The sequence below is a fragment of the Populus nigra genome, chromosome 6 (assembly GCF_951802175.1).
Source record: "Populus nigra chromosome 6, ddPopNigr1.1, whole genome shotgun sequence".
Lineage (NCBI taxonomy): Eukaryota > Viridiplantae > Streptophyta > Magnoliopsida > Malpighiales > Salicaceae > Populus > Populus nigra.
In genome coordinates, this window is record NC_084857.1 from 6809791 (window position 1) to 6879508 (window position 69718).

The 69718-nt window shown below is 33.2% G+C and overlaps 10 protein-coding genes and 1 pseudogene across 15 annotated transcripts in view; 5 read left to right on the forward strand and 6 right to left on the reverse strand.

The window, feature by feature from the left end:
• LOC133695806 (serine carboxypeptidase-like 26) overlaps nucleotides 1-442 on the forward strand; it is a 3613-nt gene extending 3171 nt beyond the window's left edge. Inside the window, exon 10 of the mRNA XM_062117750.1 lies at nucleotides 47-442. Within this exon, the coding sequence (XP_061973734.1) occupies nucleotides 47-193 (147 nt within the window). The 3' untranslated portion in view covers nucleotides 194-442. The remainder of the gene's footprint in view (nucleotides 1-46) is intronic.
• A 6839-nt stretch (nucleotides 443-7281) lies between these two features.
• Nucleotides 7282-8086, reverse strand: LOC133695719 (uncharacterized). Its single transcript, XM_062117649.1, has one exon. The coding sequence runs from the start codon at nucleotides 7868-7870 to the stop codon at nucleotides 7322-7324; it is 549 nt and encodes a 182-aa protein (XP_061973633.1). The 5' UTR covers nucleotides 7871-8086; the 3' UTR covers nucleotides 7282-7321.
• Nucleotides 8087-11077: 2991 nt separating this feature from the next.
• Nucleotides 11078-12749, forward strand: LOC133695954 (F-box protein At5g49610). Its single transcript, XM_062117939.1, has one exon. It carries the CDS (start codon nucleotides 11494-11496, stop codon nucleotides 12571-12573), a length of 1080 nt encoding a protein of 359 aa, XP_061973923.1. The 5' UTR covers nucleotides 11078-11493; the 3' UTR covers nucleotides 12574-12749.
• Nucleotides 12750-16009: 3260 nt separating this feature from the next.
• Nucleotides 16010-21689, forward strand: LOC133697233 (uncharacterized). The gene is made up of 10 exons (XM_062119674.1): nucleotides 16010-16264; nucleotides 17029-17935; nucleotides 18275-18404; nucleotides 18497-18948; nucleotides 19255-19335; nucleotides 19434-19532; nucleotides 20101-20259; nucleotides 20411-20497; nucleotides 20638-20709; nucleotides 21226-21689. The coding sequence occupies exons 2-10, from the start codon at nucleotides 17138-17140 to the stop codon at nucleotides 21541-21543; spliced, it is 2196 nt and encodes a 731-aa protein (XP_061975658.1). The 5' UTR covers nucleotides 16010-16264; nucleotides 17029-17137; the 3' UTR covers nucleotides 21544-21689.
• Nucleotides 21690-23058: 1369 nt separating this feature from the next.
• On the forward strand, nucleotides 23059-25487 carry LOC133696657 (ferritin-like catalase Nec2; annotated as a pseudogene).
• A 236-nt stretch (nucleotides 25488-25723) lies between these two features.
• On the reverse strand, nucleotides 25724-28585 carry LOC133697547 (pentatricopeptide repeat-containing protein At3g48810). Its single transcript, XM_062120177.1, has one exon. It carries the CDS (start codon nucleotides 28436-28438, stop codon nucleotides 26450-26452), a length of 1989 nt encoding a protein of 662 aa, XP_061976161.1. The 5' UTR covers nucleotides 28439-28585; the 3' UTR covers nucleotides 25724-26449.
• A 109-nt stretch (nucleotides 28586-28694) lies between these two features.
• On the forward strand, nucleotides 28695-31479 carry LOC133697548 (uncharacterized). Its single transcript, XM_062120178.1, has 5 exons — nucleotides 28695-28846; nucleotides 29241-29376; nucleotides 29893-30088; nucleotides 30283-30302; nucleotides 31086-31479. Exons 2-5 carry the CDS (start codon nucleotides 29270-29272, stop codon nucleotides 31114-31116), a joined length of 354 nt encoding a protein of 117 aa, XP_061976162.1. The 5' UTR covers nucleotides 28695-28846; nucleotides 29241-29269; the 3' UTR covers nucleotides 31117-31479.
• Nucleotides 31480-32204: 725 nt separating this feature from the next.
• On the reverse strand, nucleotides 32205-36881 carry LOC133697850 (protein REDUCED WALL ACETYLATION 2-like). 2 transcript variants are annotated; one of them, XM_062120661.1, is made up of 16 exons: nucleotides 36588-36881; nucleotides 36340-36431; nucleotides 36095-36238; nucleotides 35956-36012; nucleotides 35800-35872; nucleotides 35373-35531; nucleotides 34660-34809; nucleotides 34311-34566; nucleotides 34116-34231; nucleotides 33901-33987; nucleotides 33742-33830; nucleotides 33591-33653; nucleotides 33363-33419; nucleotides 33185-33281; nucleotides 32943-33101; nucleotides 32205-32585 (listed from the first exon to the last, which is right to left on the reverse strand). In XM_062120661.1, exons 1-16 carry the CDS (start codon nucleotides 36618-36620, stop codon nucleotides 32580-32582), a joined length of 1638 nt encoding a protein of 545 aa, XP_061976645.1. In that variant the 5' UTR covers nucleotides 36621-36881; the 3' UTR covers nucleotides 32205-32579. The 2 variants fall into 2 exon arrangements, with proteins under 2 accessions (XP_061976645.1, XP_061976644.1); XM_062120660.1 differs by having other exon boundaries at nucleotides 36095-36241; nucleotides 36588-36880.
• Nucleotides 36882-41138: 4257 nt separating this feature from the next.
• LOC133697530 (uncharacterized) lies at nucleotides 41139-44094 on the reverse strand. Of its 2 annotated transcripts, XM_062120157.1 has the most exons (3): nucleotides 43493-44094; nucleotides 42217-42494; nucleotides 41139-41399 (listed from the first exon to the last, which is right to left on the reverse strand). In XM_062120157.1, exons 1-2 carry the CDS (start codon nucleotides 43865-43867, stop codon nucleotides 42255-42257), a joined length of 615 nt encoding a protein of 204 aa, XP_061976141.1. In that variant the 5' UTR covers nucleotides 43868-44094; the 3' UTR covers nucleotides 41139-41399; nucleotides 42217-42254. The 2 variants fall into 2 exon arrangements, with proteins under 2 accessions (XP_061976141.1, XP_061976140.1); XM_062120156.1 differs by lacking the exon at nucleotides 41139-41399 and having other exon boundaries at nucleotides 41895-42494.
• Nucleotides 44095-55881: 11787 nt separating this feature from the next.
• On the reverse strand, nucleotides 55882-59062 carry LOC133697708 (uncharacterized). Of its 4 annotated transcripts, none has more exons than XM_062120452.1 (4): nucleotides 58672-59062; nucleotides 57396-58253; nucleotides 56394-56597; nucleotides 55882-56304 (listed from the first exon to the last, which is right to left on the reverse strand). In XM_062120452.1, the coding sequence occupies exons 2-3, from the start codon at nucleotides 57910-57912 to the stop codon at nucleotides 56440-56442; spliced, it is 675 nt and encodes a 224-aa protein (XP_061976436.1). In that variant the 5' UTR covers nucleotides 57913-58253; nucleotides 58672-59062; the 3' UTR covers nucleotides 55882-56304; nucleotides 56394-56439. The 4 variants fall into 4 exon arrangements, with proteins under 4 accessions (XP_061976436.1, XP_061976433.1, XP_061976434.1 ...); XM_062120449.1 differs by having other exon boundaries at nucleotides 56456-56597; nucleotides 58672-59060; XM_062120450.1 differs by having other exon boundaries at nucleotides 56456-56597; nucleotides 57396-58284; nucleotides 58672-59060.
• Nucleotides 59063-65636: 6574 nt separating this feature from the next.
• Nucleotides 65637-69718, reverse strand: part of LOC133695662 (galactokinase-like) — a 5766-nt gene continuing 1684 nt past the window's right edge. Inside the window, exons 6-13 of the mRNA XM_062117578.1 lie at nucleotides 68992-69060; nucleotides 68493-68678; nucleotides 67680-67814; nucleotides 67392-67526; nucleotides 66942-67012; nucleotides 66355-66432; nucleotides 66080-66221; nucleotides 65637-66000 (exon numbers count right to left, since the gene is read on the reverse strand). Coding sequence (XP_061973562.1) covers nucleotides 65890-66000; nucleotides 66080-66221; nucleotides 66355-66432; nucleotides 66942-67012; nucleotides 67392-67526; nucleotides 67680-67814; nucleotides 68493-68678; nucleotides 68992-69060 — 927 coding nt within the window. The 3' untranslated portion in view covers nucleotides 65637-65889. The remainder of the gene's footprint in view (nucleotides 66001-66079; nucleotides 66222-66354; nucleotides 66433-66941; nucleotides 67013-67391; nucleotides 67527-67679; nucleotides 67815-68492; nucleotides 68679-68991; nucleotides 69061-69718) is intronic.

Here is a 69718-nt window from a genome sequence, read left to right on the forward strand (position 1 = left end):
ACATGGTTTCATCGCCATCGTGTGTGTGTGTGTGTGTGTATTGCAGGTTGGAGGAAGGATAGTGGAGTACGAGGGATTGACATTTGTGACTGTGAGAGGGGCAGGTCACTTGGTTCCTCTCAACAAGCCCGGCGAGGCTCTCTCGCTTATCCACTCTTTCCTGTCCGGTGAACCTCTCCCTACAAGTAAATAGTTCTTCATTCTATTCAATGGCTCAAAGTGTAAGGCCATCACCATTTCTTTGCCCCATCCACTTAATTTCTGTCCATAACACTATTTTCCCATCACCATGAATGTCTATCAGAACTATTTATAAAGGGAGAAAAGCGTCCCTCTCGGACTTTCTTATACTTTTTGGGGTTCTCTTAAAAAGGAAGTTGAAAAGGTCTTTTTTGGAGCCCACGAAGTTCGAAGTTATAAAGTGGGATCGTTGAATTTTGAATCTTGTTTAGCACACATGTCTTTTTTATGGTTTTTTAAAATATTATAATTATAGTTACTTCGAGTTATAGATATTAAGTATTTTCTTATTCTACAATAAAAATTCATTTCTTTCATAAAAATTATTTAATTATTCGGTGACTATTTAATAAGATCTATCACATGAGGGGTATGATTAAAAAAAATTGGAAGAACAAAAGTATTATTTATTTTGAAAAATATCATCCTGAAATATGATTAGTAATATTTTAAATGAACGTACCCTTTTTAATTACACGATAATGACTCCAATTTATATAAAGATTTTGGCTCGCCTACGACCAACGCATGGTCGCAGCTATTTAACCGTTGCTTTCACCATTAGCTACAAGTCTACACAAAAAACCACATCCAAATGGCGATTGCTCCTCTTATTTTTTATTTTTTGTTTTTTATTTTATCGGGAATTACTATGATAAAACATAATATTATGATGCGCAATAAAATAGTATAAGAGACTGGTAGAATGATTACGCTTTACAGAGTTTTGTTTTTCGTTTCAAACTTCCAAACTAATACTAAAAATATCATATAAAAAATATTTACGGTAATTGTTTAATATTGTTATATAAGATGTTTTTAAAATAAAAATATATTAAAATGATATTTTTCATGTTTTTTTATATTTTATATTAACAAATTAAAATAATAAAAAATACATAAAAAATATTAATTTAATTTTTTTATAAAAAACACTTTAAAATACAAAAATTATATCATAATCAATCCAACCAACACTATGATCAGCGGCGAGAATAGAATTTCAAGCAATGTTTTCGTGAATTATTAGCTTTCTTTGTTCCTGACTTTTCGTGGCAAGCAATCCAGTAATAACTATGATAAATAAAAAAATAGTTTTTTATAGCACTGTATTTTATTTTATTTTTGATAAATTAGCACAATTCAAAACGTGAATGGATAAATAATATAGGTCTATGGATTGTGTTGTCGAGCACAACACAACGCAGAATTTTTTTAAATATATAATTTGTATATTTTCTTAAGATTGTTATTAATAACACATCCTTAAAAATAAAATAAAAAATTATAAATGCAGCACTATTGAAAACAACAAAACCTTTATAAAATGGATATTCAATCTATGATTTTTTATATATTTAAAATACCAAACATGTTAGGAGTAAATTATATAATCAGAGATATGATTTAAAATTAAATCAAAAATTAATTTAAAAAACCTCATCAAATTATAATTGATCCGGTTTAACTTAGTTAATGATGATATATATAATAAAATTAAAACAACTCACTTTAGTCTTTTATCAAAACTAACCGAATGATTCAAGTTACCAAATCATGGAGTCAATCCATTTACTTTTTCTTTTTAAAAAAAAAACTAAAGAAATATTATTTTAATTTTTTTATATTTTACAGTTGACTTTTCAAGCTTGCATTTTAAATCACGAGGTCTATTTTCTTCGTTATTTAGTTTTTTAAATATAAAAAAATATGAATTGACAAATGAATGTCCAAAAAATGCACCAGAAAAGGACAGGCTTTAACTCTGTGTGTGTGTGTATATATTTTTTTAAAAAAAAAGAAAAAGAAAAACAACCGGCCAAGTCTCTAACCCTCCGCCGGTACCTTTCTATCAACTTCGTATTGACGAGACTTGAGAGAAATGCTACTCCTACCGGCTACCAGTACTTATTTCATTTAATAATCGTAAGCTCATAATTAAGAATGAGTTAATGCATGTTTCTAATTCGTCTAAAAATCCCTTGTAGCGTAATTAACCTATAACTCCAGTTATCAAGTTTGTTCTCCACTACTTGCTACAATATTCTTTTTTTTTTTGTTTTAAGAAAAAAAAAAGATAAGTCAAACTAAACTACGAGTGCTCTGGTCAACAACTCTTATATACAAAAGGACCTTTTGGTTTTCACAATTTTAATTATAGATTATTTCGCTAACTTATTTTTAATATGTAATTCAAGTATTAAGATAATATTCCTTTTTAAACCGAGTTTTAGATATTTTATTCATATACGAGAAATTTCCTTGTCCCTTCTGTTTTATGACTGCCACTGGTATTCTGGAATAAAATAAACCATGGAAACATCATTGTACAACCTCACCTTTATATGTAAAACCTTATTTTATATTGACTTTTAAATGGATTTGAGTGTGTTTTTAAAATATATTTGATATAAAAAAGTATTAAATTAATATTTTTTTATATATAATTTTAATGTGTTGATATTAAAAATAAAAATTATTTTAATATATTTTTAAATAAAAACAATTATAAAAAACACTTTACATTACAATATAAAAACACATTAAATCCGTAAGCAAATCAAACCTCACAAGAACACAAGAGACTTGAACGTATTTTGCCATCCCTTGTCATCCACGAAGATTACACTGAAAAAAAAAAAGAGGGAGTTAAACATCATTCTAAACAAGACATCTTTGTCAACCTCGTATTACACATATAGCTCCCATGATCACCTTCCCTCTCTCTACTTTCTATCTCACAGGGGTTTTTCTTTTTCCCTTGATACTCCAAAATCCACTTTCTAGATCTTAAAATTCCAAACTTTAGCTAATTGAAAACCAAAATGTCACATCTTTCCCATGCCCTTTTTAACAAAGGAGATCGAGTTGAGGTCCTTAAAAGAGAAAATGATCCCAGCACTTCAACTTACTATCAAGCTACAGTTGTTAAATCAAATAAAAATCAAGTCTTTATTGAGTACCAAACCTTGATGGTTGAATCAAATTCAAAAGGTCCAAAACGCCTCAGTGAATTTGTTGATTTGGGGTTTGCAAGGCCAAACCCTTCCAAGAGGAAACAACGAGCCCTTTAAAGTGAACGAGAAAGTTGATGTTTACAGTGATAATGGGTCGCATAAAGGGACTGTTAAGGATATTTTAGAGAATTCTAGGTACGCTGTTGGTTTTGATGGTGAATGTAGCGAAGGGATTGTTTTTTTATAATCGTGAGATGCGTAGGATTGTTTTAAGGTATTTGTTAGTGTTTTTTGAACATGGGTTGTGGTAATGATTTGAAGTGTTGTTACTGCATGTCCGTGATATTTTTTTGGTGTTTAACACGCACACTCAGCTTGTGATAGCTTGAATTGCAGAGAAATATATCTGGGATGGGGTGAAATCGTGAAAGATAATGTTGAAGATAAAATGCAGACTGAAAAAAACCCGATCCTGTAGGAAAGGCTGAAGATAAAATGCAACAAATTAATATTTAGGGATGGGACATTAGTGGAGGTCAAGAGTGATGAAGAAGGTTACGATGGTTCTTGGTTTGGTGCAATTATTGTTTGGTGCAATACCTGAACCTTGTCACCGAAGATGAAACTGCACCCCTGAGAGAAATAGTGACTGAACAGAATACCAGACCTAATCCACCCGAAGTTCAGGATGTCATCAAATTTAAACTGCATGAAAAGGTTGACGCATGGTTCAATGAGGGGTGGTGGGAGGCTGTGCATGGTCTCTTCAGTGCTGAGTGGGTTTAAGTATATGGTCCATTTCAACTCTACAAATGCACTATGGAATTTGAACATGCTAGGCTGAGACCTCATCAAGATTGGATTAATGGAAAATGGATCAAGGTATAACTTAATTTTAAAGGCTTCTATTTGTGGAACTCTGTATGTGTTGTTGCACAGTAATGGAAAATGGTATGTTGTTTAATAAGAAATTATTCAGTAAATGAGAGTGTGGTCGCTATGTTTTGTTTTTTTGTGTTGCTGCTGCTTTGAATTGGACAAAAATAATATGTGAAATTTTTTGTCGATAATGTGTTATCTATGCAAACTATGATTGAGGAAAAAATCTTATGCTAGATTCAATTCAGAACCAGTAGGTGGATTGTACATAAGTAGGCTTATAAGTGCTAATCTTGGTGAGGCTTGTTAGCAATTAAGTTTCTGAGTTTTTTCTAAGCACTCAAAAATATTTTTAAGCAAGAATGAATGCGTTCCTCAGAAAAGAAGATTCTGGATTCTCCAGTTGAACTTGGATCCAAATTAATGTGATTATGTTTAGATAAATAGAGAATTGGGACAATTCCCTAATTCCCTGAACTGTCAACAGAAAACATGCAGCACGTTCAGCTTGTTCCTTGTAAAACATATTAGTTATAAATTGAGGCCTTTACTTGTTTGCAACGTAAGGTTATGCCATCAAGGTCCCTGTGCAGCCACCTAAAAATGTGAAAGGCTGTAGCATCTCCAAATTTTTGTCCCAAGTTGTATGTGCAGAATAGCTAATCAAATGCAAATGCTTATGCTGCATAAGCATTCATACTACACTAGGATATCAATTGTGCAGTATACTTTACATCTGACTGTAATGTATATGACCAAAGAAACTGTTTTTTCGCATGCATGCATGATTTTATGCTCTGTGTAGAGTACATGTTTAAAAATAATATTGGTAATTGTTGCTATTGTACTCCATGGAAATGGAATGATCGTGTTTTTCTATTTTTTTTTCTGTTTCCATGGGGGCTCATTATCTTAAATTATGACAATGCAGGGAGAGTCAATTGTGTTGGAGGGTAATGGAAGGACTCCAAAACCCAAGTTCAGCAAGGGAACAAGGGTGGAGGTCAAAAGTGAAGAAGTTGGTTTCCAGGGTTCTTGGTACTCTGGAACCATTGTGGAAGTGATGGAGAATGACAAATTTCTGGTTCAATATCACAACCTTGTAACAGATGATGAAACTGGTTCCCTTAGAGAAGAGGCAGGTGCTTCTGACATAAGGCCTTCACACCCTCGTATTCAACGTGCCTACGCTTTTGAATTGTCTGAAATAGTTGATGCTTGGTATAATGATGGATGGTGGACGGGCTGTATTGTCAAAGTTCATAATAAACTGAAGTACACAGTGCACTTCAAAACAACAGAGGAATTGGAGTTTGAACTTTGCGAGCTGAGGCCTCATCAAGAATGGATTGATAGAAATTGGTTCACTGTTCCAAAGATATGCAGTTTGTACCTACACTAACGCAAGACCCATACAATGACATGGCTTATGGCATACACAATCCTGCTTCCCACTTTATTAACATGCAAAATCATGTCTTCCACTTGGAATTCTCGCTTGTATATGGCTCCAAACATAACCAACAATACTGTTTGACATCTCCTTTGAGCACTATGGTATTCAACTAACCTTTGATTTAATGCAAGCAAAATAGGTTTCTCATGACTTTCATCAGTTTTTTAATGTAGGAATTGATATAAAATCTCACAGAATAACTGGTTAGACATCTGTTTTCAGCACACCTGGTTATGGTCTCAACTAAACTTTGATTTATGCTTGCAAAACAGGTTGTGTATGACCTTTATCGGATTCTAAAATCAAGTAGGAATTGATCATAAAATCTCAGGGAAAGCTGGAAGTGCAATCCCGTGGCCTTAAAGGATGTATGAAATGCCTTTGGAATGTACACGTTTATACTTGAATAGTTTGGATGAACTCTCTGCAACATGCCAAGGATATGTTATTTATTCGTTACTCAATTTGCTGTATTCTTCCTCTGCTACGTAGTTGTGTAAAAGATTACCTTGTTTCACTAACCTAACTATTGCCACAATTGATGCTGTTTGGACCTCCCATTGCCTGATCTGTTAGGTTTTTGCTGCACTTGTCAAATGCCTCCCTTTTCTCTTCTGGTTGCAGAATTGGTGCTTCTGATCCCTGGATTCTGTGGCTGGATTCAGTCCAAAATCGAAATGTCTTCTGCCAGAACATGCTTTTAAGCTTCTATGCAATCACTGCTTCCATCTTGATTGGGGCTTTAATGTATTATAAGGTTAACTGTCATGCACTTTGGATGTTTTGGTCACTGTCCTTAAAGCCCAGTTGCCAGGTAACAATGCCAAGTGCCAACTGTTTTATACTTGAGGAGACTGCACTGACATTGATTATGTAAAATGCTAATGATAGCTGTATCTCTGCTTGAACATGTTATTATTTAGTTCTAGGCTGCCATTATATTTGACATGTGTGGCTAAGTTCTGCCAAGTTATTTAAATTCTCTGAATAATTGGTGTCAGCAACCAGCAAGAAAAGTTTTCAATATTATTTATAATCCTTTTATTTGAAGGCGAGAGTAATTCTGGTAGAAACAAAATAAAAATTTGGTGGGTTAATTTTCGATCATATAATTGGCTACTGAGCAAAACAAATCATCTTCGCAATATCTTCTTGTATTAGAGTCCAAAACTAGGTTTTAGGACAAATGAAAGGAATGCAGCCAAGTGTTTATCGCTCCAGGCTTTTTATTTTAGATTTAAGTTCAGCTGATCAAAGTTTAGGGTTTGTCGGTTTATGTAGCCTACAGCAGTACTCTCGGCTGGGATTTGCCAGCCTCAGCTGTCCGCGAGTCGTTAGATCAAATCACGTGATGTCCGTACATAGAAGGAGAAGAGTGCAATGCTGTCTTTAGCATTTCCCTTTCTATGTTGCTGCCTTTGCCCGCCCCCCAAGCCCCCGGGGCTCCAATGTGCAAAACAAAAGGCTTAATGTTTTCTCAACCACCTCGGCCCCTGACATGGCAATGTCATTTTCCAGAATTGTCCTTTGGTTACGTGAATGCAGGGAATAGGCAAGAAGCAGCAGCAGAATCAATCAAGCATATTCTTAGGCAACAAACACGTATAGGTATATTATTATTATCTTTTCTACACAACCTTTTTCTTTGAACCTAAACAATTGGCCCAAGAAAAAATTATTACTGTATTAAAAAAAAAATGTCCATCATAAAAGTGAAAACTCCAGAAAATGAAGCACGAGAATCAGAGAGACCAATAAATTAGGTTTTGAATATAATAAATCTTTTCATTTACAGTTTCACCCCCTTTATTTTTCCAATTTTTGCTTCATGAACTTCATTCGCCTCCTCCTCATCTTTAAAAGTGAACGATGATAATGGGAAAGATTTGGAGAAACCTGCAGGAGTCTTGAATGTAATCAACGCAGCTGGAATGTCACCGCTTACATAAATTTCACTCAAAGTAATCCAAATCAAGAACTCCTTGGCCTTAACACCAGTCAAATTCCTGATCCTGTTGGGCTCAAAATATGCCGTGACTTCATTGTCATAGCATACGGCTACCTTGTCGAACTTGTGATCTTTTCTCTTGCTCTTGTGCTTGAGCGAAACAAACCCTGTGTCCTTAATGTAGCGGTATTCCTCTATCTCTTCTAATACTGTTATCAGACCACTTGGCAAGCCCTTTTCTGTCAGCAAGGAAACAATCTTCTCTCTGCATGTTTCATCTCCATAACAAACCTCTGCCTTGGCCCTGATATCTTGTGTCACCATAGACATGCCTTTCCTCCTACGATGTCTTGATGTCAAGAGGTTTGCAGTTGGCTCTGGCGCTGACATGGCTGGAGCCAGGGGATGTGTGTAATGCTACCTGGGGTTTTCGAGGAAGTTGGAAAATGAATTGGTGTGATGTGGTATTTGTTTCTTGAAGGACGGTGGAGAACGAATGCGTGAATATATGCTGTTTTGGTTTCTCAAGCAATTCAGAAATTTGATTGGTTCGGAGAAAGGAAAGAAAGAAGAAAAAGAAAAGAATGAGGATTAGCGTATGGCGTTTGTGCAGCCACATAACGGTGCAAGCTAATCAGGTGCTTATATATAGCACTACAATAATTACGAATAAGGTGAAGCATTTGCTGGACATTAAACTATTAATTAAATTAAACTAATTATTTTAAATTAGAGTAATAAACTAAAAAGCCAAGATGTTTTATTGTAGCGCTGCTCACCTGAGCATTGTGGATTATTATATTGCTTCACAATGCTTTGCAATGTTTAGTTATGAATTTATAAGTTGTTTGGAATTAATTTTTTTATTATAATCGAATTTAATTATAATATTTGATTTGAATTCAATTAATAAATAACTTAAATTCATATATTTTGATGAGATAAAATCAATTCATTTTATTTTGTACAATACCTCCATTACCTTCATTTTATTTCTTTAAATGTTTCTAAAAAAATGGGTAAATAAATATTTTATGAAAGTTAATTTTAACATTTAATTTTTTCTCTTTGGAGTCGTGAGTCGGAGAGGTTAACTTTTAATTTACTTTTATAGTATTTTTAGAGATTAAATTCTATTTGAAATCTAATTTTTAATACTTAAAAGAGTTCCAAACATAAGATTTTATTAAAACCTCGTAATCGAATTCAATTTAGAAAGTTTCAAGCATGTTGTTAGAGTTTCTTACACCTTTCATCCTTGTTATTTTTAGTTTTGAAATCTTGGTCTTTAAACTTTGTTTTTCCATCTTTTATATCCCTGAATATTGAGATAAAAGAAAGAAAGTGATGGAAAGGGAGAGGAAAAAAAAAGATTTTGGTTGGCCACATTTCAGGCATAAAAAATGATGAAAAATTCCAATGCTTTTGGGCTTTTATTTTCAGTAATTAACCTTAAATTTTATTTTTCTTGCATTCCAGTCCCTGTGTGTTAAAATATGAGAGAAAGTTGTTGGAAAGGGAAATAAAAAAGAAATTATTTTTGTTTGCTACATTTCGGCCACGATAAAGGTTATTTTTGATGCGGTTGGTTTTGTGTGGAAAAGTTTTTTATATCGAAAGTGATTTGAGTCTTTAATCATGACAAAAAAAAATTAATTTTAGTATTAATGTGTTTCTCGAAATAAAAGGTAGTTCAATGTAAATGGTTTGAGCCCTTGATCATGACAAAAACAATAAATTCAGACTTGCAAAGTTTGTTTAGATTTGATTTGATTTTGAGATTTTAGATTCACTAGGAGATGATTTTAAAATTAAAAATGTGGTTACTGAAGATTCTTTGATATTCTTTGATGTTTTTAAGCAAACATATGTTGAAGTTTAGGTTTTAGTGTTCAAATAAGTTAAATCTTGATTTCTCAACTGTCAAAGATGACTAGAATTTGTTGTAGTAAACAACACGTCATTTATCTAGCAACACAAACACGTCATTCATTTGTGTTTTAAATGATGAATGCCCCTTCAAATACTTATTAAAAATAATTTAATATTTTTAATCAATCTACTATTTAAATTATGTATTTTAAGGTATTTAAATATTTATATTATTTATTTCATTTTCATTTTAATTATGTTATATTATTATGTATTACTTGATTGAAATTGTTAATATATAATTAATTAAAATATTTTACTTGTGATTTTATAATTTTATGATTCAAGTTTATATTATATATTTTATATTGTATTAAAAAAAGAACATTTTTAACCATCTTGATTTAACCCACGTACCATCAAAATCTTGGACTCTCCTGGAATTATACTTGCCCCTTTCATTTTAGCTTTCTACATCCTGCGGTGCTTATATAAATAACACTGCCATCGGGTTAACCAAGGTGGAGTTAAGCATTGCAATTTAACTATATTTTTATTTTTAAAAATTTTAAATTATTATTATTATTTTGTGTTTTTAAATGGTGTTTGTATTAAAAATAAATTTTAAAAAATAAAAAAATATTATTTTAATATATTTATAAATAAAAATTACTTTAAAAAACAATATTTATCCAACATGATGAACTAAAAGAAGAGTAATTTCATTTTATATTAAAATAATGTTCATGAGCTTTTGCAGAAGGCATGCTTGATAAATCTTGTAGTTCACGCGCCAATACAATGGATCCGGAGTTGCATCATAAAAGAGTATTTCATGATCGTAAATGCTACACTTTTTTCTTTTCTTTTCTTTTCTGAAAAGCTTTCGAGCATGAATTAAACTTTAATATCATCTAATAATTAGGAATGATGATATTCTATTTTATTGCTAAAAATGGTGTCATAAAAGTGTGAAGATTTCATCCCGACCCATTTCATATGAAAAGACAAAATGCTGAGCTCATATTCGAATATTTTTTTCTAAGATTCCATCCCCTGGAAAAAATAGATAAGCCGTTCAGTGTATTTAATAGCCATTCACTTTGTAAGGTGCAAAAACTCCATGTACATCTACAAGATCTAACTCTGATGATAAATAAATATATTCGTTTTTATAAATTTAATTAATAGAGAAATACTCTGTCGTTTTAACTTAAGAATATGTCTCTTGGTAAAAAAAAAAAAACAAATAAATAGCTAGATACTTTCGGTGTATTGCTACTCCATATGCACATAAAAATAGGATCTATGGATATCGTCACAGGAGTTCTGTTTTTATACAAGTAAATGAACAAATGTATATTTAAGTAAATAAATAAAAGTGCCTAGTAACGTGGTGTGGATATTTTTATTAAAGTAGTATGTTTAGATTGAAAAAAAAAATTAATTTAATATTTTTAAAATATTTATTTACATTTTTATTGTAAATATATTAAAATAATTTAAACATATCAAATCGCTCATGTGTGTTAAAATACTTGAAATAATTCCTTTACTAAAACTTTTTTTAATAGTATTTGTTATTGCAGTAGAAATTTTTTTAAAATATTTTTTTATTTAAAAATATATTTTTAATATTAACATATAAAAATAATTAAAATTCTTGAAAAACACGTAATAAAGAGTGAAAACCGGAACCTGAAACCACTTGATCTTGCACGCAACTGCTTATCACGTCTATTTGGCCAATTATTATAGTAGTGATCAAGGGTCCAGAAATCAAATCTGTTATCAAACTAAACCATAACCGTTAGATAACAGATGAAGCATTTGATGATTCCCTGATTCTCTCCCTTCCCTTTGATCAAGTCTCTTCCTTTCAAGCTCCTATTCAATCTGATCTCAAAACTCTCTAGTTACTAAAAAAGAGAAAGAAAAATCCCATTTTTTTGCTCATTTCTTCATGTTTGAGACTGTAGAATTCCTTTCTTTATCACTCAAATGCATCTTTGACACCAAAAATGGAATCCCAATTAACCCAGATTAGAGAAGGTTGGTTTCTTTTCAATCTGGTAAGCTAATCCTTTTGTTATTTTTTAAACTGGGTATCTGGGATTTTCTTTTCTTTTTGGAATTGCATTATGAATTCAAGAGATGGGTTTTTACCTGATGAAGTTATTATTCAAGTTCTCGCTAGATTGCCTGTTAAGTCTTTGTTTAGAGCCAAAACTGTATGCAAACTTTGGTACAAATTATCATCAGATAAGTATTTTGTTCAACTATACAATGAAGTAGCAACTAAGAACTCAATGGTATTGGTAGAGGTTTCAGATTCACCAGAGTTGAAATCTAGCTTAATTTGTGCTGATAATTTAAGGGGTGTATCAGAACTTTCACTGGATTTCTTGAAAGATAGGGTGAAAGTCAGGGCCTCATGTAATGGCTTGTTGTGTTGCTCTAGTATCCCTGATAAGGGTGTTTATTATGTTTGTAATCCGATGACCAGAGAGTTCAGGTTGCTTCCCAGGAGTAGGGAGAGGCCTGTGACGAGGTTTTATCCTGATGGTGAGGCTACTCTCGTTGGTTTAGGTTGTAATTTATCAGTGCAGAAGTTTAGTGTTGTGTTGGCTGGTTGTCATCGGTCTTTCGGTCACAGGCCAGATGGGACATTTATATGCATGGTATTTGATTCGGATACAAATAAATGGAGGAAGTTTGTATCTTTTCAAGATGATCGTTTTACACTCATGAATAGGAACCAGGTTGTTTTTGTCCATGGTTCGCTTCATTGGTTAACTAGTGGTTGTTCGTATATACTTTCACTTGATTTGAATTGTGATATTTGGAGGAAGATTTCGTTGCCAGATGAGGTGATTTACAGGGCGGGGAATAGAGCGCATTTGTTGGAGTTGGATGGGTGCTTGTCTGTGATTCAGATATCAGAAGCATGGATGAAAATTTGGGCGATGAAGGACTATGAGAGTGAACAGTGGCATTTGGAGGATAGGGTGAGCTTGAGATGTATTAGGGGAATGGTACCTGGTATTTTCCCAATAAGCCAGACGAGAGAATATGTTTTCCTGGCAACGTATAAGCAGGTTTTGGTGTATCAGCGGAAGAGTAGAGTGTGGAAAGAGATGTATTCTGTGAAGAACAGTTCTCCACTGCCATTGTGGTTCTCAGCACATGCCTTCCGGACCTCAATCTTCTTGTGTAATTAAAAATGTGGTCTGTATTTGATCAAGTTTATGCGCAGAAATTTATAGGTTCCAGTATTTCCACATTATAATCAGGATAAATATTCATGAACTATGTGATTTGTTATGGTGTTATCGCTTTGGCTTGGATCTTTTCCTTCATCATGAATAATTAGCAAGGTAAATTTTCTACTTGTTTATATGAACTGAGATACCTGCGATGTGGCTCTTCTGAGACAATTGATTGCAGCTTTGCACTTGATTATACTTCTTTTGGGCTCTATTTCCCGTGTTGGCAATCATTTAAACTTTCAGTTCCGTTATTGGATGGCTATAAAAAAAACCTTTGTTTCTGCGTGTGTTTATGATTAGACTGACATGGGAATTCCTGCTTCTAGAACTGTCTCTCTGCGGGTGGCAGGAGAAATGCCTTTTGTGCATGTATATGAAGTATAGGAAATGGCTTCTCGCTCCACCCTGAACTGCTTAGCATTGACTCTCTACACAGCATCTTTCCTTTCTTCTTCTTTCTCAAACTAAAGATTCGATTCAGAATGCGTTTGGTTTAGTCTAATCTGAATGCATATCGTAAGTGAGCAAATTTAACTTCACTTTGGCTTTGTGTTCCTAGCAGCCTCCTCTGGTGAATTTTTTTTTCTCGATATTCTTGGCGGGGAATTTTCAATCTCGACACTGCAAATCCCGAACCCTCGGCTTGGAATCTTTAACCACTGATTGATTGATGCTTTATTGGCTACCTTTCCACCTTTCTGCTAGGGAAGCATGGTTTCAGTTGGAGGAGATTTTAATATTTTATGCCTAGGAGATCTCAGCTGTGGGCATTCCGTATTTTCAGAAGGCTGATCTCCCATTTTCAGAAGACTGATAAAAATTATCACTAGGAGAAGGCAGGGTGACTTAGGACCTTCTCTGCATTGGCGCATGCATTATACGGATCCATGGCAGTGACTGGAGGATAGGCGGGCTTGGTAGAAAGCCGAAATGGAGTTTGGAAAGGTCTCTTTTGTCAAATTGGGAGAGCGTTTGTTGAAATCTTTTCCCTTTTTTTTAAGAAAAGTTTGTTGAGATCCATCATCAACGCTGAGGCAATTTTTATTATGGTCATTGCGATGAGGTGGGGAGGCATAATTGATCAACTAGCTTCAAGGAGAAAAGTAAAATTATACGAAACATTAAAAAAAAATATTTTCTATTGACACGTAAACTAGTTTAAAGATATTTTTATTATCAAATAAAAAAATAATGTAGTGGCTCTCAGGATGTTGGTTTCAAGAAGGTAGCCGGTTTGTTTCCGTCTTGTTATTTTGAGTCTGAGTAAAAAATAAAGAGTGAAAAAAAAATCTCAATGAAATTAATTTCCAGACCTGTACACGGAAAAGGAAAGGAGTGAAGGCATGTGGATTGGCACACCCCACGTGTGGTCGGTCCTGTATAAAACTAACACATATCTGATAGGCTCGTGGAAAGAGCCCTTTTGTTGCAAGGTAAATGAGAGAGAGAGAGAGAGCGCGAGAGTGTCTACGTATACAGTGATGTTTTGTGATGTTTGTTTTTATATTTTAAAAATATTTTTTTAATTTTTTAAAAATATTTTCATATCATTTTAATTTCTTAATATTAAAAATAAATTTTAAAAAATTAAAAAAATATTATTTTAATTTATTTTTTTGAAATAAATACTTTAAAATACATCTACTAACACGACGCCGACAAGTTTTAATAAAGCCCTGCCATCTCCTTCTCTTGTGTCCTTAAACAATATAATCAACGTGGGTTTTTTTTTTAAAAAAAAGCACAATCAATCAAATAAATTAAGTGTACTTGTTTTCCATTTTAAAAAATATTTTTTAAAATTTTTAATTTTTTCAAAAACTTTTTTTTATATAATTCTGAATCAAATATAAAAAATTAATTTAAAAAAATTAAAATATATATTATTTTAATAAATTAAAAAAATAAAAACATTTTAAAAAACAAATCCAATTCCAATTCCAATTCCAATACAGTGCGGATGAAATGGCATTCCTGTGATATGCTGCTGCTGCTGCTCATTACAATATTTGTCTTTTCCTTCTCTCGTTAGTTTAAAATGCACACGCGCCATGTGTGCTTGGCAACAGGGCCACGCAAAAGATCCACTGCCTTCGAGCTCCTTAAAATCTCCTCCTCCTATATTTGTCAACAGAAGTAGAACTGTTTTGAAGTCTCCAATCAGGTTCACGACCTCCTCCTCCTCCTCCTCCTCCTCCTCCTCCTTTTCTATCTTAAAACTACTGACCACTGATTTTCTTTTAAAAAATATTTAACAAGAGTTTAATCTACTTTGTTACTGTTTCGGCTTCTCACAACTGTTAATTGAACAGAGCATAAAACTCCAGAAAGGTATTGTTGTTTTTAATAAATTTTTGACCGATTTGGGATTTTGGTGTGCGCATATAACGACCATAATCAAGCTGAAAACATCAGGTTTAAATACCCAGCACTCCGATTATGTTGAAGTATATATTTAATTCAGATTTAATGTCATGAACTTCATCATATTATAACAATAAACAACCAAATCAGATCAAATACCATACTCAAATCATATCATACTAAGTACTGGTTTTTAATCTGATTTTTCAGCATCCATGGCTGATGGCTCTCATTATACTCCACACGTTAAAAGCAAAACGAAAGGTTTTGCCTCGATTGGGTAGGAGACAACGTCCAGACACCAATTAATGCCCACTAACCTTGGACTGGACCAGCTTAATGCAAAGTGTGATTAAATGTTTGCTGTATTGTATTGTATGGTAACCTCGTAAGAACCCGTGATAGTTTTTGTTTTTTATTCAATTATTAAAAAAAAGTAACTTTTTACATCAAATTTATATATAATTGTATTTTAAATATTGATTTTATAAAAACTAAAATAATATATTTTTATTAATAAAAACTTGTTTTTTATTTATTTTATATACACAAATTTAATAAAACACATATTTTTAAAAATACTTTTTAAAAATCAAAATTAAAAATATTTTCTATTAATCCTACTCTTTTCAACTACAGCCACAAAAACTATCTATAAAAATACCAAACCCATGCTAGCCCTAGTACAAACCGAAAACATCACATCTTGAGAGTTAACAGTGTATTTTCAATTGTGTTTTAACTTGATCCTTGTACCAGTTTTTTTTCCTAATTCATCCCTTAATTAAAACTACCAATTCAATATTTCCGTTGACTAGCGTAAAAAAATTAATAAAGTATGTTGATGATATTTAAGAAATAAAAGACTGAACTATTTTGGTTTTGGACATTTAAGCAGGAGATGATTGTAAAAATAAAGGATCAAATTAATAAAATATGGGAATATAGGGACCAAACAACACCATTGACCCCATCAATGGATGAAGATGACGATACTTATGAGAAAAAACAGCTCCGTTATGTTTCATTCACAAAATCTAACAATATCATTACTGCACACACAAACAGAAACAGCCTTATTTCCTCTATTTGTTTTTCAATCAGAAGAAGTCAAGCTAAGAAAATAAATAACGAACTGGTTTTCTTAGTTTTATTTTCATTAAATGCTCATATACTTCTCAGTTTTAGGGCTTTTTTCTCACTAACAAACTCTATTTTGTCTTCTGGGTCCGACTTTTTTCTCTTTGTAAGCTGTGGACTTGAGGGTTTGCTGCTAAAGGTACGCCCTTTACTACTGATCGGATCATCTTTTTGTCGTGCTATTCTTAAAGTTCTCATTTTTCTTAACATCGTTGAGGATAGTAGGCTACTGGGTTTCTTGCTTTTGTTAAATTTGTGGGTTTGGCTCTCTAGTGGTTGCTCATTTTTTTCCCTTGATTTTCAGTTGAAGTCACCAAATTTGTTTATTCTTTGAATTCTAGGTTTCTTTTTTTTTTTTTCTTCTTTGAGTTTTTTGATGATGTTTGCATCTGAAATTCTTGGAATGTTTTTTTTTGGCTTGATTTCAATCTCCCACATGTGGGGCGTGTTACCGTTTCTGTCATTAGATCTCATTTTGTTGGTGATAGTAGCCTGTGTGCAAGGTTAATGTTATTGCTAGTTTTCTTATTAAGCTCAAAGGGTTTTTTGTTGCTTGCTGTGGTCCTGTTTCCCTGTTTCTAAGGTCGATTGGGGTTTCCTTTCATGCAACACAAATCTACAACCACATTCACCTGTTTGAGCAAAATTCCCATTGTAGTTTGGGGGAGAACTTTTAGAAAGTAGAAAATTTGGACTTGCAAAGATAAAAGATTCTTTTGCACGTGCTTTTCATTGATGTATAAATATTTTTAAGTGTTGAGATATTTTGTGATGCTGTTTGGATTTTGCATCATCTAATTTTTTGGTGTTGAGATATTTGCTAGAAGCTTTTGTTGCCTTTTCTTGTATTAAGCAATGCATAAAAAGTTCGCAGACTTAACTTTTCATGTTCCTTGGTGACAGGATATGGTTTTCATGTGTGAGGAATCTTGAACTTTGTGCTGTATTTGATAGAACTAGAAATGTTTTGAGCCAACTTTCTCTCTAACAAGTGCTTCGTAAATAAACTACCATGGCTCGGAAAGGTAATCAGCATAGGAATGGGGTGGACCGCCATTCATCAAATCACAAGAAAAATGTTTCAGATTCAGATAATAATGGACGTGGAAAAGGAAGTGAAATGAAGGTTTACCCTGGAGAGGAACTCCCCAATGGCAACCAGCCAAGTAATCCTACAGAGAGAGCGAGGAAAACAGCTCATGCTGAGGGTGAGGACAATCTTATGAAAAACTCTGGAGATTTTCAGAGAAAAGAGAATCAAGAGATACATGAAGTGCTGGATGTTGAGGAGCCCGCCTCTTCTATGACCAATTCAATGGACTGTGGCAGTCCTTCGGTGGAAACTCCTGGTGTAACACAAGACAATGGAAAATTACCTGGCAGTGAAAGTGGCCCAGAGCATGCAAAAAGTGGACTGGGTCGCTTGTTGAATGGTCTGCATCTGAAAAATATGATTGAAAATATGGATATGGTGGTTGGAAAATTGAGGGCATCAGCTTTGTCCATGTTGAAGGTGGCAGGTGAGTGGCTGGAGAGGCAGGAGCAACCTTTTGTTTCTCTAAAAACCAATATATATGCTTCTCGTGATTATGTTAAAATGAAGGTTGCAAAAGCATATCCTGTTGTTTTAAAATGGCTCTTGCAATTTGGGAACATTGTGCTTCTTTTGTCAATGGTATGGCTGGACTGTACTCTCAGAGGCATGGATTCCTTTTTACGGCTGGGGACAACATCCTTTTTTTCAGTCATTTGGTGTAGTATTCTGTCAGTTATTGCAATGGTTGGAATATCCAAAATTCTTATCATCCTGGTAAGCTTGGTTTATGCTTTCATCTAGACACTTTTTAGAATCCTTCCTGTGCATCTTTATACCTATTCCTTTTAAAACCAAACCAGTCAATTTCTGTTAAATTTGTTAAGTTGTTAGTTTCTTTCTGTTATATTTTCAAAAACCTTAAATTCTTAGTCTATTGTCATATTCTCTTTGTAATGTTGTAATTGTATGGAATTTTGCATCACTTTGTTGCTGAATGTTGCATTGTTGCACTTCCCTGCTGCCTCCTCAAGCTGTTTTCCATTGTCATTTTTTTCAGTTTAACTGTCATTTATATGCATGGTTGTGATCTGTTTCAAATGTTGAATTACTCAGGCCATAGCTGCATTTGTGGGGGTTTTCATAGGTCTCATCCTTGGACTTTTGATAGTTGCCATTTCTGGACTGGTTTTCCTGTGGTTTTATGGAAGCTTCTGGACAACAGTATTTGTTATTATCATCAGTGGTAATTCCTTTTTCCCTTTGTTGACATTTAGCACCTCATTGTCTGGATATATTTGTCAAAGCATATTGAGTTTTATTTCTATTATCATTCAGGCTTGGCATTCATGTTCAGCCAGGAACGTCTTACACTTTTGATCATCACTATATATTCCACATACTGTGTGTGGTCATATGCTGGATGGCTTGGTTTACTTTTGGCTTTGAATCTATCATTTATCTCAAGTGATATTCTGATATACATCCTAAAGAATAACATCAACCGACAGAGAAGATCTGGTAGAACCTCTGAACATTCTGCAGGAATGGAAGGTCGTCCAGGCTTCTTCAACGAGGACTCCTTTCATGCTTCATCCTTTGAGACTGGCCCGGGTTTTTCAGCAGATCGTAGCCCGGGAGTACCTTCAACCAGTGGGGCTGATTCCGAGTTGACTTCCGAAGAGGAAGTTGTTCGGTTATTGAACTGTACCGATCACTACTCTGCATTGGGTTTGTCCCGATACGAAAACATGGATGTTTCTGTTTTGAAGAGAGAGTATAGGAAGAAGGTAATGCCATTATTTGTCAGCTCACACACTTCATAATAACTATTATGCCATTCTGTTGCAAGTTTTAAAACCTTAACTATATGTATAGTCAGTGAATAAACATCCATGTTTTGTCACTCTGTAATGACTGGATAGATACGTTTCTTCAGCTGGTCACCCTTTAATTAGCACCAAATTAGATTTTCCTTTATGGAGTTTAAAGACAGACCCTGTAAACATGCATGATAACTTCTTGTAATCAGATGAAAAGAGAAAACTGAAAATTGCTTGTATATATCACTTCAGACCTTTTGAATTGGTTATCAGGCCATGCTGGTACATCCTGACAAGAACATGGGCAATGAGAAGGCTGCAGAAGCTTTTAAGAAACTTCAAAATGCATATGAGGTAAATTTGTTTGCTTGGCCTGGTTTATTGCATGAAATAAAAGCACTTAGCATTGGATTCATAATCTGACTATATTGTTCTTATAATGTCTTTTTTAGGTGTTACTTGATTCCTTGAAGCGAAAAGCATATGATGATGAATTGAGAAGGGAAGACTTGCTGAACTATTTCCGTAGTTTCCAAAGCACTTCACAAAAGGTTTGCATACATAATTTCTGTTCCTTTTGTTTTGTGCTACTCTTGATAGCTGACCTTGAATTATTCTCCTATGCATCCACTTTGTATTGGTACCGGCTCAGTGGTTTATTTCTCTGCCTACTTCATTTTTTTTGTAGCTTGTTTTGCTTCAAAGCATTGCTGTGTGTTTGAAAAATAAAAAATCACATCTTTTTTATTTGGACTTGTGTAACTTTCAGCCATTGGTCATTCCACAAATGTAACTGGAAGGGAATAAATCTAGTCCATGGTTTTGGAGTTCTCATTGATTGTGAAACCTATGTTGAAAAGAGTGACATATGACACCTTTGGCGAAACCGTCACTCATCTGGCATTTCCTTGTTCCCTATTTGCTCCCATAAGCATATTAAACTGTCTGAAATGTTTTAGAGCATTATATTCTCATATGCTCAGTCCTATGTATTGCAAGGAAGCAATATCTAGATAATCTCTATGCGGCCCTTCACTTGGTCTTGGGCAATAATTTCCTTCTCTGAATTATGCCAATCCGTTCAAATAACCTAGGCTGATAATGTGATTGATTGACCAGAATGGAGAGCATGGTCTTTTTGCCTCTGGGTTTGCACGTTCAGAGGTTGATGGTGATGACCCTTTTGGAGAATCAAGGCGAATAGCTTGCAAAAGGTGTGGCAACTTTCATCTTTGGATACATACCAAGAAATCAAAATTGCAAGCAAGATGGTGCCAGGTTTTTTATATTCCCCCCCAAACATTTCTTTTCTTGATTCTCATTTGTTTACAAAAGTTTGTATTCTGCTGATTACCATAGTTCCAGACTTGCTCCTTCCAAATGGGATGGTGGTGTTTTTTTTTTAAATTTTGGGCGTTTTACTTTGAAGGACTGCCAAGATTTTCATCAAGCAAAAGATGGAGATGGATGGGTTGAGCAATCTTCACAACCCTTCCTTTTTGGATTACTGCAGAAGGTATGTGCAATTGGTCAGAATTTTGTTTGTGGAAAGGGACAATAGAAAATTCTCTTGTATGTGATATATATAGAAATGATCATTTTGTTCAGTATATTGGAGTATGATCTGGCTTTCTCACATAAAATTATTTTCAACAGGTTGATGTTCCCACTGCATATGTTTGTGCAGATAGCAAGATATATGATGCCACTGACTGGTATATTTGTCAGGTAAATCAATTTCCTATTGGTATCTGAAAGTTTTGAACATATCTTGAAGACAATTTCTCCTGATATCTTGAACATACTCCTAGGTTATCTGACAAGGAAATATAAAACAATTTAGGAAAAATTAGTGATCAGGGATGACTGAAGGGTTGCTGGTGTCTGTTGACTTTATTTAGATGCTATTCAACGAATCCAATGGAGCAAGTAACATCAAGTTAATTGGAATGGCATAGTAGAATAGGAGAGAATAATTTAGCAGGCATTTGCAACTGCTTGCCCCCCTTCACTAATATCTTGGTGGCGTGACTGAGTTATGCTATCAACTTGCAGTGATGTGTTTGTTAAACTGTTTGATATTGTTTCTTCAAATGCCATTTCCACGATCATGAGATTATTTGAATTCAATTTAAAGTTATTTTATGGCAAAATATACAAGTGGCATTACTTTTAACGCAAAATGCTAGTATATCCTCACCTAGGGACTGGGATTGAATGTGCATGATGTTGAATTTGGTGCAGGGAATGAGATGCCCAGCCAACAGTCACAAGCCAAGTTTTCATGTAAACACCAGTGTGACCTCCAAACACAATACCGGCAAAGGACCAAGTTCAGGACAAAGAAGTGGTCGGATGCCGGCACCCAATATGGAGGAAACCATGACAGAAGAAGAATTCTTTGAGTGGTTACAGAATGCAGTGCAAGCAGGCGTGTTCAACAACCACAGTGCTGGTACCTCTACTGAGAGCCCATCAGCCAAGGCTGGAAATGGTAAGAGCAGTGGAGGTGGCAGTAGTAGTGGCAATAAAAGGAAGAAAAAAGGGAAGAAGCAGTGGTGAAAGTTAGATATTCTTACATCCATGATACCTCAAGTCTTGTAAGCATTTTGTGACCCTATAAAGAGGGCTAATAGGCTTCATCTTCAAGAGAGGTCTGTGATCTTTACTAATTTGAATGAAGGCCTGGGGAAAAGGTTTCAAGTCCATTGAGTTGGATGCTGCATGAGTAAAAATGGTTTTAAGCCTGCATCAAATTTCGTATATTGCGGCGATGTTTGTTTACCTTGAGTTTTCTCTCTGTTGGAAATCAGATGAGGATCACATCAAACAAATAGATTGCCAGCAAGAATGGCAGTGACACTCAACACAGCTTTTACTACCACTTTACAAGGCTTCAGCTATATGCTGAAGTTTTTGTTCGAGTAAACAGGCAGGCTCCAGCGGACGTTGTTAGCGAGTTAATTAAGGGGATAGATAAAGAAAATGTATTTTCAAAATAAAGGAAAAGGAAAAAGAAAAAGAAAAGGTTTAAATTAGAACAAATCATATCAAAATTATTAACTAACAATTGAAAAAAGTTTATGTTGATTCGTACTTCCGTGCTAATCTATGCCGATTATCTCTGATTTTTTTCTTCTTTTCTGGTAAGAATGCGACGGATTGAAGTACTTAACGTTAATACACACACTGACTTTTTTTCTTGCCCATACAAAATTGAGATGTATTTACTAATGTATTAAAATAATATTTTTTAAAAAATTATTTTAAAAATCAATGTATCAAAAAAAATTTAAAATATATAAAAAAATTAACTTTTAATAAAATAAAAAAATAATTTTTTAAAAACATAAATTAGCACGGCACATTACACCCCGAAACGGAACCTTACTTAGTATTGCCTCGATTTCAATCATAACTTTTCAAGTAATAATAAATGTAAATGCAGAATGATATAATTTGCCTGCAATATTTTTCAAATCATTTATCAAAAAAGATTAAAAAATAAAAACACTTTTCAATTTAGCTGGGAAGCTAGCTTATTCTTTTATTTTGGGTTCCAGTGAAACCCTGTATGAAAAGGCTAAAACTATGTTTATGTAGAACTGCTTCTCCCGGATGAATCCCTTGATCTTATTCATTGATCATGCACAGGATCTTTTTTATTTTATTTTTCTTCCGCTTAAAACACAATCAATTAAAAAAATTAATTGAAAATAAAATATTAAAAAAAACATGATTTTATTCTCGTTCCCAACAATATCTTAATCGTTTTCTTAAATCGCACGAAGGAAACCTATTTACTAGTTGATTTTTGTGATAAGAAAAATAAGTTACTCGTGACTAGAAGTAGCGTACGGTTCCATAACAATAAATAAATTTAGCAATAAACTGCTGTAGACATCAAATCCACCCACCTGTCAATTCAATCTTTTGGCATCATACACTTGTTCAGAATCAGAGCCTAAAGAGTACGACCATCAGTATCGTCACCAGGTAGCAAAGAAAATCGAACTCAACAGAACAAGAACCATAACACCATCTCCTTCTACCACCATAGCTATTCTTCTTGCTTCTATGACCCTCCTTTTAGTTCCAGCTTCTCCACTCATTACAGAGAAATCTAGAGACTCTCCAGTCCCGCAATCAGACACTGATCTTCTTGAATTTCCTTTAAATTTAGAGTACCTTGAGGCTGAGTTCTTTCTGTATGGATCTTTAGGTCAAGGATTGGACAAATTTGCTCCAAATTTAAGCACGAGAGGACCACCACCCTTAGGTGCTAGGGTGGCTAATCTTGACCCGTTTACTAGAGATGTCATCATTCAGTTTGCATGGCAAGAATTGGGACACCTGAGGTCTGATATTAATTTTTTCACATCTTTTGGTTTAGTAGTCGATCCAAATTATGACTGTATACTAATGATACAGAGCAATCAAGAACGCTTTGCAGGGATTCCCAAGGCCATTGCTGGACTTGAGTCCAAAATCATTTGCACTAACCATGGATGCTGCTCTTGGGAGAGCATTGTCTCCACCCTTTGACCCTTAGGCCTTCACTTCATAATCTCATTGCATCCCATGTCATTCCTTATGTTGGACTCGCAGGATATGTTGGGGCAAATCCAAATCTCCAGGCTAATACTTCCAAAAGGGTATGATGCCCTAACACAAAACTTTAATCCCATACATTTCCGCCTTATAATCTTAAGAATTTAAGTCAGAGTCTGTGTTTGTGTATTCAGCTTGTTGCTGGTCTTTTAGCTGTGAAGGGTGGCCAAGATGCTGTAATCCGAGCTTTGCTATTCGAGCATGCTATGACGGTAGCAGAGTTCACAAATCGCATTTAAGTCCTAAGAAACAAGCTAGGAGAGGCAGGTATAAAAGATGAAGGCCTTGTAGTTCCTAAGAGGTTGGGTGCTGAGGGGAGAATTGGAGGCAAAGTTCTTTCTGGAGATGAGTTCTCTCTTGGATATGCAAGGACACCAGAGGAGATACTGAGAGTTGTGCATGGTTGTGGTAATGAAAGTACACATCTGCAATCAGCTGCCTAACGCCTTGCTAGTAATTACAGAAACAGCTGAGCTGGACTTCATGATGCTGCCACATCAATAAAATTAGCTCTACACATGATAATGTTGTCAAAACTATACGTATAATACATAGTATTTGCACAGCACTTCCAAAAAATAATATCGAATAACCCACGAAGATGACAAGATACATCTCACGGACTTGTTCTCAAGAAAGGTGTGTGTATTCTTGATGCAACTAGTGTTTAGATTATTTTAATTTTATATATATATATATATATATTAAAATATTTTTTTACTTTTTTAAAATTATTTTTAATATTAACTTATTAAAATGATCCAAAAATATATAAAAAATATTAATTTTAATAAAAAAAATTTAAAAAATAACGAAACATGGGCTGCACCACAACTTCCAACAACCCTTAAAAGACATGTGTCAATTAAACTCTTTATATTAATAATTTAAGCAGATTAATATATTTTTCTAAATATTTTATATCGACTTGTTTCGGACTCACTTGGTTGACAGTTGACACAATTTTTTTTTAAAAGAGGGGTGAAAAAAAACTAAAGGCCTAGACATAGACATGTGGGCCTGTTTTAGGCCTATGCGCCTACATTATTTTATAATAAGCCAATAACTTTTTTAATGGCCATTTTTTTATTTAATTTTTTTATTTAATAATGAATTTTTTTATAAATTATTGTCTGTAGAGTTGATTATAGTGAACCTCACTTGTTTCTTTTGTTTTCTTTGATTTCGTAACCCAGTGGATTTCCAAGGCCATTGCTGGATTTGAGCACAAAATCATTTGAAAAAACCGTGGATGCCGCTTTTGGGAGACCATTGTCTCCAACTTTCATCGCATCCAATGTCATCCCTTATGTTGAACTGACGGGATATGTTGGAGCAAACCCAAAACTCCAGGTTGCAGCTTCCTAGAAGTTAATGATATTGCCCCAGGTCCATAACAGATTCACTCTCTCAAACATTCCATAATATTTTTTTTGGTCCGTAATTGTTGAAGCGTACATGTTTGTGTGTGTTCAGCTTGTTGCAGGCCTTTTGGCTGTGGAGTCTGGCCAAGAAGCAGTCATCCGAGACGGTTATACGAGTATGCCTTGACCAGGTTGCACCCATACGGGATAGCTGTGTCAGAGTTCACAAATCGCATTTCAGATCCAAGGAACAAGCATGGGCATGAAGGTATAAAAGATGAATACCTTGTAGTTCCGAAAAAGTTGGGTGCAGAGGATCAAATTGGAGGCAATGTTCCTGCTGGAGATGAGTACTCAGTGGAATATACAAGGACACCTGAGGAGATACTGAGAGTTGTGTATTGTTGTCGTAATGAAAGTATTATAGGAGGCTTCTACCCAAAGGGAGCTGATGGTCGAATTGCTAAATCCCATCTACAACATTGCTAAATCTTGCTAGCAGAAATAATAGCGAGTAATTTTGTATTTTCAGCTCTACTTCAATGTCCAACTTTCAATTTCTTGTTATCACCATAATAAAATTAACTTTAATTGAAAATATTTTTGTATTTTTGATTTCCTTTCTGTGTATGTGGGTGTCTTTGCAATACCACAATAAAATATTTAAAAACATGAAAGGAATAAAAAGGAAAGGATGAAACGAATCCATTTCTGTTTTGTGCAAAAACAAACAACATTATGGCCTCTTCAGGAACAAAAAGAAGATGTATGAGCAATTATGATAATGTTGTCAATTTCTTCACCACCTAATGAACAATTCCTGAAAGTGATCAGATACAGAGTGCAAAACACTAAACAAAATTATTGGCAATGACCTATTAGTTCAAAGATATGGTTCCATAATGATCAACTAATCAATTCAGAAATCCTCTCTACTAACCAGCATGCAAGAGATCTCAAGTTCTATTATACCAGCAGCCCTCAATTATTGGCCTTGATGCTGCCACCGCATCCACAATGTGGTGTGGACTAAAGTTTGATGTCTGCTTTGGCATAAATGATTTCTTAGGTGGTGTTGTAACATATTGTAGCAAGCGTCAGGTTAGTAACCATGCTATTGCAGAACAAGTACCAAAGAGTTCTTGATGGGTTATTTGACAAGTACCTGATGACAGAAAAAAGCAAGCAGATGTCCTTTTTGCCTTCTCCAAAAGTGTGAGTGCTAAAGGTTGACCAACAGTTGCTACTAAATTCAAGTAATATACAATGCAAGATACAAGCCCAGATTTCATGGAAATGCCCATCCTCTACGTTAATTTAGGAGTATCCCAGTTAAGTTACTTCAACCACAAGGTTGAAGGACAAGCAAGTGCTCAGATGCTCTGCCACGGCCATGGGTGTCTGAGCCCAGCATCTTACATTCTCTTGTTCAGCTTGTTGTACTCATACCACATATATCACCTAGGAATTCACAAAATTTATCAGCATCATCATCATGTAACTTTCCCATTAGCCAGAATATTATCCACAATGTGAATCGGTCCCAAATGACCCAGTTTGCTGAACAAGCCACGGACTAAAGCATTCCATGTGGCACGATTGGGGCATATGCCTTCATTTATCATCTTATCAAGATGGACGACGGCTTCATCTACCCCAATCCAATTACAGACCCCCCACAAAAGACTAGTGTATGTAAATACATCTGGATACCCTTCTCCCTTGTTACTTAATCTATCTACAAGCTGGATGGCAGTCTTTACCTCGCCTTGCTTACAGTATGCATAAATTACTGTGTTATATGTGATGGAATCAGGCTTGGTACCCCCCACAAGCAGTTTCCCAGCAATCTGCAAGGCATCCTTAAACATTCCAGCATGACAAAATCCAGACAAAATGGTATTGTAAGTCACTAAATTTGACTTGATCTCCATTTCTTCTATCTCTCCAACTATCTGAAGAGCTTCTCTTGTTCTTTTTGCATTGAAAAGACCATCCAAAACTTCGTTATATGTTGTTACATTAGGTGCACACCCATATTGACGCATTTGATTGAGCACTTTCATTGCCCACTCTGTTTTTCCACTGCAACATAAACCTTTGATAAAAGTATTGAATGTAATTGTATTTGGGGGACAATTTCCATTCGCCATATTCTCTATAAGATGATGAGCGTGGTTGAACATAGAATTCCTGCAGAGCACATCCACCATACAAGTATACACCACAACATTAGGAAGGCAACCATTAGTTATCATCTTGTTCCATATCTCAGATGCACCAACCAAGTCACCAGCTTTTGCAAAGCCATCAATGAGAGTACTATATGTGGTCTCATTTGGGAAGACCCCGTTTCTCTCCATTTTTTGAGAAACAGATACAGCTTCTACCATTTTTCCATAGCTGCAGAGACCATGTATCAGAGTGTTATATGCAACGGTGTTGGGTTCTGATCCTTCTTGGATCATTCGATTCCATAAATCCAGTGCTTCACACAATCTCCCCCCCATGAAATATCCTTTCATCAAGGAAGTAAAAGTGTGAACATTAGGACTACAACCTCTCAAAAACATCTTTGCCAGAACAGCAAGAGCCATTTCAACATTCCCCGTCTCTGAAAGTGTATTAATAACCGTAGAGTAAGTAATGACGTCAGGATCAGTTCCCTCAACAGCCATTTCATTAAATAACTCAAACACCTCTTCCATCTTATGTTCTCTACAAAACCCATTAATCAAAGCATTATAAACAGGCACAAATGATTTAATCCTCATCGATAGCTCCCTAGCCTCCTCCACTTTACCAAGCCTACACATAGAAGATACCACAGTCGTATAGCTAACCGCATCAGGAATACACCCTTTATACGACATTTCTACAAGTAATTTCCTGGCTGCATCCACCCTATTATTCTTACACAATGCCTTCAAAAGCATATTATAAGTATAAACATTCAGTTCAATCCCATCTCTCTTCATATTATTATATATCCCATTAATCATTTGAAACTTATTTTCACTAAGCAACGCATCTAAAACATGATTATAAATCTTCACACTGGGTTTGCAACCAAATTCACCAATCCTATAAAAAGTTTTCAGCGCTTGTTCAGCTAACCCAGCTCGACGATACGCATTAATGACAATAACAAACAAATCTTCATTACAACTAATTCCCTCTAACTTCATTAGCTGCAAAAGGTATTGAATACCATCTATATCGCGCTCGTAACCAAGTCTTTTGATCATGGTTGTGTATGTTAATGGGGTGTGTTTGAAGGAATTTGAATTGGCTATTGACTTGAAGAAATGTAAAGCTAATAGAATATTGGGTTCGTTCTTTAACTTGTTTAAAACATCAGATTCTTTGAGAAGGTTTTGATCTTTTTGTTCATTTTGAAGTGGGTTTATTGTGTTTAGTACAAAAGGGACTAAGGGTTTTTGCTTTTTTAACAATAAAGAACATCCTTCTTTCAAATACATAGTAGAAACTTAACTCAGAAGGAAGTTAACAAATCAAGAAGAAAGGACAGATTATTGATTCAAAACAATAAAAGCTTAAAAACCCATTGAATATTTGGAGGAAAAAAGCATACCTCAATGCGACAAGGGTGGATTGTTCAGACTTTGAGCCGAAGGAGCAAGCGAGGAGCATTTGCTGTTTATGTGATTCTTCCTGTTGTTAAAGCGGTGTCGTTTAGAGTAACCAAAAAATTAAAAAGGGACTGGAAGTTAAACCTTATTAGTATTGGGAAATATTTGAAAGTATAGACGATTCGAAGGACGAGATTGAATATTAACAAAGTGATATAAACTGGGCTTTGTAGAATTTAATGAAACAACAGATCGAAGACAAGAAGAAAGTTTACTGAAGTAACAGTGCATAGAAAGGTTCGAATTCTCTTTTCTCTGTCTCTCACCCCGTCCCTCTCGCCCTCTTCTCATGATTTGAATTTTGTTTTAGATAGATTTTAAATTCACAGATCTGTCGATTATGATAAACTCTTTATTTATGCTTGCTTAGATTTAAATTTGTCAGCGAATTCTTCGGTTTCGATTTCTAACAAATTTTAATGTTGTTACTTTGGTTTTATAGGCAACCCAGTTCGTTTTTATTTTTCTTTGTTATCTCCAAATTTTGTTTTTTTTAAAATTAAACTCGGAAGGATCTCTTGATTAGTTAAGGACCCTTTTCTTTGTTGATGAAGAGTTGAGAATGTGTAATTAATTTTAATACAAAACTCATGCTAAGTTCCTCTCTTTTGGGTTACTCTTCTGTTTGTAGATTTATCAGATTATCTAAAGGTAGAAGCGATGGCTGGACATAATGAGTCTGAGAAGAAATCAAGTGATGCCATGAATGATTTGCAAACATTCAGAGCTGAAAATTTGCAAAGTAACATGAAAGTTATATATTACAGGTTTGTTTCATTAACCTAAAAGAGTCATGGAGCCATTATAGTGAATTTTATGCTAAAGCTTTGTGTTTGAATATGCGAATGTTAGTGCCTCTGAAAGTTTTAACTCAAGTTAGGTTTGTAATTATTCGTAGGAATTTTGGCTGTGTGATTTTCAGTTGATGGATTGTGTGTGACTTATAGCAAAACCAGCATGTTCTAATTCGAAAGAACTAAGTAGATGGTTGGGTTGATGACTTGATTTCCTAAAGAAAAATGCTTAATGTTATGAAATTCACCGAGTACAGGACATAATGGCATAACAATATATGACAGAGAATGTATTTCAGAATTGATATGGGCAAGGTTGAACTTGTTATTTGGTTTCCAAACACCCGGGTAAGATTTAGTAGTTGAAAGTTGAAACCTTTATGTGAAGAATTATTGAGCAGTATGCAATTTTGGTACAAGGTATAAACTGTAGTTTGGGGTCTATTGTGTGTTTATAACAGCACCTGAGCTTTATTTTTTTCCATGCAGCCGAACATTTCTGTCTATCATTGGTGGAGTAATTGCTGGAATCTTGGGACTCACTGGCTTGACTGGATTTGTCTTTTATTTTCTTATGATGACAATCACTTCAGTTGCACTCATAGCTAAGGCAAAGTTTTCCATTCATACATACTTTGACTCCTGGAACAGGGTTTTACTTGATGGCTTTTTGGGTGGGCTTATGGTATGTTTCTCTGATATTTATCGATACATATTCTTTCTTGTCCTTTCTGATTTCTCTGTATGCAAGATTCCACTCTTTCATAGCGTTCCTTTTCTGTACACTTTGAGAAGTAAAATTATTCTGCTTCTCTTTGTTTACCCTCATTCATATATGAGATGAGTGGTAGACTGACAGTGTTTTTATGTTTTATGCAGTCGTTCGTGCTGTTCTGGACGTATCCTTTGGCATTAATTAAGATATTTCAGAGCTCACATACTTTAAAAACTATAATTGCAATAATCAATTGTGTTAGTCATTTTATATTTGATCAAGGATTACATGATTTTCCTCAACATAAGCATTATCAGGGGCCTTGCATTTCCCTGGACTAATTGATTAAGGACCTGTTTTGCGTTGTTGTTTTGTGATGTGATGCTGTGTCATTTTTAATTGTTGGGCTATGGTGAAAAACAAAGCATATTTAAAGTGTTTGGACGGTCATATTGTTCTGGTAATAAACTTGTGCTCTTTGAATTATAATAACTTGAAGACATGAACTTATTACAAAACCTTTAGTAGCTAAATTAGCTAATAAAACTTAAGATTTTAATATTAAACAATTTTATTAATTTAATTTCATTTTTGTACTTTATGATTTAAAGCTCCATTGAAAACTCATGCACAAATTTTATAGCATGAACAGTGCATAACAAGTTAAAGTGTTGTGTAGTTGGTGCTTAGGGTGTTAAATGGGCTCTGAACCCTTTGTAGGTTGCCTGTGGTTATGATTTAAGCCTGTTAAAGCGTCCTGCATTTTCCATGCGACTTTGAGCATTTGTTTTTTTCTTTCTTTTTTATTAAAAAGCTGGTCAAATTCTACTTCTGTGTGTTGATTTCAGTGGCAGAACTTGGATGCTTCTAGGCACTGATACTGGAAAGCATCTGGCTTCAAAGAATCGTATATAAATAGATTTGCTTTATCTACTCTCTATTATGATGCATTCTTTGACATAAATAGATTTGCTTATGACATTGTGCATATATTCTGATGAGGAGACAAGGTAGCTGCTGTCTTGAATGGAAAGGAAGCTCCATTGCTGCTGCTTGCAACTCTAATTTACAACACCTTTCGAGAATGGCTGTGATGCGTTGTCTCCATAACAAACACTTGCAAGGATTATTTGTTAAGAGTTTTCTTTGTTTCTATTGTGTTTTGGTTCAAGAAACCCTTAGTTTAGACCATACTAGGGAAACCTTTGCTCATTCAATTTTGTATAACAGCTGCTTTATCGCTGCTGAGAAAGTTCGTTGAGAATTGTTCGTTAGTTTTTCTGGATGGGAAATGGCTTTTTATTGTAGTTCAAATTCTACAAATTGTAGCGTTGAAAATAACTATAAAGTCATTTGTGGAAGTGGCTATGATATTAGCTTTTAAGTATTACCAAACACTTTGAAATTCTGTTTTTAAATGAAAAGCCATGGAAGCTTAAAAAAAGCCGAAGGCTGGTGATTCAAACGGGCACTTGGTGTCCTCAGATCAAGGTAGACTTTAGTCTTATGGGATCCATCTGTGAACACTGCAGAGTGAGATAGTGCAAAATGCGAAAGAATTCTACGGTAAGTCCAAACATCTCAAATGGCAATTTTTCACTTGGCAGATGCTCCATGCTGAGTAGAGCTTTTGTAAAGAGACGAACAAAACTGGGAAGGCGTAGAGCTTTGCTAGTCAATTGACATTATATTGTTTCAAGCAACCTTAATGCTTGCGCTTTCCATCAAGAACCATTAACCTTAGGCTATGTCTGTCTGGAAAGATTAGGAAGGATCGATGATTTAGGGGAAAGATAAAAGAGTTCATTCACCCAAACTGAAGGCATTGAAAATTATTTTAAAAAATGGAAAAATAAAGACTTAATATACTTAAATTGAAAGAATTGGAAATTATATATAAGAAAAGATTTGAGAGATCCTTAACCAAAGGATACACCCGATCCTTACTCAATGCTTCCTCTCTTATACATGCTTCCATCAATCCTTCCTGACAGTGTTGAACTTTCTAGTATATAGCTCAAATGTCATAATCCCACATTGATGTGGCGACATGTCCGTTATCCAACTATATTGGTAAGCGTTAAGCTAATAAAAGTTGAGTGCAATATGCTTTTAATACTAATAGATACAAGGTCAAACTCATGCATAGGGGAATTGCTTTGATCAGTGAGTTTTACATTGCCGTTGTAATTACTATACTATTGCTGTAAAAAAATGGATGAAAACATGACAAGGAACACCTCTGTTGGAGGTCATCTCTTTCACGATCTTTTCCTTTACAATCGATGCAAAACGACCTAAGACCACGGGTATTGATCCTTGCGTTGCATCTTCCATTGACAAATCGAAATGAATCCATTTCACTGTTCGTGCTCTTTTATAGAGGCAGAAAAAATCTAGCAGTGGAACAATATTCTTCTCATATGTTCATGGAAACAAGACACAATCTTGCAGCTTCCTCTCAAACCTGTAAATTTAGAGTATCAGCAAATTGTGCATTCAGATGACAAACAGCACATAAATTATCATTGTTCTATAGTTACGAAAAATATTCTAGTACTCCACCGGAGGCACAAACACAGCAGTCAATGGATGTACATTGCCATCATTTTATTTTCCAAGTTAAAGTGTAAAACCAGCAAGTTATTTCACCATAAGGTTGAAGGTAGGCACATGCTCCAATATAATTGATGCCATTTATACCCAGCATTTCACATTATCTTATGCTAAAAGTGTTTTTCAGTGCTGGAAAGCACACCAATCACATTTACTTGTGTCTAAGCAACTCAATACTCATTTAGAAATTTAAAAGAGCTATTCTTACCAGCATCTGCGGGACTTTTAAGAATACAAAAGACAGCAAATATAAAACACTTGAAACTGCCGCTGCTGTAATTATGTTGTTTGTCAGGCGCTTATTGTCTTTGCTGGGCACAAATGCCGTTTTCAATGTATTTGTCAGATCAAAGAGTCTGTAAGAAACCTACAAATAAACAACATAACAGTGCTTGAGCACTTGAATTGTACCAAATAACTGAGATTTCATACCAGTAGATTGATGCTTACTCCAATATATATGGACGTGGTAAGCATAAAGTTCAACATTGGGTAGTCTGGAATTAGAGAAAGTAACAATTTTGGTTGGCCATCTGGAATGCCTGATCTGCAAGTTTATCAAAAAACCAAAATTAGGAAACCAGTGTGACATGCACAAAAACATAATAATTTATGTAACACAGCATACCTTAACCAGATATGGATTTGAGAAATGTACGTCTCCAGGGTGATTTTCCCTAGCCATCTAGTAAACACAGTAATAAATTCACCAAAAAATCTCACAACAATTGATCCAAACTCGCAGAAAAAGGAATTCATCAGATTTTCTCCTATTAGTGCCTCCGGCAAATGGTTTAACTTCAATTTAAGGAGGAGAAAATCAGCTAGTGCAGGAATTAACTTATAGGTCACTTACGCAAAAAGGGTCAAACTGTAGCAGCGGAATTGCTGGGTGACATTTCTCAAACAAATGTACACACTGATCAACCAGGAAACAAAAAAGAAAAGTAATAAGCAAAATTTCTGAATAGTCAATTTGCAAACACATTTAAAGGGGCAATGCATACGTTATGGGAATCCATGAGGTATAAGGATGGTATTTGTTGTAAGAAATCTTGTCCAGCTTGTATATGTACTCATACCATGTATATCCCACCTAGGAATTTCACAAAATCTGTTAGAGGCATCATCATCAACAGTAACAACAATCAAAAAGGTTATAATACCGCCAGAGATATTGTTGCAACAGCTGTTTTGATTGGTATTCTGCGCTTCGCTTCTGTCTCCTCTAGTTTCTCCATCCATCCTTCCACCTAGAATAACAAAAACAAATAATGTGGGAACAGACTCAAAGAATTCATATTCCATTTCCATCTCAACATTCAAGAACCACAAGCTCATACAAAAATTCCATGAATGATATGGTTTCTTCAGAACTCACTGTTGGATGATAGTAGGCATATATCATTCCAATTATCCATATATAGCGATCAAGTCCAGAACGAAAATGCCACTCGTGCAAGCGAGGCAAATCTGGTTTTGCTGGATCCGTATAACCTGCAGTACTTTGAGGGATTAGGAGCATGAAAACCCCAATGCTTTAACAAGAGAAATGAACATTTGGCAAGATACCAACCAAAAAGGAAAGTAAATGGGCTCCAAATCACTTCAAATACTCCAGGAATTTCCCACATGAGAATAACTACAAAGAAGCAGGCAAAAATTTTTGCAGCCATGACTGATCCAATCTCATTGTACTTGTTGAAAATACCAAGGGCCGCATAAACCATAAGAGTGAAAAGAGTGTGCATGGGGCAAATATAGTATAGCATGTAACTATTGTTCAGTACAACGCAGCAGAATAGCACCAGGAAATTAAGCCGCCACATCATCTGCTCAAAAAATAGAAAACTTAGAACTGGAAGCAACTAGATATGCAAAGAACTAGGGGAAACTATGTTTAAACTTTTAGGGGAAAAAGATACCTGCGCAAACCTTGCAAGACTGAAATCTTTGCGAACATAATAATATGAGAAGTTGCCAAATCCAGTCATCCACACATATGCAGCAATAAACATGCGGATTGCATTGTATATTTCTGTCGCAGCAAAGTAATGGTACATTAAAAATAATACCTGTAACACAGCAGAAACATGTGTAAGGTTATACATTATAGTATGCAAGCCAGAAAGAGAACATATCAAAAACCCCGCCAACATGTTAGAGAAGCATCTCAGAACTTCGAAATACAGTGGCTGAGGGTGGACAAATTATTTGGGGGCAGCCAAGTTATAGAGTGAATGAGGACTTAAATAGAACACATGTAATTTTGAGGGGGCCAAGATAAGATTTTATTAAAAATAAACTAAAGTTTTAAGGACTACTTCAAAATTAAAAAAAAAAATTGGGGGGGGGGGGGGGGGGGGGCAGCATACTTACCCTACATGCAGCCCCTGTCAACATATATTAGTGTTAGAAAACAAATGGCATGGCAAAGAAGGAAAGATGATCTGTAAATGGTTGACGTATGCTTCAACAAATGATTTCACCAATGGTCAGCAATTTATGTCGGACATAGGCAGTCAAAGCCACATAACCAATACTTATAGAGTATTGGTTGCCAAATCTTCTATGCATTAAGGAAACTCAGTGAACAATTTGAAAAATTATGTTCATTTTGTCTGGAAGAGTGACAAACCTGCATCCAGCCTTTCCACTCCTCGGTTTGATGCCTGTTCAAATATAGTATAGGTTTCCCAGAGAACGGTGACTTATCATGATGTATCGTGAAAGAAGTTACTGCCGAAACTATGATGAGAAGGAAGTAGAGAAACAAGAAAAGATCTCGATTGTAACTCTGTAGATACAGATAACAGTGAAGTTAAAACATGGTCACTAACAGTAAAATAAAAATAACAAGCCTTTAATAGTTTCAATCGTAATAAGCATAAAACCCATCTACATGCTGAACCAGTTATTCAATGTTTTTTTGGTTGCAACTGCAGATTTTTGCAAATGAATGCAAAGTGCAGCTATTGTCTACCACATGCTTCACTGGAAACTTAGAAAACCCAAAAGCAAAGATTACATAACACAAAGTAACAAGACAAAGTAAGAAGTGGCACCTTCTTAGATGAGCCAAGCATATCAGTACGGTCGCATATGTAAAAGTAGGCCATAAAGAAACCAAATTCCAATCTGCAAAGAAGAAAGGAATCACATTTAAATTTGCTACATGTATTTTCTTTCTTGATCTAAATCCAATGAAACAATTAACTTACATAGCTCTAAGCGTCAACCGATTATCAATCAAGAATTGCTCTTCCATCATAAGAAACCTACATATAGAAACAGCAAATGCAATTTAAGCAGGAAAAATAATAAAACTTGACAATAATCGAGAACTTTCAAGAAGTGTACCTGAAAATAGGAAATGAGGAAGTTGGAGTCCGAGCTTTGGGAGAAGCAGGCTGAAGACCTCCTCCTCCCTCGAGTAAAACAACTCTATCATCATCTTCCTTAACCGCTTCGTTCCCCAATTCAACCAATCCAATATCAGAATGCCTACTAGCAAACCAACAATCCCCAAGTAATAAATTAAATCGTAACGGTTTTTTTTTATCTATCTTAAAATGTCATCTGGTGAATAATAACGGTTAACTTACGCTTTGGCCAAGGTGTTGTTTTTTCTGTACTCCAAATATTCGGCGTAAATCCAAGCAGCAAATACAGGTACGATTCCGAGCAAAAAGGAAAACTACAACCATTCAACAAACAACCTACCTCATCATTCCTTGTAAATTATACGATCAAAATCCAGTACAGAAACTGCTAAATCAAATAACAATTCACTGCTAACTGAAGCATCGCGCCAAGATCCAAAGCGAAATGAGCTCATAAAAAAACCACGCACCTGGCCGCGAGTAACAGGAAATAAGATCTGCATTTTTTTGTGTTAAGTAAGTTGGCAGCAAAATCAATGGTGCATGTCAATGTAGATGGCAGATCTGATATAAAGAGCTAAACGGAACCCTAGACTCACTCCAGAATCTAGCTCCGTCGCTTCTCTGTGTGTGTGTGTGTGTTATATGACTGCTGTAGATGTGCGTAAGAGTGTAAATAAAAGGACTTTCTCTCCTATTATACCAGGAGACGGAGCAGAGCGATAACTATAAACGAGAGCGGTTAGTTGAGAGATGTGTGTTTTTACGAAAGTGCCACCGTCCATGTTGGATACTATCCTGCTTGGTTATTTTAAATTTTTAAATAACTTGGGGCTTTTCGATGGCCGTACGATGCATGATGATGATCCAACCATCATTTTTATTGTGTGATTAGTCGTAATTAATAATAATAAATTGTTGATTAGATATGCAGGCTTACAGATAATGACGCATCAACTTCATGGTCTTTTGGTCCAACATTTCCTTCTTTCTTTCCTTTTTTTCACTTGTTATCATCATCAACGCATTTACTTTCTTTTCTTGGTTGCTGTTTTATTTTCGGTAACTTGAATAGATTGCAATCTTAAGATCTCATGGTTCGAATTTCGCAAGGATAAAATAAGCTTGTGGATGTACATACCAAATTAATTACATATTTTTCAATTTGTGTTGTTTGTGGATTTTAGCATGTTGTTTTTGAAAAATTTTAAATTTTTTTATATTTTTAAATTGTTTTGATATGTAAATAATAAAAATAAATTTTTAAAAGATATATATATATATATATATATATATATATATATATATATATTATTTTAATATATTTTTAAATAAAAAAAATTAAAAAAAAAAACCACTGACATTAAGAAATATCAAACTGTGAACAATAGCACGTCCAAAATATTAGTGGGCATTGGATGTTAAAAGCTGGATTGCGTATAATGCTACTCTATACTCCAGTTTTTTTAGTAAGATTACATGGAGTAATGCACCATTTCCGGCAACACTTCCATCGTTGTTGTGGCATGCAAAAGCAAATGCTTAGAGCCTGGGAATCTCTTCCAAACATTCCCTTATCAAATCTCAACGGAGGCCCGTTTTTTGGATTTAAGAATCTGCTCAATCAACAGCGTCTCTTGTCATCACCAATCGTTGCACCCCCATAAACATCGCTCAACAAACAATCATGATCTGTGTATGATATTCCAAAAACAGATTCGAAATCATCGATTGAAACCATTCAATTTCGATAACAGAAAAAAGACATTAAATCCTAGATTAGATCAACAGGAGTCAAACACTGGTGATAACCCACCCCGCGCCTTGAGTGTCAACGCCGGCGAGGGTGGCTTTTTTGGAGGGTTTCCCGTGGCGGTATAGATGTTTTGTGGGTATGTAACGGTGTGTTTTATTGAGTGAGATTGTATTTTTCATGGTTTGATGGCCAAAATAGGTTTGCAAGTGGCGGTTATGGGCAGCTCTGATTGCGGTGGAAGCAAGGGGATTTGAATCTGGTGACTGGAATGAAAGCGGGTTTTGGCCACGACAAGAGAGACAAGGATGGCTTCCGTGTTTTCGACTTTTGGTAGGTGAGAAAAAACATTGATAAAGGCTAGTTTTGTCATTTAAGTTAACGAAACTTGAAGAGGCTGTGCCAGTAGAGCACTTTCCTTGGCTATAAAAAGAAAATACGCGCGCACCAGGGCTTCTAGCCCAGCGGTAGAGGTAAGGTTTTTTTGTCTCTGTTATCTGGTTCAAGCTTTAGTGTATACGCCTGTCATTCTCATGGTGTAATGGACATGGATGGACTCATTGTTTAGGGTGGGCTAGCATATGGCGGAGCTCAGGCTGCGTACAGTATGAATGTGCTGCCGGCAGATTATGTAAAGCGTGTAGATGTCACCGACACTTGTCCATGTGATGACGGGAACTCCACGTGGACCATCTATTGTGGTCCATCCCACGCAAATGTCATTCCTTTACAGTGATTTTAAATTTTATTATTAAAATTATTTTTAATATTATTATATCAAAATAATTTAAAAATACTAAAAAAGTTATTATTTTGAAGTAAAATAAATAAATAAAAATTAATTTTTTTAAACACTTTTAAAATATAAAAACAAACAGAATTGCAATACTAAAAATTTTAAAAATGATTTTGAAACAAAAATTTTAAATTTAATATCTTTGATTTTTTTATTATTAAGTTTTAGATAAATTGATTTTATTTGTATTATGCATTTACGAGACTGAAAGCCTTAAATTCCTCGCAATCAAACTAAATCTCGGTCATAAATACATTGAAAGTGCATACTATAAAAAAACAATCGAGTTAAAATGTTTATATTTTTTTATCTAATTTTTACCTTTTGCCATGATGATCAACTTTCAGCTTTAATTTTTAATTAGTATTCACATTTTTTTTTGTTAGTTTATCATTTAATATATTTTTTCATTTATTTATATTAAATGCATGCATTATCATTGCACAAGAGAGAAAAATTAGTCAGTCAAAACATGAAAAAAGTTGGTATTTATTATGGGAGTTTAATAGAGATGGTATTGCCAATTAAATGTTGAGTAAAATAAATTGAAGCTTGAAAAGTTTTTTTTATTTAATTGTATTCTTGTTTTTTTAGAGTAATTTGATAGTATTTTAAAATTAAAAATAAGTTTATCAAAATTTCTAATATGTTTTTAAAATATTTTAATATGAAAATAAATTTTAAAAAAATAAGTTTTTAAAATCGATAACCCGGAGTCGAACCATTCTCTTTCTATTGGAAATTGTAACATGTCATTTGCTTGTTTTTTTTTTAAAAAAAAAAACAAACTATTTATTTTGCTTGGGCTTTTTGATCTTTTAGGCCAGGTGTACATGCCTTGCTTTACCTCACAGCACCTGTGTGTTTTTTTGGGGGGTTCTTATTTTAGTTTTTAATTGGTATTTTCCCTCAAAACACTGATGGGCACCTGTTTTTTTTTTCCCTTTTTATCTTAGTTTTTAACTAGTATCTTCTCTCTCATTTTTTTTAAATTATTTCATTTAGCTATTATTTTCATAGTAATTAGTGTTTTGAAGGGTTTCTACAATTTTATAATACCTGAAAAGGATTATTAAAATTTATCTTTGATTTTTTTTCCTGTTAAATAATAGATGAATTAATTATATTTGTATTATGCATTTACAAGACCTAAAAACTTACACACCTAGCAATCAAACTAAAACTCGGTGATAAATATAATGAAAATACATACAATAAAAAAAATAACTGATATAAAATATTTGAATTTTTTATTTATAATTTATTTCTTATGAGAATGATCACACTTTGTTTTGGTTTTTAATTAGCATTCATATTTTTTTTCAATTTATCATTTAATATTTTTTTTCAATTAAATATATTCAACTCATGCATTATCATTCCATTTATTGGTTAACGAAATTAATGATTGCAGAAAACACATCCATAATATTTATATTTTTTTTTTCATGCATTATAAGTTAACTTGAATCTACTCGCAGCATGACACGAGAATATTGGCTAGTATATTTTCTAACAGGAAGGAGGATATAATGAAAGAGTTTTCTCTAGCACTCTTGGATAACAATTTTTTTTTTTTTTAGAAAAAAGCAAATAGAGGCACATTGAATTAACAAACATGTTAAAATCGATACAATTTAAATAACTTAAAAAAATAAAAATAATGTTGAATTACGGGGTGTTTAATGTTGAGTTTTAATCTATTTTGTTGGGTTAAAAATTGATTCCCAGGTAAAATAGTTATTTTATTGTTGTAGTCCACGATAAAACATCTCTATTCAAACCCCTTTCATTTTTAGACTTTTAGTATACTTGTTATTTATATTATAGCTGAATTAGCAAATTAACACAAAATTACTTTACCAATCAGTTTCAAACTAGGATAAATTTAATCAGAGACATAAAAAGTACGTATTAATCACCCATAGAAGCCATACTGGGATGGTTAGAGTACAACTCTTGGGATTATATAACTGGTTCGCCTATTAGACAACTGTAAATAAATTTAACGAGTAACAAAAAAATAAAATATTTGTACCGGCTAGAACAGCATAATTTTTTAAAAAAATTGAACCAACAAATTAGCATAATAAGATAAGAAAATACAAACATGGCAGCGGCTGCCATCTTCAACGGTAAACGAGAACGAAGTTTTATAAACAGCTGTCAAGAGACACAAAAGAAGTGAGGTGAAATTCCCGTTTATAGGCTCCTGATTCTAGAAAACTGGCCACACCCGCCACAATACGATACAACCCCAATATAGAGTGGGCTTACGCTGATGGTTAACTTATAACTGTTAGATTGACAACGGCCCAATATATTTTTACCGATTCTCTTAAACTTGTAATTGCTGCACAGCTTATTTTAATTTTTACCTCCTTATAATTACAATTTTAATCTCTTTACTCCTCTTCTTTTCTTTTTTTAATAAGGAACTCATCGTCAAAAATGCTAATTATACTAATATCATTTTCTCATCCAATTTACTTTTTATTATTTTCTCTCATAAAGGTGGATGTTCGTGAAAGCCCCGGATGTTCATGATAGAGGCATGGTAACCGACTGAGAGAGAGAGCTGTGTTGGTAAATTGTCACGTATGATAAGTTGGCGTGGCTGTTCATGCGACCCGAAACAATCTCGTCAAGAAAACACGAGATGATAACGCTTTGCTATGATCCTCGAATCGGAGAGACTTATCTCACGCCATTTTCTCGCCGAAAAAACCCCATCTGCTCACAAAATTAACAGTGAAAAAAAATAAGAACAAATGATTTAACAAAAACAACTAACAATAAGCTCCGTATTTTAATACTTTAACTATGCAGTTTTACATTACGTTACCCAAGCATCTCATATACAAAGATCCACCGATAAGACTCCCGCGACAAGCTCCACATAGCCATTTTTTTCTTGTACGTTTCACGTAGCTAGCAGGTCACTAATTGCAATAGTTTCTTTTGTATTCTGGGATTTTTTTTTTTAATTTAAGAATAAAGTGAAGTGATCTATTTTACATAGTGTTTTTTTATTTATTCCCGTTTCAATTTTGTCATTATATCCACGCGCGATGTCACTACTCTCAACCATTGCAAGAGTAAAACAGTGCCGGGAGGGCTAATCTTACCCGTAGAAAACTATGATAACGGTCGTGTTGGTCCCCATCAATATGAACATCATTAAATATAGGCCAGTCCCTCGTATAAGAGCATGAACACAGACAGCAATTATATGATCCAACATCCATTCAATGGATCATGGAGTAATTCATGAAGCAGAGCATCACCTTATCTAGTGATAAACCCAAAAGTTAAACAAGTATTCAAAAGAGTAACTTATCTATGGTCATGGCTTACACAAATCTAAAACAACTGATTTAGATAGTTCTTGCAAACCCCAAATAACTGTGCTGATCCAAATAAAACATTTAATCCTAAAAAAGACTGCAACATGATGATACAGGACTGAAAAAACATAATCCAAGAGCATGCTATCCTTCTTTCTACAATGAGATGGGCTTAAGAGAGAGGGATAGAGAGATTGACCTACATGTTAAATGGTCAGTAAACCAAACAAGGGTCCCAGCCTTATCGCTTGGATGGTCTCTCATCATCCTCCCCACCACCACCATCATCAGAGTCATCTTTATCTGACCTCTTCCTCTTTATTGGGGCCTCAACCTTCCCAGCAGGCTCAGTATCGTCTTCATCGTCCTCCTCGTCAATGTCTTCATCATCACCATTATCTACTGGTTCAAAATCAGAAGCATCTTCCTCGTCTTCAGCACAACCTACTGGCCGGACAAGATACTCGGTGCCCATATCCTCCTGCTTGTTCAAAATCAATATGTTAAAAAAAAAAAACAATACACAAGAGGAGTTGACAACAGTTTTGACAGAAAGGAGAATTGAAAAGGAAGCAACTTATTGAATTTACTCAAATTTACCAAGAAAAGGATAATTTGTTTTGTTAATGAACAGGTTTCATGAGGTTGTCATTATGCATCCATCCATGATACTGGAAAGAAAGACAATAATAACTAGCCTGGAAATCACATAAATTTACGCACACAGCAATATCTTCTACATTAGGATTAAAACTAAACTGCATCTTCAATTATGAATAATAATGGTCAAGGGCATACACTAGCTTTAACAGAGGAAATTGGACCATGTTATAGACTGTTTCCACAAAACCAGATGGAATCAGAAGCCCAGATCTAGGTTCTGAGAGGAAAAACTACTGAATGGCGAAAAAATGAACACCAAGCTTATTCATTATATTTAATAAAAAAAATTATTTAAGGAGTTTAAGGCATCTAAATGGAGAAAACAAACATGCCAACTAACATGAAGTTGAGAGCAGGCAGCATATGCATTCACCATAGATCTGTGAGAAAAATAAGAGATCTACAAGATCGGTGAAGCTGCCGAGCACAATAGATAATAAAATTAGGTAATTAACCGCAAATTCTAACTAGAATACAGCAATCTCTTAAAATGAAACAAAATGAACCAAGATTTTGTCTTCTATTTTCTAGCAAAAACTCCATAAATCACAAAAATATATGATGCATATACACCAAAATTGACTCTAATAAACAGATCTGATAGAAAATCCCGAAAAGTGCAAAAAGAAAGATAAAATTGAAATAAAAGAATAGGCTGTCAACCATAAAATTTTAATCAAACAACAGATCTAAACAAGTAACACGAAAATCACCTAAAAATAAATTTAACAGATTAATAACAAGATTAAGCAAAACTTGATCTAAATAAAAATAAATAAATAAATAAATGAAAATTTTAGTGACTGTTTTCGTTACCTCGTCTTCGCCATCCTCCTCTTCATCCTCGTCCTCGTCGTCATCGTCGTCGTCGTCGTCATCACCTCCCTCACCATCCTCCTCCTCATCTGCATCCTCCTCGTTGTCATCGTTCACAGACTGTCCTGCTGGTCCACTAGAAGAGTGTAAAACCTGCACCTCATCATCATCATCATCCTCCTCGTCGTCATCATCATCATCATCATCCTCGTCATCCTCGTCGTCTTCATCGTCCTCGTCCTCGTCCTCGTCGTCATCTTCCTCTTCAGCGTCTACTCCACTCTCATAAACCTTAGTTTCCTCTTCTTCTTCATTTAAAAACTTGATATCTTTCCTTTCTTCAAAATCCTCTCCTTCTTGCTCCATGATTTTCATGTTCAACAAAAACTTAAAAAGAGTGTAGTTAGAGACTAGAGCAATTTTCTTGAGAAAACTTGATTTTGATTTTGATTTTGATTTTTTTTGGAAAAGAAGATTGGGTATGATGTGAAAGTGTTGGGCTGCGGTTAGAACTGAAGGTAGTGTGTTACTGCTTGTTGCAATAAAACCCTAAAATTGTTTAGAGAGCATCCGCTTGTCTTGACGTGGTCTTTAGTTTGTTACCATCTAAGATTACGTTTTTATAGTTATGATTTAAAAAAAAATTATATTCCAGTTAGATTTAAATATATGTTTCATAAAAATTATAATTAAAATTAATATGTAATAAAAAATATATAAAAAATGTTTAGTAAAAGTGTGGTTGGGTTGTTTTTTAAAAAAAAATTTACTTAAAAATATATTAAAATAATATTTTTTTTAAAAAAAAATTATTTTTTATATCAGCACATCAAAATAATTTGAAAATACTAAAAATATATCAATTTAAAATAAATAAAAAATAAAATAAATTTATATTTTTTCAAAAACACTTTTAAAATACAAAAACAAACAAAATTTTACGAAACTTAATTAGAAAGACATATAAAACTATTTCACAAAAACTACATTTCAAACTTAATTTTTTAATATATCTTACAGTACAAAACACAATTTAATTTATTATCATACACCTTACCGTGTTTATTTCACTAAAAACATAAAAACTATCGAAAAACAAATACAATTAAATTTGTTAAAACATTGGCTGTTTTTCTGTTTTTGTTTCCTGTTATTTTTCTGTAAAGCTATTTTATATAGCTATTTACTTTAATTTTTTTTAATAGATGTTGACCTTTCTCAAAAAATTTGTGATCTGTGTTTAAGCTCTTGTTTCTCAAAGTGATCATGGTGTCAGAGGTAAGGAAAAATGTAAGGTGAATATCAATAATATTTTAATTTTGTATTCAAAATGACGTTAAGAGTACAAGTCGACATTGGACCTGATTTTGGTGTTATATCCTATATTACAGAGAGAATTTTCTGGCACTATTTTTTTTATAAATTATCACAAATTTTATTGGGCAGTTGTGACAATCTATGGAGTGTTATGGATGCATTATTTCTTCTTTTTTTTCCTTATTTGGTATGAATTTTCCTCCTTGGTAGTTATTTTTAACTTTTCACTTGGCAGAAGTTATAGCACATGCTTTTTGCTGGAATTGGCTTTGATCGATTGCTGCTCACAAAGTTGAGTTAAAATTATGTTTTAAGCAAAGACACTTATTATTTTTGTATTTTAAAAATATTTTAAAAAAAATTATATTTTTTTCATTGTTTTAAATTATTTTTTTAATATATTCAAATTATTTTGATATGTTATATCAAAATTAATTTTTAAAAAGTAAAATAATATTTTAATATATTTTTTAATAAAAAACATATTTTAAAAAATAACTATTAAGTGTTAACACAATTCCAAACCTCACGAGACAGCCAGAATCTACACTCGCGTTATCCAGGGGTTGATTCTAGATAATTCAAATGCTTTTTTGAAAACTAAATCCGTATTAATACTCCATATATATATATATGTAAACTGACTCCAATATTTTCAGATTTCTAAAAGATTCATTGATACAGAAGTACATATTAAACAAACACACGTGAAGGTTACGATAGTAATTCACGTTTTTTTTTTCATTTTAACTCCTTTTTCTTGATTATTGATTTTTTTTAATTTAGTATTCATATGGTTTTTTTTTTGTATTTTGACTTTTTTTTTATTGATTTTTTTAATTTAGTTTTTATATAATGTGTTTATAGAAATTTAGAGTAAATGATTTGTTTTTTTATAGTTATTGCAGCATAAAAAATATATCAATACCAGGTTAGTGTTATAAAAATATATTACCATCATGGTATGGTGTAGTTAAACAAAATAGTTCAATAAAAAATAATTTTAAAAAAACTAGGTTATTAAACTTTGTGGAATCAATAATTCAGCTTGTGAATTAAACGAGATAACCCTGGTTGTCCATGTGTTGCAGGTTTAGCAGAGTATTTTTTTTTTCAAATTAAATTTAATTATGTGATCATCTATTTTTTTATAGTATAATTAAAAAAATAGTTTTGAAAAAAAAAGATATTGTTAAATTTTAGAAAGTTCATGGGCATGTTGACGTGTATGGTGAGTTTAACTTTTTTATATATAGAGATTTATTTTTCTTTAATTTCATCGTTTGATATTAAACTGATTAAATATTGAGTTTTATAACTTGTTTTTGTTTTGTTTTTTTACGAGGTTATCGTAATCTTAAAAAATAGTTTTAGTACTGGCTTGACGCTTGATTTTACGATTGTTTATTGTTGTTATTATATAGTTAAACAAATAATAGTTTAGAAAAAAAAATTATTAATCTTAACGGAGTCCATTAACCGGTTTGCGGGTTTGATGTGTTGACCCAAGTCATCAAATTCATTAGTCTAGTAAGTTTACTCATCAAATCTAATATGTTTTTTTTTTAGTTTTTTGTCCTTTATTTTTTCTATTTTTTTTCTTATTCCACTCTCTTTTAATAGTGGTTTGGTTAAAATCTGGAATTCATGATTTATTTTTTTATACTTTTTACATGGTGATCACGATTTCAAATAAATGTTTTTTTTTATGATTGATGCTCGATTTTAAAAACATATAATATTATCATAAAGTTAAATAAAAATAATTTACAAAAATAACAAAGTAATTAAACATATTGAAGTCCATGACTTAAGTCTGACCGAGATCGATTTAATATAACATCGCCTCAATATAAAAAAAAATGATAATCTTTAAGTTTTTTAAAAGATATATTATGTTTTTATTGATTATCCAAATTATATTTAAATATATTCAATTAAATTATTCATTTTAGATTAATTTTAATATGATTTAATTTAAAATTTGAGTAAAGTAAAGAGTTGAATCGGTAAGTTTTAAGGTCGAATTGCTTGATTAATTGTTAAAAAATCTTTTTCACTTAATATTTTTTTAGATTTTTTAAAAAATATTTCAATTCACAATCACGCGCCTAGAAAATATCCTAGTAGTTCCCATACCATATCATATAGATGTATTATTCAGATTAATATCCATGTCCACTCAAATGCCAACTGTCTGCTACTCACTAAATATTCGTAGCCAAAACCATCAAAAAAAGATTCGTGATCTGCATTTGCACGCACAAAATATTTTCACTTGTTCTTTTAACATGTTACGTGCTTGACTCTATTCTAGAAGAATACAATATTTTACGAAATAATCAGAATGTGTAGATTTCTACTTCCCTCAATTAATTCAGATATCCATAGTTGTCAAATCTCTTGTTTATGAACCTATCCATGAATAATATAACCATCATTAGGTTCCAATTTACACTCCAATTAATCATTAGGGACTGATATCCAGATCTGATCCAACTCTTAGGAACCCGGTTGAAAAAGTTAAGGACCGGATAGTAACATTGTTAAACACCAGGGACCAGAATATAATTTGATCGTCATCTCCAATTCACATCCTCTAAACTCAGTGACCATAACCAGGATTTGAGTTTCCTCTTACCTCTTGACAGAACTCTACAATGTATATGTCCTCTGAACCTAAGATCATCAAGGGTTCAGAAATTTTCAATCCTCAAGTTCATCTTCAAGCAATCGATTCTATTGAACCACGAGTCCTGGTTAATTTCTCAAGAACTATAAATCAAAATCAAAGCATATATATTCCACCCAAATCTTAACGTCCTCTAATAAAGCTCTATAAAAGCAAATCAATTCAGATTAGTCAATAAAACTCAAACTTAATACTGAACAATTATCACAAATGCTAAAAATATAATTCTTATCATTCTATCTTTTCCCTTGTCCATCTGTTTCCTGCCTTCCTTCCTCTTCTCTGTCTCTGCGTCTTGCTCTCTCTGTTCTAGGGCAGGGAAGAAGTGGCGGCGGCTCAAAAAAGCACAAAGCCAACATGACAAATGAAATGATGGGCTCAAGCAAGAAAATGAAATGATGGGCCACAAAGGTCCAGCTGAAGATTATGGTTCGTTTCACGAACAAAAACTTTCAACTTCCAACTTTTAATTATTATTGTTATCATGTCTAAAAATCATACATAACCGAAACTTCATATAATGTACACAAAGAACGTGCACTAGCACAGGCTCTGGTCCACCTTTACTATCTCACGTGCCAAATTCTTCTAATTTATTGTTTAACTAGCAGCAGTAATTATCACCGGTGCTTGTTTTGCTGAGCAAGTCACCGTAAAAGAGGCCAGAATTGTTCCCTGAACTTGAACCAGGAAGGATTAATCAACGAAGCTGATCAGAAGCACGTGGTAGCGTGTAGTTGTAAGCATACAAGCCGTGTGGATTGTAGTAGTAGTTGGGTAGCTTTGCAAATTGATGATGGCTGGTATTTCAATATCCCGTCACCCATACGATTGCAATGGACCGGTCAACGCTCTAACGTGAGAAGTTATTACATTAACTGTCAGCTAAGATAATTCTTCAAGAAAAATCGAGACGGCTTGAAAATGATGGACTGCCTTTTATTATTCTAATTCTAAAACTCTATTTTTAAAAGTATTTTTATTTTGAAATATATTGAAATATTATATATATACTAAAAATTATTTTTAATATCAGTATATAAAATGATTAAAAAAATAAAAAAATTAATTTGTTTTTTAAAAAATTAAATTGTAATAGTAGGATAAGAATTTTAAATTTTACATCAGCGGGGGAAGGAAACACGATGACAGCTCATTCCCATATCAGCAATTACTTCTTTTTCAAAAAACTGACGATAAAGAGCTGGAATCTTTTTTATTTTACCATAAAATTAAAGTCAGTGGTGATGACTCAGTCCTTGTTAAGAAACTGTAATCGTAGGATAATAGTTTTATATTTGCTTTAGAGTTATTAGTTGAAGTCTTCCAATCATATATATAAATAGATGAAAGAAAAGGATAAATCCAAATTGTGCACGTGTGTCAGCCTGGCTAGTTGATATTAATGAAACGACCATGGAATAATGCTTAATTAATATTTCGTGGTCTCATTTGTTTCGTGTCACATGCTTAAGAGTAGATGACCATCTAACAGCAAAGTCGCTGGCTCCGAGTTAATAATTGGTGCAACACCTGGTCTCTTAACATTTATCGCATGCCACATTAAGGAAAACCTTTTTAAGAAGCCAAAAAAAATATCCCCCCAAGAATTTATAAATACACCACCACCACCACCACCACCACCACCACCACCACCACCACCGTCTGGCACTACTTGTAGGAAAATTCCAACACCCTTTTGCATTAAAGTAGGAAATTGCCCTGGTACAGGGATATGCGTCCTATGTGGTATCCATCCATTTTCAGGTGGCCGGAATTCGGATTCTCTATGCCATCATCGTCAATTCTTCGGTGGCCGGAATTTGATTTCTCGTATTTCACAACAAGGTTGACTCTGGAGAGCTTGAGGTGGTTGGATTTTGCTATTGATGATGTGTTGTGGACCTTTGTTACGGCGCTGGAGTCCGTGGCTTTAACTGCTATGCTTTGCTACTTCTTTGTATTCTGTGGCTGCACTCTCTGACGAGGATTAAGTAATCAGCCTGGTTCATCTCTCTGAATTCTTTTATTGCAAGAATATACATGACTGGTAAGTTAGAGACGAAGTTTGAGAATTTGTAGATTTTTTGTTATCTCAATCTTCTCATAGTTTCTAGTTACGTTGTCATAGTGGGCTACAATTACTTCTTTTTTGTGTTTTCTTTCATGGTCTGATGGTCATATGCTTGATTCAATTTGATTATCCATTCCCCAGCATCACTTGATCGCCATATGTTGAAGTTGACTACTTTTTTTTTTTTAATTGGACTTGATGATTGCTGATAAGCCCTAGTTTTAGATTTATGTCTCATTAATTACCAGATTAAATCTCGCCTCACCTTATTCTTGCAAGCATGAAAACAATCCAGGTGCCTCATGTGACAGGATGAAGTTTGGTTTCACCTTAATTCTTAGCACAATGACTCAAATTCAGGTGCTCGTAAGTTTACATGAAATAAAACTATTTGATTGGTTAGTGCAGTATATATCCCAACAGTATTCGAGAGTGGATTAATAAGAAATACTTATTCATGTTGGAATTGGAATTTAGCATTGAACTCCTTCGAAATCCAAGCATCTGAGATCAATTGAAACAACTCTGTTAGCAATAGGCATTTCAAATGTCTCCAGCTGCACAGGATCTGCTGCTATCCATGTTCTGTCCTTGCTTCGCTTCGAGACGCCATGGTGCCATGATTGATTTGAACAGCGGAAAGATAAAGAACAAAAAGAAAGAAAGAAAGAAAGAAAGTAGGAGAAACAATTACAATTTGAAATAATAAGTTGCCTCCGATTTTCCGATTTTTTTTGGTTCAAATATCCGATTTTATCAATCTAAAAGCTAATTCAAAGGTCTCGTGAGGTCATTAGTGATGGGTCATTCCAGAAATTAAACACATGTAAATTTACGTGGTTCGACAACTTATTTACTCCACGAAGTTACTGATTTGTATTAATCAATCAAAGAAACAATACAAACAAGAAGAAGGAGAAAACTCTTCTTAACTCAACTCTACTCACTCGAGCTCTCTTTGTTCTTCTGCTCTCGTTCTTTCTATTCTGTGCTATTCTCTATCACCACCCGTAGCTCTTCACTAAGTATATATATATACTAAGCCAAGAGTAAAGGACATAAATCATGCCATGATTTATGCCATCATTTATGCCTCCATTATGTGCTAAGTGAGAGATGAGTTGTTCCCACTAAGTACATAATGAAGGTGGGATATTGCTTGTCTCCACTTTACTAACAATCACAACCTTTTTTCTAGGTTAAAATCCACTATAAATGCATACTTTTAGTCTTGTTATTGTTTTTTTTTTTATGATTTGATTTGCAAAACAAACTCATGTAGCTCACGTTCAGAAGTTATGGATTTTCTATTTTTCTATGTACATATTGAATATTCTGAGTTTGTTGATGATTGTATTCTTTTTTATTTTAACCTTATTTTAATAGGACAAACCATTGAATAAAATTACAGAGTTGTTAGTTTTTCTCCTTGTTGTTTTTATTTTGCGGGAATTTTAAGAACCAACACAAACTAGTTGCTCGTTCTACATTATGTTTATATTAAAAAATAATATAAATTATATTTTGAGATTTTACTTAACAATTTAAACTTGTAAGCAAGATGATTTTTTAACATGGTATTAGAGTTTTGATAACCAAGCGATTACGAATTCAAATTTTATCCTTTTTATTTTTTTATATAAAAATTAAATACAATATAATGTAAATCAATACAAGTTCCAAACACAATAAATTTTTAATTAAAATTATATATTAAAAAATAATATAAATTATATTTCAAAATATCATCTAATAACTTAAACTTACACGTATCACTTACTTACTTTGATTAAACCTGTACAAACTGATGACTAATCCAGACACCTCCTTTTATTCAACAAGCAACAAAAATTATGCGGTGAACTCATTAATGATTATTGACTATCCGAATCGAAGAAGCAGTATTTGAATAGAGATCTTACTTCATCAGATACTAGGCAGAAATGATACCGTTGTCTTCTTCCTCGTCTTCTTCTCCAAAGTTGTCTTCAACATCTTCATTATTTTCCTCTGGAAGAATGTCAATGATGAGTTCATTGAGATTGCCTTCGTTGATAAAATACAATTCCACTCTCGTTACGTTCAAAAATCTTCAATCTGCAGTGAATAGAGAGATTAATATGACATTCCATTTAATCGCGTACGTACGCTTATCTGTATATTTTTGCAGATACGATAGAGATTAATTTGCCTAAAACGTCGTCCTCAGTGTGATTTCATGTTTTTGGTCCTTTTCCTTCCCGCCATTGTTAGAGAGAAAGAGAGCTATTTGAAGAAGAAGAGAGCCATGAGAGCGGGGTTTCCTCCCCTGGTGTTTGGTTTGTTTCGGGTATTCATTTTATATTTTATATTAAACAGAAGTTTGCGAGTTAATTATAACTGGGTCGTGGCAGTTAATTAATTAAAACAACAATGTAAGTGATATTGTCTCTGCTTGGATAAGAAGAATAAAGGATTAATTAACATCAACATTATTATTAACAGAACATTAAAAGCCGTCGCCTAATCACACACTTGCAAAATATATATCATGTATTTTTTTTAATTTTTTCTTTTAATAAACTTATTTAAAAAAAATATCATTTAATATTATGTTATTTTAAAAATTATACTTCATTTTTTTTTATTTTAGATTATATACCGGTCCTGTAAGTTTAATTTATATTTTTCTCGATTTAAACTTTTAATATTAGATTTACTGAAAGTGTAGCTTTGTAATATTTTTAATTTATTTTTTTATCTCATGATTGAAATTGCAAGTTTAACATATTAATTTAATTTAACTTGAGTCATTCTTTTAGGCTATTTTTTAATTAATTTTTATTTTATTTTATTTAACAATAAGTTAGTTGAAAGTTAAGCCTTGTAATTTTTTTTATAAATTTATTATAATCTCATGATTTAAGTTGTAAATTTGACATGTGATTTTAGATTAATTTTTTATCCTTATTCTTTCTTAGTTGAACATTTTTTAAAGAAAAACTTAATCAAAATAGTATCGTTTCTTTTCCTGCAGAGAATGATAGCTATTCAAGGTTGTTACTTGAAGAATAAGGGAATGCATGCAAAAAATTTGATTTTTTTCCTTTAAAATGAATTTTTATATATATATATTTTTATATCATTTTGATATGCTGGTGTCAAAAATAATTTTTAAAAAATATAAAAACTTAATTTTCATGTATTTCTAAACAAAAGACATTTTGAACCGCTACCACTATTACAATACCAAACAAACCTTAATAAGAGTGCAACAATAGTGCTACCGCGTAGTTTGTTTGTTTGTTTCAAATACTCTGTTTATATTTTTTATTAAATAGAAGGTTCATGAGTTAATTATAATCTTACAACAGATTATACTAGTTAATTAACTAAAACAATAATGTAAATTATACTGTTTATGCAAGAATAGGAAGAAGAATCAAGGATTGATTTTCACATACCTCTGTATTTTATTTTATTTTGCGCTTCAAAGATCCCTCTATTGTTTCTTATTTGAATATCAACTCTGGACGTTATATTTTTACCATCATTACATCCTTCCATAAGTTGGTGTTCCTGAAAAATGTAAAAAATCAACAGTTGTCATGGCCGACAACATATTTTTTCTTTCAATGCACATTTTTATCCCTGAATGTTCCTGAAAAGCTTACTTTGGTCCTAGTATTTTTATTGTTTTTGTACAAATAAGCGCCTATTATAAAATCTCCGATCACCATATTTTATAACTACAATTTAGGTCCTGAATAAAAATATATTGCAATGACGTCCACACATGTCAAACTATAGACTTAATCAAAGTAGTTAATTAGTTTAGATGGATTGATGGATAAGGTAAAAGTCAAGTGAATTTGAATAGATACACTCGTTATATAATCTCATATACATTGTCATATATATATATATAATGAAAAGGAGAAAACCTCAAGTTAGTTCTAAATCTATACTCATTTTCAATCGAGTCTCAAATCTAAAAATTTTCACAATCAGATCCCGAACGTGTTTAAAAAAATTCCCAATGAATTATTTCTCTACACTGTTATGTTTTCTTAGAAATAAAGTGAAAGAATTGTAATTTACTTTTATGAGAGATTCCTGAAAAAAGGACCCGGATGCTACCTGCTACCTGCTACCATAATTATATTTAAAAAATATCGGAATTTACGAGAACGATTTTGCTTGAATAGAATGAAATCACACTCTTTTTAAAAAAAATAAAAAATAAAAAATTTCCAGTTTGGAGTCTAAATAGTGTCAGAAAAATGACATTTTCATTTCCCGAAACAAATCGATAACGTCGAAATTCGAAATGTGTTATTCCGTATATTACTAATACAAATGAATTGTGAGTAAAATAAGTCCACCAGCAGCCAGTTGGGCCTGATAGGCTGAAAGAGCAAACATGGCCTCTTTTATTATTGCGGCGGAGTATTTTGAATGATTCTAAATTAAGCGCGGCGATGGATGACCTTTTATCACCATCCTATCTGCCTAAATTGAGGGATGGCTTGGCTTCCGTTTGATTATCATTGTCGTGTTTACATGCGAGTGTAGATACGAGATCCAGAAGATAGATAATGTGAATACTTGTTCAAAAAATAAAAAAGAATAAAAAGTGGATAATACAAGGGGCTTGACCCACAGTAACCAGATCCATGCAGAGCGAGTGACTCACGAGTTGAATTCCAAATGGCGCCCCTTTGTCCTCTGGTCTGATCAAATATTGGAACTTGAGATACAACTCTCGACACGTCATTGGCCCGAATTCTTTTTCTTTTTCTTTTTTAGCACGTGGTCCAAACTTGTTTGCAGTTTTTTTATTTTTTGTGCCTGGGCAGCGAAATTGCAAGAACATCATTCCGATTTCCGAGCTAGTGCTTTTGCCCAGCTTAGATCATTCCAGAGAGTCAATTTGTGACACGCTTCTCGTAATAACAAAAGAGACAGCTCCTATGATGGTCACAGCTCCTATGATGGTCACTGGAGGCTTACATGGTCGTTAACTTCAGGACCCGTGGGATTAATCGAGGTGCGCACAAGCTGGCCCGGATACCCACAATAATTAAAAAAAAAAAAAAAAAAAGACAGCTCGTGGCCTTAAATAACCCGCTGGAGGCCACGAACTGTATACCACTTGCCCTTCAGAACATGGTCCAGATTTAGATATCATGTAGATTAGATTTAGCTTGTTTGTTTCCGAGTTTTTTTAAATTTATTTTATTTATGTTTTTGAATAATTTTAATATGTTGAAGTTAAAAAAATTAAATTAAAAAATACTATTTTAATATATTTTTAAATAACTATAAAGCCCTTATTTTTTTTAACTAAAGGTCACAAATATTTGAACTTCCAAGTACTTGAGCAAATTAGCTACCGAAGTTTGCTGAGGATCTCTGCGTGCAGGATGGTGCATGCTAGAATTGCAGGGAAGGCTCATTATGATCCTGGCGGACCGAGTTCAAGAGAGAATTATGAACATAATGAAACGACTGCACAAGCCCGAACCAGGGAGGGGAGAGAGAAAAAAACCACTAAAAACTACACAGAAATGTTCATTCACAGCCTCTCAAGTATTTTATCCGATCAAATCAACCCATCTAATTTGTTTTTGGTCAAATTAAACCCTCTGTTTTCGATTTACTGATAAAGATACCCCTGTCCACGTATATGCATATAAATTGCAGCTATTTAATGGATGGATTGGGCAGTTGTTAAACACGATTAAACTTGGAGGTATCCATTTCACTAAATGTTAGGCTCGAGGGAGCATTCATAATTTTGTGAATGTTTTGCTTCTTGTTACTTCTCTTCCAGTACGTTACTTCTCAGACTCTAATGGCATCTTTCACGATGGAATAACATATAAACTATAATCAAATTTCTTAAAATAATGAACTTAATCCGGGGCATGTGACGCCTGCATTTTCTCCTCGAGACTACCTATATTGTGACACTATTTCTACCCTTGCTTAACAGAGAAACACCTGAGCAATGTTGTCTCTCTTAACATGTCATGAAATTCGATTTCGTTAAAGAAAGACAAGCCTAACTCCCTGTTAAGAATCAGCTAATCACCACGCACCAAGCCTCGCTATATTCATCCCCCCAGAGATGAAACATCCCGTGTTAAAAGAAGCTTTATTTTATACCCTGCCAGTAGCAGGCTACCATCACCATGTGGTCGTTTTGGCTTTCTCGTGCCTATATCAAAACAAACGTATCCATAAATAGTACTATTTCTTAATTCATTCATTCTACACATTCCTATCCCATTTTGTTCACCAAATATGAAACAACAAAATATGTATGCAGAACAAGATACGAGGTTCATTTAAATCCTAGCAAATCAGGTGGCAAACAAATCTCCTATAGTTTCATTCTGGAGTTATTATACAGTAAGGAGGCAGCTTATCAGAACTGGCTCAGCCTATCAAAGGCAGAACTAAACTTTTTTTCCCGATTATCCACAATAAACTTCTTCGGTAATCTAACTCACCCCATTTCAGACACTATACAAGCAGGGGATAAATTACCAGACAACCTTCGATTTTGGAGGGCTATTGATACAAAAAGTGCAAGTCGGATGGCTTGCATGAGAACTGCAAGACTGGATAAATTTCTTTCACCAATACAAGCTTGACTATAGTGGCTGTCTCCTTTGCCCTGCTCATCTCACAGCTCTTCTTGGATTTTTAGGAGGATCTGAACCAGCAACTGATTCTATGAAGCTGCAATGTATCAATAAAATAGAGAATTATTGTGCTAGACCATCACATAATATTAACACCCACATGACTAGAGCAGAATGTGCATGTACTGGCAAAATAATGGGTATGATATAACAGAAGATCAGTCCTGCTGTATCACACTGTGACATACTTCGGAGATCCAGACCCAGGTCCATCAGACTCGCTTGAAGATGGATTCCCAAAGTATTGAACTGAAATCAAACCATCGTCTGCTGCCTCTGATGACAAAGGAGAACCCAGTGAGTTTGTAGATGTAGCTCTGGATGACATTCCTGCAAAATGAATAGCATGGCATTAAGAGCATAAGTTAGTAAAATGAATAAAAACATTTATAAAAAAAATGCCAACGGTGATTTCTGTCCAGGAATGATCACTTGCTAAAAATTATTAGGTTTAATGTTCGATGAAACTTCCTCTCAAAAAATGAATTGCAATTTGCAATGGCAGCCAGGCAAAAATATCATTTTACAACTGTTAAACATTATGGGAAGCACAGATAAAAGGGATCGTTAAAGAAATGATAAACCAAGAAAAGGATTGAGAGGAAAAAAGAGAAAGACTGGGATTTAATCATCTTTTGCCAAAAGCCCCAAAAAATTATATACAAAAAATTAGAGGAAGCAAGAAAAATAAAATAGATGGACATCACTAAAACATGATTCAAAGTCATTTTGAAAACTAGAACTCTTCTCACATTTAGCTAACATTATACGCTCTCGATAAGAATTTAAAAAAACTGTTTCTGAATAAGACCAACAGTATACTAGAATCAAAATTTAGAAGTCTACCCACCTTTTCACAAATAAACATCTCTTGAGAAAGAAACAACTATATGGAGTGGAGCTATAGCAAAAAAAAAACATGTGCTGAAGATGGACAATAGGGGGCAAAAATGCAGGCTTTCCAGTTCAAAGAATTCAAAAGTATAGTTTTGAATGATTGGGGAATTCAACCATAAGGCATGCATAAGTCCCCACCCACATAACATTTGTATCCAAACCGTGGAATGACGCATAGGCTAAAAACCAAAGCAGCAATACTGTGAGAAAATCTTGCACGAGCATTATTACCTTGAAAGAGAATCACTAGGCAGAATAGAATGGTGAACACCATGGCAAATAGATTGCTATTTGATGATGCCTTTGTGGCTTTCACTTTCTTCAAGGCCTTCATTCGCTCAATCCTTGCACGCTTCAACATGGCTAGTTCAGAAATCTCCTTGATCAGCTTCTGGTCAGCAGCGTCCAATGACGGACCTCGTGGAGGCCTGGGAGGCTTTTTATTGCTTGTCTTTTTACGCTTCTCCTCTACTATTTTCTTTTCTACTTGATCAATAGACATTTCTCCGTCCAACTTCGCATGGTCTGCAGAACCACCAACAGGATTTGACACATTTCCACACAAATTTACCCTCTCTTCACCATTGGCTTTCCCATCAGAAAATGCCCCACAAACCTTAACGAGCAGCGACTTTGTTGGTGTTTTTACTCCCAAACTTGCATCTTTATTTAAATCTTCTACAATATTTCTCACCCCACTTTCAAGATCAACCTCGAAATCTCTATCTCTTGGAGCTATACGGTCCATGTCCAAAGCCAGTCCGATCTCTTTGTTTTCTCCTCAGACTCCAAACAATTAAAGCACTAAATAGATTCACAAGACCAAGACCACTAAAAGAAATCAACCCTCAAAGTCAACCCATTATAGGAAATTGACCTATTTACACAATAAATTATAAAGCACGGCGAGCAATGGCAATAAAGATACCCAACTTCATCAAGTAAACAAAACTTTCCAGTTACAACTGGCAAATCAAGACATGCGAAGTCTCCAACAATGGCAAACTACTTGCCTTTCACGCCAGTGTTGCCTTTTCACTAATAAAGTCTCAACCTTTATCTCCTTCTTCAGAAATCCAGAATGCCAATCTAAAAATTAATCACAAAAACTATCAAAACCCTGCATTTTGATTAATGAAATAAAAAATTAGCCACGTCCCAAATGCAGTAATGGACCAAAACCTAGAGCCTTCGCTTCAGTCCTCAAAGTCTACATAATTAAAAAAAAAAAAAAAGGCAAAACAAATAACATGACATTAACATTCCTTCACAAAACAGGCAAATAAAAAAGCACCCATGTAACTAGCTTAAAACTTCATAATAAACATAGAACCCATTAAGCGTGACAAATGAAGAAAGGAACAAGAAATTTTGAAGCACAAATCAATTCCACAAAAACCAATCAATACACTGCAAATGATGGATCAAATACACAAACTCAAACCACCCCATCCATTTTTTTTTCTTTTAATAAACCATGTAAAGAAAGGGAGTGGATAAGAAATACCTTGAAGAGAAAAAGCGAGAAAACCTCAGATCCGATGCAGACAAAAGAAGCAGTCAAAATGAGCTATATCTATTTATCTATCAATGTAAGAAAAAAATAAAAGTAACAGGTGATAATATACTAAATATGAAGAAAAGAGACAGAAAGAATGAGAAAGAAGCGAGATACAAGGAAAGGACACTAGGGGTTTCAGTTTTTTTTAGCCAAAAAAAATGCAAGATAACAGGGAAGCTACTCCCACAAGAACACTTCTTCTTGTAGTTGCTAAAACTTAAACTTTTGAGTCTTGGATATTAAAAGGGGAAAAAAAAACTGAAGAATTAATTGAATTTTCTTTCTTTTGAATTCGCTCCGCGTTAATGCACTAACTGACGGGCTGCGTCCCAAAAAGACAGCTTAGTCTACTTTCTTTGTAGCTTGTAAACCCATGTGATGTCCTTGTCTTGGAAACTTCACCGACACTTGCCACCTGGTCCTAGTTTCGTTTTCATTCTCTTTCTTCATCACTTTATTTTTTCAAAAAAATTGACTCTTGTTTAATTATTTGCCTCGCATTTTAGTGTTACTAGTAGTCTATTTCTTTTTATATTTTAAAAGTAAGTATTTTTTTTAAAGATTAAAAAAATATTTTTTTATTTTAAAATATTTTTTTGTATTTTTATATTTTTATATTTTTTGAAGTACTAATATAAAAAATAAATTTTAAAAATAAAAAATATTTTTTTAATATATTTTCAAACAAAAAGTACTTTAAAAAATAACCGCTACCACAATATTAAGTTGATCCTAAATTATTGATTCATGTGATGTGGCGGGTTAAATCAAAATTTTTTACCTTAAAAATAGTTTAGAAGATGGTTATATTAAAAAAAGTTATAAAAATTTAATAATCAAGTTAGATCCTAATTAATTTAATAATATAATTAAAAAATAAATAAACAACAACAAATAAAAAAAATATTTCCCTTAATAAAATTGGGCTAACAAATGAAATTCATAATCTTGACATGAGACATGTCCATATTACATGTTTAATTGTGTGTTTTAAGTCATGAGGTTAAGATAATTCAATTGAAAAAAAATTGACGATAGATAAAAACAAACTTAAAAAATTGAAAAAAATATATAAATTAAAATATTTAATATTGCAACCCTAGTTATTTACCCAATTATCTTTAATGAATTTATTTATTAAATTTAATTTATAATAAAATTTAACACGCATATAAAATTCATTGAATAAAATCAAATGGAAAAAATATTATGCAATGTTGTACATGTTAAAGATATTATAAAAAAAAATAAGCATTTATTATTTTAAAAAATAAATTTAATCTATGTAAAATGTAAAAAAAAAATTGATAAATCATATTAACCTCTTCAAAAATTAAACACGGCTGATATAATTAAAAAAATAATTACTATTTAAAAAATGATAAATAAGCCAAAAAAATCACATAAAAGAGGTATTAATTAAAATATAATCTTTAAAATTATTTAAAAAAATACATATAAAAAATATGTTAGTTAAAAAAATATTTTTTTAAAAAAAAAATGAGATCAGGTATTGTTAAGTCTAGTAAATCATGTCAAGCATTTGGCCCATCAATAAACGACCCACGCGAGGGGCTTTAGTTTTTTTAAAAAAATTAATGGTATGGACAACATATCATTCACCTCGATTTCTTTTTAAAAAATAGACCATGCAATGTCAAGATCCCCTGAATTTTAGATGTTGTGATGGCTAGAAAAACAGGATTTGTGTTTTTTCACATACAAACTATTTTTAACCTATTTTTGACACAAAATACCTGGAAAATACACCGAGAGATTTGTTAAATCAATTCATGGCCTCCAAACACAAAAAAAAAAAATTAAACACTTCAAAAATCGAAATTAATCCGAAACCAAAAATCTTTCTGAGCTCATATATGTTTTTTTAGACACTTTCACATTACAAAAAACATCAATTTCGAACTCCTCTTGTAATATGGAATTATTCGACATAAAAATCAACTATTTGGGTGATTAAAATCATCAATAATACTAATTTTTTCTCTTTACACCAGGTGAGTCCCTCCCTTTTGAAAATTAAAGGAGCCAGTTATGTAAGAGCTCAAAACAACGGGGGACTAAAATTAACTTTTCAAACAAATTTAAAAGTTGCCATTTATTTTAGTTGTTTGTTTTCACTTTGTTTTTCAATTCAACCCTTTTTCCTATAAAAATATGTAATTGAAAGCTAATTTAGACTTACAATGACTAAATTATATAAAAAATAAAAATTAAACGACCAGATTAATTTTTTTAAAAAAAATATTATTCTAATCCATAATAATTTGTGAGATAGTGAACAATTATGGCACTACAGTGAAAGCACATGCTCTTTTGGTTTCTTTTAATGTAATGTTTATAGTTATCAAATTTAAAAGGGAGAATGTAATATTTTTTCTAGCGTCGAGTAAAAAAATTATTGAAATAATTTTTTAAATTTTATTATTTATAATATATAAGGTTTTTTTCTTAGTTATTTTAAATGAAATATTAAAACCTCAAATGTTTTTAATTTTTTTTTCTGGATTAACCAGAGCCAACTAATGTGACCCAAGACCCAGCTCCTTGACCGAGTTAACCTCTGTATTGGGTTTAATAACCATGATCCAACGATTATCTTTGGTCATTCGATTTAACTCGTTTCTTAAAGACCTTTTTTCATCCAAGAAGTATTGAATAATATTGTTTATTTTTTTTTTACAATCTTAATATCCCGGTATCAAAATTAAAATTAAAATTATAATATAGCAATATTATTTTAATATATTTTTAATTAAAATATAATTTTTGGATCATAAATTATAAATTTTGTTTATCTGTTCCTGCCAAGAAAAATTTCACATAACCAAGACAATTTTTCTATCTATAAGGTCGTTTCCATACAAGAGCAGTCATATTTATGATCATGAATTCGATTCCAAGTACGAGTCTAATAAAGTAAGAATTTATAAAAAAAATAATTCATATTATCAATGCTTTAAAATATAATAGAAATACCTTATTTTAGTATTAAATCAAAAAAATAAATATCACGTCATAGCGAATTCGATCATATACTCTTTATATTTAGACCATGGTTTTGAAACCCGGCCCGGCGGGTCGGCCTGAAACCTAACTGATCCGGAGCTGAAATCAGGCCAGGTTAAAGAAAAAATAGAGGAAGAAAAAACCTGATGTAACCCAATTGACTTGATCAAAAATCTGGTTGCAACCCGTTGACTTTTATTTATTTTATCAAAACAACATTGTTTTGATTTAAAAAAAATTTGATCCAAACGAGCCGATCAAAACCCAGTGACCCCGGTCAAAACATGAAACCTGAGCCTTGAACCGGGCACAATCTAAAAACTATGATTTAAACATTCAATTCAATACTCATGCTTCATAAAAATAATTAAAAAAATAGGTCAACAGGGGAAAATAAATTTATTGAACGAGGAGCTTAAAATTAAAACTAGGTTCCTTCTCTTCCTATTTTTCTCAACATGCAATATCGGGTGTGGGGTTTTGAGAGAGTAATTTTTAAGAACAATTTTATTATACATTAATTAAGGATATATATATATATATAGGTTTTTTACTAAGAATATAGAGCATCTAGATAAAATTGTCCAGATGCAGTGAATATAGAGTCGAATTTATCAAGTTATCTACATAAAGTTTAATTTATCAAGAGATTAATTTTGTTTATACTCATCTTTTACACATCATTTACTTAAGTTTTGTTAAGCTTTAGGATTTTGATAGTAAAAAAAAAATATCAAGGTTAATTCATATTTGAAAGTCCAATTCTCAGTCAATCTAGTATTAAAAAATATTACTAATTTTTTTGAATAAAAATAAATTTGAGTCAACCCGGGTTAAACAGTCAAACTCATGACCCGAGTCATAAAATAAGGATAATCTCATTAAAAATATTTTTAAAAAAATCATAAATTATAATTCTCAGTCAATCTAATATTAAAAGATAAAACTGAAAATCAATTAAAAAATGACATAAAAAATCCCAAGTCAACTCCAGTTAAACCAATCAAACTCGTGACCCGAATCATTAGATAAAGATAATCTAATGGAAAGCAAGTCAAAACAAATCATGAAGCCATATTTCCAATTAACCTTGTGTTAAATAATGAATTTGTCGATAAAAAAAATTAACAAGTAAAAAAAAAAGAAAAACTCAAGTTAACATGTTAAACTTACGGTCTAAATTATAAGATTGAAATAACATCATAAAAAATAAATTAAAAAATTATATGAAACTTAATCCTTGATAGATCACGGATTTAGTTAATTTTTTTAAAAAAAAAACATTATTTCTATAGTGTTATGTAAAAACATGTATATTAAAATTCCATCATCTTTTATTTTATTTTTTTGTTAATTGCTAATATACACAAAACTATCTCGAACCTTCTTTTGATTTTTTTACCAAAAAAGACAACAGATAAACAACTACTATAATAATTTTGTATGAGTTAAGTGGTGGCATTTGATGTCGTTTCCATATTATGGAAATGTCTCATTAAAAAAAAATGATTACCATGCAGAATTCATATCACTGTTCACTATAATAATGTAATTACCACTTGTCCTTTAAACAAAAAATCAATCATCTTACTATTAGGAGTAATATGGTATTTTTTGATATCGAACATTAGTTATTACGAGATTAATAAATGATAATTTATTTGTTTATATTTTAAATGTAATGTTTAAAGACAACATTACCTTTAAAACCAATTTTTTCTAGAAGGTTGATCAAGAACAATTTATTTTTATTTATATGCATAGTCTAAAAACTATATTGCCCTTACAAGCAAAATCTATTTTAAAATATAATATGAGACAATCTAGTCTTTTTATATTTTGAAAACACAATATAAAAACTATATTATGAAAACTATATTACTTTTAAAAGTAATTTTTGTTAGACTTGCACTCCTAGGTTTTTCTTTATTTTTCAATTGGTTTTTTTAGTTTTTAACAAGTTGATTGGAGATTTTTTTTGATAAACATAAATATTATTTTAAAAAAAATTATTGACATGAATAATACACATGCAAACATAAAGACAACGCATGTTGCGTTGTTTCATTTTCAAACACAGCCTTTTAGGACAGTATTGAAAGTGTCATGCCCTACTTTTTTTTTGTGCGGAGGTGTACACGGGAAAGAATGACTGGGCTTTGAATGCTTTTTTATTCTCTTAAATCTTTTCTCTCAATTCTATTTGCTAAGATATACATGTATCATTTTATTTTTTGTCATCTCATTTTATTCTTATTACTTTGAATGTTATATGTTTTATTTTTTATATTTTTTATTGATTTTTTCTTCAATTCTATCCCTTTTCATTTTGTTTCATTTAATGTTTATATTAAATTTGATCTTTAATTTTTTGATTGATCCTTGTTTATATTTTTTTTCTTTTTAATTAGATTTTTTTAAAAATTTTATCAATTGGTATTTAATTTCAAATTATTTTTGCATCAAATTTAATCCCCATTTCTTTTATTGCTATACATATATATATATTGCTTACAATTCATGTTATGTAATTAATTGAAAACGTTGGTTGTTTTGTAGGCAGGGAGCTGTCGTGGACACTCCCATCTAGAAATCAAAGTTTGTTTCAAATAATTGAAGAGATTTGATATGTAGAATAGTAAGAGGGGCATGATTCGCAGGTCCTACCGCATGGGATTTATCCACGCATCCGTCCATCTTTTGGGAGAGCTAAAAAGGATAGGCTTGTGAAAGTGCCAGAAGGAAGGCCCAAGATGCTGCCAAGTTTACTTCTTCTCCAATTGTTTTTCCAAGCCTAAGCCTAGAGAATGCTGTAATCAGCACGTGGTTCATACTAAATTAAGATCTTGGGCCTTCCTTCTCGTTTAATCCTCCTCGTTTAATTTAATCCTCCTCGTTTAGAGTTGAAAGCTATTTTTATTGTCATTAAAGCACGTGGTTCATACTAAATTAAGATTAAATCGGATCTCATGGTGTCATAAATATCTGCCTTCCTGAATGTTCACATCAATGGAGGCCCTCTGCCCCTCCCCCGACAATATTGGGTACTTACGTTAGGTGCGAGACAGAAACAAGTGTAATTGGATTTTCCAAATCCTCTATGGCCCATTATAAGATATGTAAGGCGGGCCTATTCCACTGGTCCTACAGCCCATCATGGCACGGCACAGTTTACTTTGATTTGATTTGATTGATACCATTCAAACTAATATTAAGTAAATGGTTTTACATTTTAAAAATATTTTTTTAACAAATTATTCTTTTTTTTTTATTTTTTTATTTCAAATGAATTTTTTTAATGTTTTTAGATTTTTTTATATGCTGATGTTAAAAATATTTTTTTAAAAATAAAAAAAATATTATTTTAATGTATTTCTAAATGAAAAACACAATAATCACTACCACTAGTCTAAATACACCATAAAAAGCCATGAAACTGCATTCCATTTTTTTTCTTTTTAAAATTAATTTTATATGTTTTTAAATCATTTTGATTTATTAATATTAAAAATAATTTTTAAAAAATATTAATAAAATACAATTTTAATACGTTTTAAAACAAAAATTATTTTGAAAGACAAGCTAACCCTTCAAAACATGGTATACTTTCTAATATCGATATTGTTCAAAATATCGTTTCAGAAAAATATCTAACTGTTTCGGCTTTTCATTTTGCTAGTGTTACAATGGAAGTCTTGATTTTGAAATGCGTTAAAAAATTTGTTAATGATTGAATCCATCCATGGTCTCGAATCATATGAAATAACTGGATGTAAAATAAAACCAGTATTTATCACATTTAATATTATTAAACTAACATATTGCCTCTGGAAAAACATATATAATATGTGATAGATGATGTGAATATATCGAAGATAACGCGCTTCACAAATAATCACGGTCCCTTAAAAATGATTATCGGTAATAAATTCATAAATACAGTGAAATTTTAAAAATATCAGGTAACGAGATTTGATTACATTTATAAATAATATATTTGAAATAAATCTAAACGACTGTTATTACTTAATTTTATTCATTTGGTTAGATAATCCATTTGTCTAGACATAAATAAAGCTAGACAAAATGAACTACAGACGTTTATTTCCAGAAAGAAAGCAAGCAAGTGGACAGGCATTAGAACCTGAAAATAGCAGCACCACTTGAAGGCTTTGAAGCAAAAACATAGAGTCCAAGATCATTCTTGCTGATTACTCCCTTGTCAATTCTTGATTGGTAGAACTTTTCCTGTTGACAACACGGGGGGGCTTGTTAAAGTCCAACATTTAATGATAAGGGATTTTCCACTAGAATAATGTCAATATACCTTCAAATTGAGAATGAACTGAGGGACGATAGGTTCTTTCACCAAAGCAACCGCACAGCCACCCCATCCAGCTCCTGTGAGTCTTGCCCCCAAAGCATCACTGTCCCGGCAAATTTTCACAAGTTCTTCCAACTCTGGGCAGCTAGATACAGCAACAAAAGAAACAAGTACAATCAGCAAAACAAAAGGCAGCAGCCATGCAAGGTTTATGATAACGACAGCCCCAGTATCAATGGATTTGAAACTTCTTGAAAATATACTCAGAGCATTTGTACCTGCATTCATATAGAACGCTGCAGCTGTGGTGACTCTCGTTCATAAGCTCACCCAGCTTCTTTAGCTTGTCCTCATCACTGCAAAACAATGCATTGGAAAATAATACTTCAAAGGTTGGATGTAGCCCCTTCCCAAACAGCTCCCCCACTTGTAACTTTTTAAATAAAAGGAAATACAATTACTAAATTGCTTTCCCTAAACCCCAACGCAAAAAGGTTCAAAAGCATGTTTAATGAAAATAAACATGATCTGAGCACCAAAGTGCATAAAATAAAACACATAAGATGGATAAACAAAGCCAGCAGGTGAAAGATGTGCCGTCAGTAATCTTTCAAAGAGACAGAAAAAGAGATAAAAACAAATAAAGGTATGTTCAATTATTTTCAGTTCTAATGTTTAAGTTGACTGACAAGTCCCGGACATCTTAAACAAAATCGAATTTTTTTAACATATTCAAAAAGTCACATGCCTCAGTTATGTGAGAAGCTACGTTCATATAATAAAAAATCATACATACATGATTTCACATAAAAGTTTCATTGGAAATACACAAGCATTCTCTTAATGTAATAAATTCAGCGAGCACCTTAAATCTGAAGACACTGTGTCCTTGAAAGCATGGACTCGCTTGGCTTCAGAATATACATGAGCAGCCCTCTGGAAAACAACACAAAGACTTACTAAAAAATGAATAAAAAGGGACTAAGAAGTGGCATAAAAAATAATAACTGGTGATGTATGGGTTGCAAATAAAGAGTACAAAAAAAAAACTGCTGTTTGAACATTACCAGACTTGGAGTACAAAGTTTTAATATTAAAATAAGTTACTATAAAAATGACATATTGCAACATGGCATACATATTGAGATGACATGCAGAAAATTATAACCTATTTTCTGGGAAAAAAAAACAGGAAATGCAACAATAGAAGACAAGGGCAAGAAGGGTCCATTAATCTTGCATCATAACCCAGATACAGTAATAGGCTGTATGCCGCATGAGTGCAGAAACCATGGCCATGAGTAGGTAATAGTACCTGATGCAACTTGTAGTTCTCGGCGGCTTTTAGCACATCTAAAGAAGATGGGGAATTTTTGAAGATTGATCGAAGACTTTCCCCAGTAATTTCCTCAATTTCTTCAGCTGTGTATGGTTTCTCTTTCAAAAATTCCTGCAGCAAAGACAATATTGATTACTGGTACGCTAGTGGCAGAACAATTATTTGGAACATATATGCGCTTTCCAAAACAGAATCATGATCATGATCCATCTAATATCATTTAAGTAAAAGAAACAGTACAGTGTAGCAATTAACAATAGATACCTTAACAGCAATGACAGGATCAGAAGAACCACGACCGTTAGCAAATGATACACACAATCCCTCGACATCAGAAAGAGTCTTGACATTTGATATTGCATCTTGTTGTTTCATTCCCAACTTTATTCCAAGTACGATCTGAAAGGATATTCCAAAATCATCAAAATGTCATCAAAATGAGTGACAACAACGCCTCCAATAAAAGAAAACTTGTCAGGATATAGACTGGTAGCTTGTAAGCCAATCAATTTTTTTTTCTTTAAAAAAGACACCAAGCAGCAGGGTGGAGAACGGGAGATTGTTTCCCCTTTCCACTGTTTTAATTTTTTTCCAAAAACAGTAATGACAGTTTCATCGAAGATTCTGATACTAAAACTGCAAATTCACACTTTCAAGTTTGCTTGAAGATGATTGTTATGTTTTAAGATTGGATGCAAGACCAAGGAATGGCGGAAATCAAAATGACTACCCCCTCTGGACCATAAAAATGTTCCGCCTTTTTAGTTTTTCTTGACCCAAGATGTTAGTCCATACCAAAAAGTCAACGAACTATCGGATCTTAGTAGCACATCATATCCCTCAACATGTCAACTATTACATCCCATTAAAGGGTGTACATCTTTTACAGTTAGTTGCAAACTTGACATTGTGGAACACTTGACCACATGTTAAATGATTGCCTAAAACAATGTGCAAACCTCAAGATGGACTATTATTATCAGCCAGAGGGAGCACGAGAATAAAAAAATGTTGGAGCATATTTAGGAACAAGAAAAAGGCAGAATCATTCTGTGTTCAAGGGAAAATAATGCTTACAGATGCGAGTCGACATTCAACAACTCTGTTATTGTAATTTGTAGCAGCAGTGACTGCCTTCTGAGATTCTGCCAAAGAATGCGCAAGCACAAATGTTCCACCAGCAGGAAGTTGCACATCAGTTGCCTGAATGGGGTTGAAATCAATAAGCTCTGCAAATCCAGTTTTGGCCATGACAGAGATTGCCTGCCAAGTAAAACAAGACATCTTATGCTCAGTGTCCCTTAAAGTCAGTTTCCTAGCTTTGTTTGGACCCGCTTCACTCTCAATTGATTCAAGCATGTTCTGTTCTAAAGCAATAATAGATTAAATGTTCTGATATCATAATGTGGTTGCATCTCAAACAGCAAAATAACAACAAAACAATGCAAGAACTGATACACTGGGTTTGTCCATGACTGGAAGCAACAATAGTCTCAGACTCAGTAGGAGGCATTTCCAATATTCTTTCAAGTGCATTTTTACACAAATTAATCAAGTTCATGACATGGAGTATAACCTGGTCCATTCCCCCAGATTGTGTTCCAATGTGCCTTTCACACTCACATGTCAGTTGGGCAATTTCTTTCTGTTAAAGAGAGAAACATAGTTAGAATTACAATAGATAAAAGAAAAAAACAGGGAGAACAGGAAAGTAAGTAGATAGATATAATTATATATCAACATGAAACCCATTATGTTAGTTTTCCATCAAGTAGAGCATATGTTTAAAAAACATATATGAAATAGCTTGGGTATAATTGAAGAGTGAAATTTGAGCTCTTATGAACCAAAGGTGAAAGGCCCACCCAATCCTCAACACACAGAAACAATTACAATCCAGAAGCACATCAAGGCCAGAATTTTCGGGATAATTTCATTTCACCAGGCACAGACTGGCTGGCAAGAAAAATAACACATGGAGATTTCATAAGAAACTTGTGTAATTAATGAGTGGAATTTGTGTTCTCATGAACCAACAGCATACCCATTTTCAACACAAAAAACAACAGTATATAAACAATCCACATGGACAGTAAGGCCAGAATTGTTAGTCTAATTTGATTTGCCAGGCATGACCTGGTTGGCAAGAAAAAATAACAATGAAGATTCATAATAGACATGCATAAACAGTTAAACAACATGTTGATATCCCATGACCAAAAAAACCTAAGATGTCAAGGAAATATATAAAAGTAAATGATATGAAGCACATTGTAACCAGAATCAGAGTGCTATGAGGACAG

What these genes read in the sequence shown, in the direction of transcription:
- LOC133695719 (XM_062117649.1), bottom strand. Translation starts at nt 7,870, where the DNA reads ATGTCAGCGCCAGAGCCAACTGCAAACCTCTTGACATCAAGACATCGT.
- LOC133695954 (XM_062117939.1), top strand. Translation starts at nt 11,494, where the DNA reads ATGAATTCAAGAGATGGGTTTTTACCTGATGAAGTTATTATTCAAGTT.
- LOC133697233 (XM_062119674.1), top strand. Translation starts at nt 17,138, where the DNA reads ATGGCTCGGAAAGGTAATCAGCATAGGAATGGGGTGGACCGCCATTCA. An exon ending in CCAAAATTCTTATCATCCTG is followed by an intron (nt 17,936 to 18,274) that starts GTAAGCTTGGTT and finishes TGAATTACTCAG; the next exon opens with GCCATAGCTGCATTTGTGGG. An exon ending in TGCAAGCAAGATGGTGCCAG is followed by an intron (nt 20,260 to 20,410) that starts GTTTTTTATATT and finishes TTTACTTTGAAG; the next exon opens with GACTGCCAAGATTTTCATCA.
- LOC133697547 (XM_062120177.1), bottom strand. Translation starts at nt 28,438, where the DNA reads ATGTATTTGAAAGAAGGATGTTCTTTATTGTTAAAAAAGCAAAAACCC.
- LOC133697548 (XM_062120178.1), top strand. Translation starts at nt 29,270, where the DNA reads ATGGCTGGACATAATGAGTCTGAGAAGAAATCAAGTGATGCCATGAAT. An exon ending in ATGAAAGTTATATATTACAG is followed by an intron (nt 29,377 to 29,892) that starts GTTTGTTTCATT and finishes TTTTCCATGCAG; the next exon opens with CCGAACATTTCTGTCTATCA. An exon ending in TCGTTCGTGCTGTTCTGGAC is followed by an intron (nt 30,303 to 31,085) that starts GTATCCTTTGGC and finishes TGACATAAATAG; the next exon opens with ATTTGCTTATGACATTGTGC.
- LOC133697850 (XM_062120660.1), bottom strand. Translation starts at nt 36,620, where the DNA reads ATGCAGATCTTATTTCCTGTTACTCGCGGCCAG. An exon ending in AGTGGAAAGGCTGGATGCAG is followed by an intron (nt 34,810 to 35,372) that starts GTTTGTCACTCT and finishes GCTGTGTTACAG; the next exon opens with GTATTATTTTTAATGTACCA. An exon ending in TTGCAACAATATCTCTGGCG is followed by an intron (nt 33,831 to 33,900) that starts GTATTATAACCT and finishes TGAAATTCCTAG; the next exon opens with GTGGGATATACATGGTATGA.
- LOC133697530 (XM_062120157.1), bottom strand. Translation starts at nt 43,867, where the DNA reads ATGAAAATCATGGAGCAAGAAGGAGAGGATTTTGAAGAAAGGAAAGAT. An exon ending in AGGAGGATGGCGAAGACGAG is followed by an intron (nt 42,495 to 43,492) that starts GTAACGAAAACA and finishes TTGAACAAGCAG; the next exon opens with GAGGATATGGGCACCGAGTA.
- LOC133697708 (XM_062120449.1), bottom strand. Translation starts at nt 57,912, where the DNA reads ATGGACCGTATAGCTCCAAGAGATAGAGATTTCGAGGTTGATCTTGAA. An exon ending in CCTAGTGATTCTCTTTCAAG is followed by an intron (nt 56,598 to 57,395) that starts GTAATAATGCTC and finishes TTCATTTTGCAG; the next exon opens with GAATGTCATCCAGAGCTACA. An exon ending in CCTGGGTCTGGATCTCCGAA is followed by an intron (nt 56,305 to 56,455) that starts GTATGTCACAGT and finishes GATACATTGCAG; the next exon opens with CTTCATAGAATCAGTTGCTG.